General features: G+C 37.6%; 5 protein-coding genes across 5 annotated transcripts; 3 read left to right on the top strand and 2 right to left on the bottom strand.

The window, feature by feature from the left end:
- The first annotated feature begins 18,433 nt into the window (after nt 1-18,433).
- Nucleotides 18,434-23,770, top strand: LOC107794401 (uncharacterized). The gene is made up of 4 exons (XM_016616883.2): nt 18,434-18,851; nt 19,500-19,646; nt 20,789-20,866; nt 23,358-23,770. The coding sequence occupies exons 1-4, from the start codon at nt 18,471-18,473 to the stop codon at nt 23,571-23,573; spliced, it is 822 nt and encodes a 273-aa protein (XP_016472369.2). The 5' UTR covers nt 18,434-18,470; the 3' UTR covers nt 23,574-23,770.
- A 352-nt stretch (nt 23,771-24,122) lies between these two features.
- Nucleotides 24,123-26,994, bottom strand: LOC107794402 (putative late blight resistance protein homolog R1B-16). The gene is made up of 2 exons (XM_016616885.2): nt 25,439-26,994; nt 24,123-25,357 (listed from the first exon to the last, which is right to left on the bottom strand). Exons 1-2 carry the CDS (start codon nt 26,320-26,322, stop codon nt 24,229-24,231), a joined length of 2,013 nt encoding a protein of 670 aa, XP_016472371.2. The 5' UTR covers nt 26,323-26,994; the 3' UTR covers nt 24,123-24,228.
- A 464-nt stretch (nt 26,995-27,458) lies between these two features.
- LOC107794403 (hydroxyproline O-galactosyltransferase GALT2) lies at nt 27,459-35,605 on the top strand. Its single transcript, XM_075250145.1, has 7 exons — nt 27,459-29,000; nt 30,325-30,557; nt 31,025-31,315; nt 34,328-34,456; nt 34,553-34,726; nt 34,837-34,944; nt 35,039-35,605. Exons 1-7 carry the CDS (start codon nt 28,106-28,108, stop codon nt 35,240-35,242), a joined length of 2,034 nt encoding a protein of 677 aa, XP_075106246.1. The 5' UTR covers nt 27,459-28,105; the 3' UTR covers nt 35,243-35,605.
- A 3,495-nt stretch (nt 35,606-39,100) lies between these two features.
- Nucleotides 39,101-39,877, top strand: LOC142177709 (uncharacterized). Its single transcript, XM_075246999.1, has one exon. It carries the CDS (start codon nt 39,101-39,103, stop codon nt 39,875-39,877), a length of 777 nt encoding a protein of 258 aa, XP_075103100.1.
- Nucleotides 39,878-60,951: 21,074 nt separating this feature from the next.
- LOC142177693 (uncharacterized) lies at nt 60,952-62,545 on the bottom strand. Its single transcript, XM_075246998.1, has 4 exons — nt 62,490-62,545; nt 61,497-62,241; nt 61,392-61,413; nt 60,952-61,280 (listed from the first exon to the last, which is right to left on the bottom strand). The coding sequence occupies exons 1-4, from the start codon at nt 62,543-62,545 to the stop codon at nt 60,952-60,954; spliced, it is 1,152 nt and encodes a 383-aa protein (XP_075103099.1).
- Between the last annotated feature and the right edge of the window lie 9,544 nt (nt 62,546-72,089).

Genomic DNA, 72,089 nt, shown 5'->3' with positions numbered 1-72,089 from the left:
CCAAACTTAGTACCAAGATTTTTTGCTAAATCCTTTTTTATTTCTTCAAAATATGAAGCAAGGATTTCTTTCTGTGAAACAGCTCCCTTCTTCATTTGGAGCCTCTTGCTGATAATTTTTAAAGGACTTAGATCTTCTTCTTCATCCTTTGTATGATCGATTTGTGAATAAGCCTCTATTTTAGCCTGTATTTGTTGTATTAATTCTTCCCCATATAACTTTCCTTGCTGGTTTGACTGTAGCAATTTGGACCAGAACTTATGATAGAAAATTCTGTTTAGGCAAGGAATGCCTTCACTAGTATAATCGGTTTGTACATCCCATTTCATAATCCAGGGAATATAAAATTCAATAAAGAAATACATGGTAGCAATACCATCATAAAAGATATGATTTTTTTGGAGAAAAATAATTTTGGGAGATATATCTACCCATTTAGAATATAATCCTTTGAAGAGAGGGTTTAACATCTCTAATGATGGTCCGCATAACTTCCACCATTTGAAAAACCAGTTTGGAATTTGTTGTCCGAATAAATTAGGACAAAGTTTTATAAACCAAGAATGTTTTCTTGTAGGATTTTCATATAGAAAAGTTTTATTAAAACTTTCTACATAATCCCAATAATTGAATTTGACCGAAATCTTTTGGTCTGGATGTGTATATTCACGATCCTTGAGTGTGCTGATTCCCCATTCATCAGAAGGTATAAACTTCTTAATTATAATCTTCGAAAAACTATAAGTTTTTCTAGTATTAGCAGGATAGAAATGCTGAATATCTGCAGATCCTGTTGTTGAGAGTATAATCTCATAATGCATTCTGTATTAGTATGCAGGAGTAGCGTATGGCGCTTTATCAAAGTATCGTGCCATAATTTGCCAAGGATTATCCTTCCATTTAAGGTCGGATTGTTCCAAAAGAATTATTAACTCTTTGGATTCTTTTTGACTATAAGTCTCAAAATTGTCATTAGCATCCTCTGATATAACTGAGGAGTATGTAGGTACATTAGATGATAACGTACCTTTATCTTTTTTGGATTTTATAAAATCCATAAATTCCTTGTATAAGGGATGTTCGGTATTACCTTCTGTAATATTAGCGGCTATAAGCCTTTGATTTCCCATTTGGGCAAGAATATTATTCTCTCTGCTATTAGTAGCTGCCCTTCCTCTTCCTCGTTGCCGAGGAGGCTTGTATGTAGGTCTCATAGTCTGTAGACAAAGTAGTAGAACTATTAGTTCAGGTATTCTCTAGTAAGAAAATCAGGAAAGGTATTATCTGACCCTTTTTTGTATATAATTTCAAAATCAAAAGGGGCTAATAAAGCTTGTCACCTTGCAAACATTTGTTTGGAAATATCATACTTGAAATCTTTATTAAAGATAAATTTAGCAGCCTGATGTCATGACCCGGATTTCCCACCATCGGTTGTCGTGATGGCGCCTACTATCGGAGCTAGGCAAGCTAAATATTTAAACCACCTTTCCTGCTTTCTTTCAAAACAATATAATAAACGAGACAAAATTTAAGCGGAAGACTTTAAATCTAAAGCAACTGGAAAAAAACCAAAAGTGCGGAAGTTTAATACACATCACTACCCAAGGTCTGGTGTCACTAGCTCACAGACTACTACAGAATACTACAAACAATGTCTGAAAGAAAATACATCATGTTTGTCTGGTACAAGATGAACAAATAAGAAACATGGAAAGGGACTTCGGCCTGCGAACGCCAGCTAGGCTACCTCGAGAGTCCCTGGACTGAAGATAAATCCCAGAAGTCCTACTGCTGCGGTCCATAAGCTGCTCCCTGATCTGTGCACAAAATGCACAGAGTGTAGCATCAGCACAACCGACCCCATGTGCTGGTAAGTGTCTGGCCTAACCCCGGCGAAGTAGTGATGAGCCTAGACAGGACCTACCATAATTAACCTGTACAAATATATATAACGAGTGCAAGAAAAAAATAACAAGATAATACAAAGTAAGGTTGGGAGGGGACATGCTATCGGGGAGTAACAGATAAAAATAAAATATCGGAAATAAACAGAAGAAACTCCGGTTTCCATGATATATATATATAGTGGACGGCGTGCCACACGATCCCATAATATAGTATGTAAGTGGATGACGTGCCACACGATCCCATAATATAGTATATAAGTGGACGGTGTGCCACACGATCCCATAATATAGTATATAAGTGGACGGCATGCCACACGATCCCATAATATAGTATATAAGTGGACGGCGTGCCACATGATCCCATAATATAGTATATAAGTGGACGGCGTGCCACACGATCCCTTTTAACAATATATAGGTGGACGGCATGCCACACGATCCCTTTTAACAATATATAGGTGGACGGCGTGCCACACGATCCCATAATATAGTTCATACTATCTGACTTCATATAGTAGACCCCTTCAGAGGAGAATAACATCTCAATACCTTTAACCCGGCAAGGGTACAGCTAACAGCCCAAAATATCCCGACAAGGGAGAGTATATATCAGTTTATACATCCCGGCAAGGGAGTACTCACAACACATTCTCTTTTTAAATCACCTCTTCCTCAACTAACACATTCATGTTCGAGCTAACGCTCCAAGAGTACAACAATCACAATTCTACCTCAACCGTTCACATCATATGAAAACTCATCAAATAAACAAAGAGCTTGTGTCACATTATTCGAATTAAAAGCAATCAAGACTCACGGTCATGCTAGACTCCGGTGCATAGATAACTGTCACCATGCCTATACACCGTACTCCACATTAGCATGTAGCAAATATCATCCTAATTCTATTCCCTCTAGCCAAAGTTAGAACAAACACTTACCTCGAATGCTCCAAACTCAACTCACGCTTCTACTATAGCTTTACCTCTTGATTCCACCACCAATCCGCTCGAATCTAGTCATAATTTACTCAATCACATTAATAATTACTAAATGGATCAATCCCAATGCATGAAAATAATTTTTACAAGGTTTTTCCCATAAAGGCCAAAAACACCCCCGGACCCACGTGGTCGAAACTCGAGGTTCGGACCAAAACCCGGTTACACATTCTCCCACGAATCCAAATATATGCTTTGTTTTGAAATCGGACCCCAAATTGAGGTCCAACTCCTCAATTTGTAGAAAACCTAGGTTCTACACAAAACACCCAATCCCCCCCCCCCCCATGAAAATCTTTGTTTTGAAGTTGAAATCATGTTAAAAGATGTTAAGAAGTGAAGAAAATGAGTTAGAAATCACTTACCAATCGTTTTGAAGAAGAAAAGTTGTTTGGAAAATCGCCTCTTAGGTTTTGGGTTTTTGAAAAGTGGAAAAATGACTGAAAATCCCGAATTTATACATTTTGCTGGGGGCTGGCGCGGACCGCACAGAAAGGCACCGCGGCCGCGCCGAGGGAGGGGAGAAGTGGGCTTTCTCTGAACCCACCCAGCGCGGACCGCACTGATTTGGTGCGTGGCCGCGCTGGTCGACCTGGCTACCCCCTCTGAACCCCACCACGCGGACCACACAGAAAAGTGCCGCGGCCGCGTGGCTGCCAGCGCGGACTGTGCGGAAATGGCCGCGGACGCGCCGGACCTGCAACACCTGAACCTGCATTATTTTTAAGTTTAAGACCTCCCGGGCCCCACTCAAAACTCACCCGAGCCCTCGGGGCTCCAAACCAAACATTCCTATGATCTCGAAAACACCTTACGGACTTACTCGTGAGATCAAATCGCCAAAATAACATCATATACATATAATCAAGCCTCAAAACACATGATTTTCTCTCAACTTTCATAAAACTCAAATTCCCCATTTTAAGTCCGAAACACGTCATATGACGTCCATTTTTAGCCAAACTTTACAGATAGTGCTTAAAACATATTTAAGACTCGTACCGGGCATCGGAACCAAAATTCGAGCCTGATACCCCAGTTTTCTGATCAATTTTCTTCTTCATTTTCCTTAATTAATTTCAGAAAACAATTTCACACAAAAATTCATTTCTCGGGCTTGGGACCTCGGAATTTGATTCTGAATACACGCCCAAGTCCCATACTTTTCTACGGACCCTCCGGGACCGTCGAATCATAGGTTCGGGTCCGTTTACCCAAAATGTTGACCGAAGTCAATATTATGCATATTAATATCAAAATTCATCAAATTTCTTACAAAATTCGCATATTTCAACATAAAAGCTTTTCGGCTTCGTGCCCGGACTGGGCACGCAATATCGAGGCAACTAAAAGCGAGGTTTTCAAGTCCTCGGAAGCACGGGACAAGGAATAATTACGATGATGACCCTTTGGGTCGTCACATTCTCCACCTCTAAAATAACCGTTCGTCCTCGAACGGACAAAAGAAAGAAGTACCTAAGTCGGGAAATAAATGAGGATAACGGCTCCGCATATCGGACTCGGACTCCCAGGTCGATGCCTCAGGAGGCTGACCTCTCCACTGAACACGCACCGAAGGAAAACTCTTCGACCTCAACTGTCGAACCTGCCGGTCTAGAATAGCCACCGGCTCCTCCTCATATGACAGATCCTTGTCCAATTGGACAGTGCTGAAATCTAACACGTGCGATGGATCTCTGCGATACTTCCAGAGCATAGATACATGAAACACGGGATGCACAGCTGACAAGCTAGGTGGCAAGGCAAGTCTATAAGCCACATCTCCCACACGATCAAGAATCTCAAATGGACCGATGAACCTGGGGCTGAGCTTGCCCTTCTTCCCAAATCTCATCACGCCCTTCATAGGCGATACACTGAGCAATACCCGCTCCCCAACCATGAAAGCAACATCTCTGACCTTGCGGTCTGCATAACTCTTTTGTCTAGACTGAGCTGTATGAAGTCTATCCTGAATAATCCTGACCTTGTCCAAGGCCTCCTGAACCAGATCCGTACCCAATAATCGAGCCTCTCCCGGCTCAAACCATCCAACCAGAGACCGACATCGCCTACCATACAACGCCTCATACGGATCCATCTGAATGTTGGACTGGTAGCTGTTGTTGTAGGCGAACTCTGCTAAAGGCAAAAACTAGTCCCACGAGCCTCCAAAATCAATGACACAGGCTAGGAGCATGTCCTCAAGAATCTGAATAGTCCTCTCAGACTGACCGTCCGTCTGGGGATGAAATGTTGTACTGAACTCAACCTGGGTGCCCAACTCTCGCTGAACCGCTCTCTAGAAATGCGAGGTAAACTGCGTACCCCGATCCGAATTGATAGATAGCGGCACCCCATGAAGGCGAACAATCTCCCTGATATAAATCTCGGCTAACCTTTCAGACGAATAGGTGGCTGCAACAGGAACAAAATGCACTGACTTGGTCAGCCTATCAACAATGACCCAAACTGTATCAAACTTCTTCCGAGTCATCGGAAGCCCAGTAACGAAATCCATCGTAATCCTCTCCCACTTCCACTCGGGAAGTGCAATCCTCTGAAATAGACCACCAAGTCTTTGATGCTCATACTTAACCTACTGACAATTCAAACACTGAGCCACATGTGCAACGATGTCTTTCTTCATCTTGCGCCACCAATAGTGATGCCTCAAATCCTGATACATCTTCGCGGCACCTGGGTGAATATAATACTGAGAACTGTGGACCTCCGCTAAGATCAACTCTCGAATCCCATCAACATTGGGCACACAAACTCGCCCCTGCAATCTCAATACGCCATTACCATCTAAGGTTACTTTCTTGGCACCTCCACGCTGCACCGTGTCTCTCAAGACACACAAATGGGGATCATCGAATTGCCGATCACGGATACGCTCCAATAACGAAGAACGAGCGACCGTGCAAGCTAATACTCGACTAGGCTCAGAAATGTCCAACCTTACAAACTGATTGGCCAAAGCCTGAACGTCCAAAGCAAGCGGTCTCTCACCGACCGGAATATAAGCTAGACTACCCATGCTGGCTGACTTCCTACTCAAGGCATCGGCCACCACATTGGCCTTTCCCGGGTGATATAAGATAGTGATGTCATAATCTTTCAACAATTCCAACCACCTCCTCTGCCTCAAATTCAACTCCTTTTGCTTGAACAAATACTGAAGACTCTTATGATCCGTGAACACCTCACACGCCACACCATACAGATAGTGCCTCCAAATCTTTAATGCGTGAACAATGGCTGCCAACTCCAAATCATGCACTGGATAGTTCTTCTCATGAACCTTCAACTGCCTCGAAGCATAGGCAATGACTTTGCCATCCTGCATCAACACTGCACCAAGTCCAATACGAGATGCATCACAATAGACTGTATAGGGTCCTGAACCTGTGGGCAAAACCAACACCGGTGCCGTGGTCAGATCTGCTTTGAGCCTCTGAAAGCTCGCCTCACACTCATCTGACCATCTGAACTAGGCACCTTTCTAGGTCAATCTGGTCATAGGGGCTGCAATGGATGAAAAGCCCTCCACGAACCGACGGTAGTAAGCTGCTAACCCTAGGAAACTCCGAATCTCCGTAGCTGAAGCTGGTCGAGGCCAGTTCTTGACTACCTTTATCTTCTTCGGGTCTACCTGAATACCTACTGCTGATACGACAGGACCCAGGAATACGACCGAACTCAGCCAAAACTCGCACTTCGTGAACTTAACATACAACTGACTATCCTTCAGGGTCTGAAGAACCGCTCTGAGGTGCTGCTCATGCTCCTCCTGATTGCGGGAGTATATAAAAATATCGTTAATGAAGACTATCACGAACAAGTCCAAATAAGGTTTGAACACTCGGTTCATCAACTCCATGAACGCTGCTGGGGCATTAGTCAATCCAAATGACATGACCAAAAACTCATAGTGCCCATACCGAGTGTGAAATGCTGTCTTAGGGACATCAGACGCCCTAATCCTCAGCTGGTGGTAGCCAGATCTCAAATCCATCTTTGAAAACACCCTCGCACCCTAAAGCTGGTCGAATAAATCGTCGATCCTCGGCAGTGGGTACTTGTTCTTAATCGTCACCTTGTTCAATTGCCGGTAATCAATGCACATCCTCATCAAACCATCCTTTTTCTTCACAAATAGCACCGGTGCGCCCCAAGGCGAAACACTGGGTCTAATGAAACCCTTCTCAAGCAAATCCTGAAGCTGACCCTTTAACTCTTTCAATTTTGGCGGCGCCATACGATACGGCAGAATGGAAATGGGCTGAGTGCCCAGAGCCAGATCAATACAAAAATCAATATCACTGTCGGGCAGCATGCCCGGAAGGTCTGAAGGGAAGACCTTGGGAAACTCCCGAACAATAGGAACAGAATCAATAGACGGGACCTCAGCACTGGAGTCGTGAACATAGGCCAGATAAGCTAGGCACCCCTTCTCGACCATGCATCGAGCCTTCACATAAGAAATAACGCTGTGAGTAGAATGACCAGGAGTCCCACTCCACTCTAGTCGGGGCAAATCTGGCAACGCCAAGGTCACGGTCTTGGCATGGCAATCCAAGATCGCATGATACGGGGACAACCAATCCATCCCTAATATGACGTCGAAATCCACCATATCCAAGAGCAACAAGTCAACACGGGTCTCAAGACCCCTGAATACCACAACACATGAACGATGAACCCGGTCCACCACGATAGAATCCCCCACTGGCATAGACACATAAACAGGAATACTCAACGAGTCACTAGGCATAACCAAATATGGTGCAAAATAGGACGACACATATGAATATGTAGATCTGGGATCAAATAGCACAGAAGCATCCCTATCATAGACTAGAATAGTACCTGTAATCACAGTATCTGATGACTCAGCCTCTGGCCTGGCTGGCAGGGCATAACAACGGGGCTGGGCACCACCTCCCTGAATCATATCCTTGGGACGATCTGCTATTGGCTGACCCCTACCTCTAGCGGTCTGAGCTCCACCTCTAAGGCCTCTACCTCCACTTATATGTCCTCTACCCCCGCCTCTAGCTGGCTGGGCAGGCTGTGGGGTAACTGGTGCCTGGATCATTGGGCGAGGACCCTGCTACTGCGAGCTGCTGGAAGCTCGAAGGCAATATCTGGCAATGTGACTCACATCGCCGCAAGTATAACAAGCCCTCAACTGCTGAGAATAACGAAGTGGTGGTGCACTGATAGGTGTTGATGGTGAACTGAAGAGTTGCTGGTCAGAATACTGTGGCTGAGAACCACGACCACCTAGTGTACCATGAGAAGCTTGGAGAGCTAACTGAAAGTGCCTCGAAGGATGGCCTCTACCATAGGAATCCCTACCTCCAGACGAGGTACCACTGAATCTACCAGAATGACGGGGCCTCTTATCAGACCCATGACCAACTCTCTAAGCAAGTGCCATCTTTATCCGGTGGGCACCATCTGCCGCCTCCTGAAATGAAATCTCACTACCAGCACTCATGGCCATCTGAACACGGATCGACTGAGCCAACTCATCAATAAACCTCCGCACCCTCTCTCTATCGGTGGAGAGTATCACAATGGCATGATGAGCAAGATAAATGAACCAGGTCTCATATTGGGTGACCGTCATAGGACACTACTGGAGACGCTCAAACTACCTGCGAAGAGCATCTCGCTAAATACTGGAAGAAACTTCCCCAAAAATAACTCTGAAAACTGATTTTAGGTCAATGATGGCGACCCTGCTAGCCTGGCTAAACAGAAATCCCTCCACCAAGTCTTGGCGGATCCTGCCAGGCGAAAAGTGGCGAAGTCGACCCCATTGGTCTCTACAATGCCCATAGTCCGTAGAACCTCATGACAGCTGAATATGAAATCCTGAGCATCCTCTGAGGGGGTGCCACTATATGTGGTTGTGAAGAGCTTGGTGAAACGATCAAGCCTCCACAAAGCATCCGCGGACATAGCCGCACCATCGCTTGGCTGAGCTGCAATACCTGGCTGGGCTGCCACAACTGGCTGAACTGCCACGGCCGGCTGAACTGCTGGAACCTGAGCCTGAGGAGATACCGGCTCTAAAGTACGAGTATCGGGAGTCTGAACTCCTCCCCCAGCCTGAGATATGGCTGGAGCTACGGGAAGCAAACCCGCTCTAGAAATGCTCTCCATAAAGCCTACCAGTCGGACCAAAGCGTCCTGAAGCACTAGAGTGGCTATGAAACCCTATGGGACCTGAGCTGGGCCCACTAGAACAGTTGGGGCCGGAACCTCCTCCTCAAAATTGACCTGAGGCTCTGTCGTTGGGACTGCTGCTCGGGGCTGAGCTCTTCCCCGGTCTCGCCCCCTGCCCCTGATAGGAGCTGCTGTTGGGGGCTCAGGCTGCTGCATGGTAGAAGAGGAAGAATGTGTCCTCGCCATCTGTGAAAGAACAGAGTGGAAAGACAATCAGTACTTGAGAAACAGAATCGCACGACAAGAATGAACAAGGTGAAGTTTTCCTAACTCAGTAGCCTCTGCGGGATAAATACATACGTCTCTGTACCGATCCCTCAGACTCTACCGAGCTGTCTGTGGGTTGTGAGACCTAAGTAACCTAGTGCTCTGATACCAACTTGTCACGACTCGGGTTTCCCACCATCGGGTGTCGTGATGGCGCCTACTATTGGAGTTAGGCAAGCCAAATATTTAAACCACCTTTCCTACTTTCTTTCAAAACAATATAATAAACGAGACAAAATTTAAGCGGAAGACTTTAAATCTAAAGCAACTAAAAAAAACCAAAAGTGCGGAAGTTTAATACACATCACTACTCAAGGTCTGGTGTCACTAGCTCACGTACTACTACAGGATACTACAAACAATGTCTGAAAGGAAATACATCATGTTTGTCTGGTACAAGATGAACAAACAAGAAACATGGAAAGGGACTCCGGCCTGCGAACACCAGCTAGGCTACCTCGAGAGTCCCTGGACTGAAAATAGCTCCCAGAAGTCCTACTGCTGCGGTCCATAAGCTGCTCCTTGATCTGTGCACAAAATGCACAGAGTGTAGCATCAGCACAACCGACCCTATGTGCTGGTAAGTGCCTGGCCTAACCCCGGCGAAGTAGTGACGAGGCTAGACAGAACCTACCACAATTAACCTGTACAGATATATAATGAGTGCAAGAAAACAATAACAAGATAATACAAAGTAAGGCTGGGAGGGGACATGCTATCGGGGAGTAACAGATAAAAATAAAATATCGGAAATAAATAGAAGAAACTCCGGTTATATATATATATATATATATATATATAGTGGACAGCGTGCCACACGATCCCATATTATCATATATAAGTGGACAGCGTGCCACACAATCCCATAATATCATATATAAGTGGACGGCGTGCCACACGATCCCATAATATAGTATATAAGTGGACGGCATGCCACACGATCCCATAATATAGTATATAAGTGGACGGCGTGCCACACGATCCTAAAATATAGTATATAAGGGGACGGCGTGCCACACGATTCCATAATATAGTATATAAGTGGATGGCGTGTCACATGATCCCATAATATAGTATATAAGTGGACGGCATGCCACACGATCCCTTTTAACAATATATAGGTGGACGGCGTGCCACACAATCCCTTTTAACAATATATAGGTGGACGGCGTGCCACACAATCCCTTTTAACAATATATAGGTGGACGGCGTGCCACACGATCCCATAATATAGTTCATACTATCTGACTTCATATAGTAGACCCCTTCAGGGGAGAATAACATCTCAATACCTTTAACCCATCAAGGGTACAGCTAACAGCCCAAAATATCCCGACAAGGGAGAGTATATATCAGTCTACACATCCCGGCAAGGGAGTACTCACAACACATTCTCTTTTTAAATCACCTCTTCCTCAACTAACACATTCATGTTCAAGCTAACGCTCCAAGAGTACACCAATCACAATTCTACCTCAACCGTTCACATCACATGAAAACTCATTAAAAACAAGGAGCTTGTGTCACATTATTCGAATTAAAAGCAATCAAGACTCACGGCCATGCTAGACTCCGGTGCATAGATAATCGTCACCATGCCTATACGCCGTACTCCACATTAGCAAGTAGCAAATATCATCCTAATCCTATTCCCTCGAGCCAAAGTTAGAACAAACACTTACCTCGAATGCTCCAAACTCAACTCACGCTTCTAGTATAACTTTACCTCTTGATTCCACCACCAATCCGCTCGAATCTAGTCATAATTTACTCAATCACATTAATAATTACTAAATAGATCAATCCCAATGCATGAAAATAATTTTTACAAGGTTTTTCCCATAAAGGCCAAAAACACCCCCGGACCCACGTGGTCGAAACTCGAGGTTCGGACCAAAAACCGGTTACCCATTCTCCCACGAATCCAAATATATGCTTTGTTTTGAAATCGGACCCCAAATTGAGGTCCAACTCCTCAATTTGTAGAAAACCTAGGTTCTACCCAAAACACCCAATTTCCCCCATGAAAATCTTTGTTTTGAAGTTGAAATCATGTTAAAAGATGTTAAGAAGTGAAGAAAATGAGTTAGAAATCACTTACCAATCGTTTTGAAGAAGAAAAGTTGTTTGGAAAATCGCCTCTTAGGTTTTGGGTTTTTGAAAAGTGGAAAAATGACTGAAAATCCCGAATTTATACATTTTGCTGGGGGCTGGCGCGGACCGCACAGAAAGGCACTGCGGCCGCGCCGAGGGAGGGGAGAAGTGGACTTCCTCTGAACCCACCCAGCGCGGACCGAACTGATTTGGTGCGCGGCCGCGCTGGTCGACCTGGCTACCCTCTCTGAACCCACCACGCGGATCGCACAGAAAAGTGTCGCGGCCGCATGGCTGCCAGCGCGGACTGCGCGGAAATGGCCGCGCCGGACCTGCAACTCCTGAACCTGCATTTATTTTAAGTTTAAGACCTCCCGGGCCCCACTCGAAACTCACCCGAGCCCTCGGGGCTCCAAACCAAACATTCATATGATCTCGAAAACACCTTACGGACTTATTCGTGCGATCAAATCGCCAAAATAACATCATATACACAGAATCAAGCCTCAAAACACATGATTTTCTCTCAACTTTCATAAAACTTAAATTCCCCATTTTAAGTCCGAAACACGTCATATGACGTCTGGTTTTAGTCAAACTTTACAGATAGTGCTTAAAACATATTTAAGACTCGTACAGGGCGTCGAAACCAAAATACGAGCCCGATACCCCAGTTTTCTGATCAATTTTCTTCTTCATTTTCCTTAATTAATTTCAGAAAACAATTTCACACAAAAATTCATTTCTCAGGCTTGGGACCTCGGAATTTGATTCCGAGTACACGCCCAAGTCCCATACTTTTCTACGGACCCTCCGGGACCGTCGAATCACAGGTCCGGGTCCGTTTATCCAAAATATTGACCGAAGTCAATATTATGCATATTAATATCAAATTTCTCACAAAATTCGCATATTTCAACATAAAAGCTTTCCGGCTTCGCGCCCGGACTGCGCACGCAATATCGAGGCAACTAAAAGCGAGGTTTTCAAGGCCTCGGAAGCACGGAACAAGGAATAATTACAGTGATGACCCTTTGGGTCGTCACACCTAACAATCAGTTTTAATAATAAATTTTTGATTATATAAGTCAGTCTGAAATTTCATCACACATTTAACAATAGCAAGGATTTCCTTAGCTACAGTCGCATAATTTTTCTGGGAGTTATTCCACTTAGCAGAATAAAATTGAACAAGGTATTCCTGTTTATCTATAGGGGAACATTGTTTCAGTATTCCGCCATAACCAACATCAGAGGCATCAGTTTCCACAACTTTTGCCCAAGTAGGATTGGTGAGAGTCAAACAGGGGAGGTTATTAACCTTCTGTTTAATTCTCTTGACTACTTCAGTATGACTGTCAGTCCAAGCTTTAGGATTCTTCTTTAATCTTTCATAAAGAAGAGCAGTGTCTTGAGCAAGGTCCTTTATAAAAGGGGAAATATAATTTAAGCTTCCTAAAAATCTTTGGAGCTGAGTTTTATTAGTAATAATATCGGGGAATTTGGATGCAAATTCGATACTTCTATTAATAGGGATAATCCTACCCTTCTCAATGTTATGTCCCAAAAATCTAACAGAAGTTTGGAAAATCATCATTTCCGATTTTGATATAACTAAACCATTTTGTATAATAATCTTTTTAAATAAATCAAGATTTTTTAAATGAGATTCTATATTTTTTGAAAATACTAGAATATCATCAATATAAACAATTATGAAATCCGTATAACGAAGGAAAATATCATTCATAATTTTTTGAAATTCTAAAGGTGCATTTTTCAAACCAAAGGGCATAACATTCCATTCATACTGACCCATTGGTACATTAAAAGCAGGTTTGTATCTATCTGATTCAGATACCTGGATTTGCCAATAACCTGACTTTAAATCAAATTTTGAAAATATAATGGCATCATGAAGTCTATCCATTAAATCCTTTTTATTGGGGATAGGGTATCTGATCCATTTTAACACCTTATTAAGGGGTTTATAATTTATGACTAATCTAGGAACTCCTCGTTCCTGTTCTGCATGCTTATTAACATAAAAAGCAGTACAAGACCATTTGGACTTTGAGGGTCTAATTAAACCCTTCTGCTTTAAGGAATCAATTTCCTTCTTGCATAACTCCAAATAGTCGGAGTTCATTTGACAAGGTCGTGCCTTGGTAGGGATATTATCCTCAGAAAGGTTTTCTTCATAAGGAAGACTTATAATATGTTTCTTTCTACTCCAAAACTGATTCAGATGATCACCACATATAGAAGTAGCAAATTGATTTTTGAGAAAATTAATCTTTTCTACTAGTTTGGGATTTTTTAAATCCTGTTCTATAGTAATGGAACAAATCTCATTTTTCAAAAATTCAATCTGATTTATTTTTGAAGAAATATTATTAGAAATTACTTCGTTCAAAAATCTTTGGACTGGCTCGGTTATAAACTCAAAAGTGATACTCTTACCATTATAAGTACCAGTAAAACTCTTTGTGTCCCAATGTAAAAAAGGCATCAATTTTATAAAAAATGGGACTCCAAGTATCACTTCCTGGTGGATGTCTTTTATTAAAACAAAACTTTCAGGAATGCATGTATCCTGCTGACAAATATAAGCTTTAGGTAATTTATACGAAATACTCATTGTTCCACCGCTAGCATTCTTTAAACGGTGAGTGGTTTTATGAAAATATCTGGAGGGTATAACTCCTTCTTTTACACAATTCAGATCTGCTCCACTATCAAATAGAGCGACAAACTCTTTTTTGAAATTGTAATCAATTAAAAGAGTTATTTTTATTAAAAAAATTTGAGTGATAAAATATTGTAATTTTTCTAAAAATTCATCTTCAGGAAAATCCATTACTACTAATAAAGTACTAGCAGTCTTTTCTTCTGAAGGACTAGGAATATTATTTATCTCAGTAATCTTAACACCGAGATCTGTATTAATCCCCTCAGAATTTTCTAATTTGAAAATTCTTTCATCTAAAGCTATATTTGAAGCTTTTAATTCCGAGATTTCTTTCTTGAGATAACTTATCTCAGTACCTAAATCTTGGACAGTAGCAAGCCTTTCAGGCTGGGACTTATTTTTCACCATCTTTCTGATTTCAGACATGGTGTAAGGTCCTTTCTGAGATGGAATTTCTTCCAACTCTGTTCCTACCTCTGGATTTGTAGGAATTTTATCTATTAGTTGGGACCTTAATTCAGGGTCTTTAATAACCCTTAGCAAATCAATCAAATTATCATTAGACAAAACATTAATCTTTAAATCCCTAAATTGAGAGTATATATTAAAAAGTTCATCGTCGATATTACAACAATGATTTGAGCATTGTCCCTTATTCCAGGACTCTTGCTCTTCTTCAGAAGATGAAGTATAACTTTCTTCATGAAGGACCCTTAGGTCTTCACTTGTTGATGAAGTTCCTTCATCAGTATCAGATATTTCTGGAGAAGAATTCAGAAGAATCTTACATAAAGAACCTTTGATATGATCATCTAAATCCAGTTCTTTGATCTTATCGTTGATCTTGCAATCTTTTGCATAGTGGCCTACTCTACCGCATTTATAACAGGCCTGAGGGTTCTTTGATTTAACAAAACCCTTTCTGGCTTTATGAAAAGCCTTTCTTTTTTGGGTCTTTTCGCGCCGTTTATCCGGCTAACCCCTTTTCCTTTTGAAATACTTTTTATGGGATTTCTTTCTTCTGGATGGTATATCGACGGCAAATTGTTCACAGAATTTACCTGATTGTTGTCTCTCAGTGAGACGATGTTTCTTGATTTGTTGGTTTAGCTTGATCTCATTACATAAAGCTAAACCTTCCTGAGTGCATACACTAAAAAGTTTACCGTATGAGTAATTATTATAATCAATACTCATTCTTGTGCCTCTAAGGACCTTTCGAATCCTTTCAGCAAATAAAGGAGGGAGTCCATCTATGAATTTAGACTTCCAATGAGTACTATTACTCTATGGTAATTCCATCACTCTGGACAAGAAAACATCTTTATACCATCTAAAAGATGTGAGGGTTTTACACCTCAAATTCTGGAGCCTTGTTCTAATGGTCTCACTATTATCAGACCATCTTCCAGAAAAGTGCTCAATGATATTCATGACTAAAGAATAGACTGAGTTTTGAACAATCTTATCATCTTCAGTCTTTGTGGCATGCATTATTTGAAATCACTGGTCTTGGGTGAGATAATTATCCCACCAGCCTTTCAGTTGACCAGTAAATTCGGCAATAATCATTTCTGCAATTGCCCTATCTGTATTCTTATTAACTTTACAGATAGTACTGTACATAAGCATTCTATGTACTGTCGTATAGATTTGTCTTTCAGCATGACCATCTATATTCCATTCATAAATATCAGACCCATTATATTCCACTGATAAAAGTGGTTTGTCCGATTGTAATAATGTAGTTTTTCTTTTGGCCACGTTTTAATTATTTTGTCAGCCATTTTTACCTTTTTATTTTGTTTGTTTGTAGACAGATCCATTATATAAGGATCACTCTCTTTAGTTAGAGGCAGGCTTTAGCCAACATTAGCTCTACCTTCTCTCTAGTTTCTCTCTGTAAAAATCCCCCTTTGTAATATTTTCGTTCTGAAATAAAAAATTTAAAGGTCACTTGGCCACAACTTAGGGTCTCTATGCTGGTATTGTTCTGCTCCCTCCCTCTTCCATTTATACGATATTGTTAGCCTAAATGACAGGCTAAACAGGTAAGTGTTAGACTTGGTTCTCAATGGTTATCTGCTATTCATGTTTATGGTAGTTAAGAGTCTACTGTATCAAACCCAATGGGGTTTTGGGTTAAGGACTATATAGACTAGGCAGTTACTAGTCTCAACAGTAAATCTTGGTTAGTCTCAAGCTAACCGGTGGTGCTCGTTAACCCGTTTAGGCAGGTGGTCGTTGAAGGGTTGTGAAGAGCATCGTGGTTTAAGGTTTCCCTAGAGATTAGTGGCTAGGCTAGGACTGGTGTCCTTGTAATTCAATTCCTGAGCCCTATTTGGAAGCGATCCGGTTCTCCCCTTGGTATCGCTTCCAAATAGGGCTCAGGAATTGAATTACAAGGACACCAGTCCTGGCCTAGCCACTAATCTCTAGGGAAACCTTAAACCATGATGCTCTTCACAACCCTTCAACGACCACCTGCCTAAACGGGTTAACGAGCACCACCGGTTAGCTTGGGACTAACCAAGGTTTACTGTTGAGACTAGTAATTGCCTAGTCTATATAGTCCTTAACCCAAAACCCCATTGGGTTTGATACAATAGACTCTTAACTACCATAAACATGAATAGCAGATAACCATTGAGAACCAAGTCTAACACTTACCTATTTAGCCTGTCATTTAGGCTAACAATATCGTATAAATGGAAGAGGGAGGGAGCAGAACAATACCAGCACAGAGACCCTTAGATAAAAAAAATTTTAAAAAATAGCCTATATATATGTGTGTGTGTGTGTATGTATATATATATATATACACACACACATATATATAAGGCAATATATATATCTCTAATACATATAAACTATATATATATATACACACATACATATATATATAAGGCAATATATATTACATAAGGCAATATATAATTATATATACACATAATACACCCTTATATATACATACTATATATACTATATATATTTATATAGCTATATATAAGCAATTTATACTAGTATATACATATATAGTTTACAAGAAAATGTCTTAGATAAAATAAAAATAAAAAAATAGCCCAAAACGAAAAAAGCCCGTTAGGCCCGCGGGCCCGGCCCAGTTAGCCCGGGACCATGTGGGCTTAGGACCGCCGTGGGCCGGTTCCACACATTGGGACCGTTTGGCCCGGGACCGCCTCAGCCCGGCCCGCCTCAAGCCCAGGCCCGTTTGGCCCGGGCCCGGACCACAAAGCACACATTCACTTGCTACAAGTATACCCCAAGTTGCCAACCAATCAACGGTAGTAAGTCTTTGGTGAAGTGTCGGCCAAAGAATGAAAGTATGCCTAGGTATTGCATTTGATCCCACCAGTATAGTTTTCCAATGAACCTTTGGGTACTGAGGACTTGTTAATTTTTTGTTGTTACGTTTGGCATCATCACATTTATTTGTTTCTTCTATTTTTTAGAATAGATATTGTCTGAATTTAATGAATAAAATCACTATTAAATTAAAGGGACTGATATAGTCACCGAATAACTTTTTTGTTCTGTATTTTTCTTTATATATTATCCAATTGTTTAGTATAATTACATTGTTAATAGAAATTATTAGCATATTACTTGCTTAATATTTTTGTCTACTAAAAAAAAAAATTAACTAACCTAAAGCAACCCTCACCCATATTTGAGTAGTTAATTTAGGTAGTTAATTTCTTTGTTAATTTCTAATAATTAATTATTAACTAAATAACTAATTATGTCATGTGACTTTTTTCTATTTTGCCACTTGAATTAATGTGGTGCCTTTTTCTTTGACTTTTAATAATATATAGATGTGATTTATTTCTTGTTAGTGTGGCTGGTCCAATTAACCTTAGCAGGAAGATCCCTTACAACAACATATATAGAGAGAATAATGTGTACGCAGATTTTACCCATACCTGGAGAGGTAAAGAGGCGGAAAGATCTCTTACCTTCCATTTAATTTTTACACTTCATGGCATTATTCATAAGGAAAGAGACGGGCCCATCTAAAAGATTGATCTCTTGAGACACAAGACGAACAAACATTCCTAAATGGTAATCACAACACTAAGGCATCCAAAAATTCCTTGGCAATCAAGTGAAGAACAAACATTTTCTCAAGACACCAAAGATGCTAAAGAAAAAGAATAATCCTAATTAATATGAACTCTATATATAAAACCGATCTCACAAATTAAAAGAAGTACTAGATTTCTTCGCTCAATATAAACTATGGAAAATATATTAAACTATTTGCAAATGAGTTTGGAATTCCAAATAGCACATTTCATTGAAGTAGTGAAAGCAAAGGCAATCCAAGTCGGAATTCAACACGATGGACTGCTAACAGTTTTAACGTTATGTTTTGTTTTTTATCTAATAGTGGTTTCTACAGGTCATCTATGGAAGAACAAAAAAAAGAAGAAAAGAGGGAAAATTCAACGAGTATTAACGAGGTCAATGTCCATTGGAGTTTTACATGGAGGTGAATTGGCTCTTGAAAGACTAGTTGACTACCATCAAGCCAAGGCAAACGTTCAGTTGTTGGATGTTACAGAGACGGAGCTGGATTCTCTACTCAAGGAGGGCCTACCTGATTTCAAGAAACTACAAGTAAGTCTAATTTGTTTATCTACTATTCGAAATTAAACAGCTCCTCTGCTTTGTCATTCCTGAGCTGAGGGTCTACCGGAAATAGCCTTTTGTCTTCCTAAAAGCAGGAGTATAGTCTGATACGCTCTACCCTCTCCAGACCCCACTTGTGTAACTATACTATATGTTGTTGTTGTTGTACTATTCGAAATTAAACAGCAAGAGCAATTTTTATATGGGGTCCAATATCGGAAACCGAGAATTGCATGAGTCATGCTCAAATACCATGTGAAAGAAATGAATATTGGGCTTAATTAACCCCTAAAGCTAGCTCTATAAGTAAGGAATACCTGAACTGGTGATGCAGATAATGCAGTATCTCTTAAAATCGGAGCAAATCCAGATGAAATTGACCAAGTCAAAGCAAGAGGTTGACGAAAACGATGTTCACTAAACAAGAATTTCTTCAATAATTGCTTGGTCGAAAGTCGTAAAGATGTGGTGACTCTTCAACATTTATTGGTGACCTTAAATGATCATAGCATGCTAGTACACTCACTTCTTAAATTACTTAAAAGGGATTACGATATATATAATTTTGTCATTTTTTGGATTACAAAAAAGAATTGAAATTGAAACGAGTCTGCAATTGTTTTTACTGTTAACTAGAGGTGTATTGCAAAGCTGGAAATGAGTGGAAAAGAAAGCAAGGCAGTGAAAATATTGGAGTCTGCAATAAAGGAAGCCCGGTTAAAGGGAAAGCCACATGAAGCTTATGAATTTGAGATGCTACTTGTGGAATCACTCATTTACCAGGTTTTTTCTTCTACTAATATTATTTTTTTTTAATATAACTTTTTTGAACACTAATAAAAAAATAGACTCACATAAAATGAAACAGATAGAGTAATATTTAGCAACAACTTAATGTAAAATTGATTACATTAGATCTTAATGTTATAAGATTTATATTAAATCATTAAACTCTTCATTTTTTTTTTCTTTCCTCTATCCTATCCTATGGCGGCCCCGGCCTTTCCCGTCCAAAAAATATTTTAAAAACAAAGGAGCTCTGGTCCGTGTGTTACAACTTCTTTACATAAAGCTAATGCAAATTGATCGAAGGAAAAGATACAAGACACAACATAAACTAGCGGGTAGAAATCGAAAAGGAAAATAGTCAAATCAAACCAATTAAAAGATTAGATTAGGTTTAATTTAATTTGGTATTGAGTAAAAAAACCGAGTTAAACCGATACATAAATATATAATTTTTATATATACTTTTAAGACTTTTTATTGAATTTCTTTAAAAATGTCCACAAATATTTGTGATTCTTTTATGGGATGTAATATTTAGATAAATATGAAGTGCTCCATATTTGTTAACTTTAAATAATGGGTTGTATGATCATTTTCAAGTGTTAGTAAAATGCGTCAATCTCTTTGTTCTTCCATAATCATACGTCGACATCTATTAAATTCTTATATTTTTTTGAATTTGAAATGGTATTTTGATAATTTAAAATTATATAGAACATATTACTATATAGGTTCATATTTATTTTTATGTTTAATTATTAAATTCGGCTAACCTTAAAAGTGTACATCATCATAAAAATTGTATCATGTGTTACTAAGAGAAATTTTCCATACGAATATTTCAATAGATCATATATTTATCAATTTTTAAAATTTTTACTAAATATATATTTACTTATAAAAAATTTAAGAAAGTAATATTGAAATAATATTCATATAACAAAAAAACCCGAAAAATTTCACAAAATCAAACCAATTCAAACCGATATAGTTGGTTTTGTTTGATTTTGATAAAAATCGAACTAACCCGGTCCATGTACATCCCCTTACAGAAACAAAACTGCCACTTGCATTTTTTCCTTTTACAAAATTTAAGTCTATGTTATAGTAACTTGTTTGTCCTATTATTTTTGTAGGGAGAATTCATTAAGGCGCTAAGTTATGAGTGCTTAAATGATGAATTTATTACCGATGCAAGGCGTCCACTTTATAAGGTACGTTAATGTTTACTTTATTGAACATCACAAGTCATTGTTTTCAATCCCATGACTAATTAACGTTTGTGGTCCACAATAAATAATCATTTTATATTTTTATTTTGTTCAAAATAAGTATTCATTTATATAATAAAGAAGAAATTAATTTTATTTTTCCAAAATTTGCTCTTATTTACATATTTTAATATGTCAAGATAACAATTAATTAAGGTTAATTTAGTAAATACGTCTTTTTCTTTAGGAGTTCGTATTTCCTTAATGGGTATGCCAAAGTAAAATGGTCACTTATTGTGGATCGGAGGGAGTAACGTTTATAATTGAAGTCTACCTATAATTACTTTATCATCATTTATATTTATACTATATTAAAAGCACGAAGGCCTATCAAAATATCGTTTGCCCTTTTTATCCTTCGTAAGTTATTAAATGTTTGATATAATCGTAATTGTAATAACTAATTTTTTGGGGAAAAAAAAACAAATTGTCGTGTACTTGCTTAGAATTTACACTGTTTGGAATTCTTACCTTACCGGAAGTCTACGCTGTTTATTGTCTCTTTTGTATCAGTTTTGGATTCATCCATTGTCTCTTTGGTGTTGGTTTTGGATTCAATTTTATATTGTCCTTTCTTTGGATACAAATATTCCTTTATTTATATTTAGAATTAGACCAATTAGATTCATTATAGGTTTATGATTCTTTTTTGGTGCAACAGGTTTATGATTCAGCTGGCAATTAGGTTTTATTGATGTGTCCATTCTTTATTTAGATTTAGGTTATTTTCTATGTTTAAATATAGGTTGACCAATTTTTTTACGGGAAAACCATGAAACTGTCTTTTTAAGGTCTATGAACTCTGTGTTTCTCATTGCTTACGTTTAGGATTCTTTAGCTTTACCAAAACTATCGTAGCCTACGGAGGAAAATTAGGTCTAGGATTGAACAGTTAAAATCACTTTAGGTTTAGGATTCTTTTACTTGTCAATTTTACTTATGTTGATGTTTTAGACTTTTAAAACCAAAGCCATTTAGAATGACGAGGAGCTCAACAATTCTATAAAAGATTTTTTTATAGTGTCACTGTGAAGGTAAAATTACTTGTGATTAGAGGTAAATTTTCTAACATTTACTATGTTTTTGAAGTTATGTAATAATAGATGTTCCTGTATTTTTGAACTGTAATGTCTCGTAATTATCATTACAAAATTGACTTATTTACAAATTTTGTTGTATAGATTGTTTGGATTATTGCAATCTATGACAAAAAATTAATTAGACATTTTAATTCATATCAATTCAAAATTATTTTTACCTATATTTTATAATAATAATTACGCCAGCTTAAGTTACTCATATTTCATAATTCAAGTAAAAATGGTACAAGAAAGGTGACCAATATAAGCAAAAATGCTTCTTACTTTTGTTATTACTATTTTAGATAAATCAACTGCTTTCATGAACTTTAGTTGTGCTTCCTCTTTCTTAATTAAGCACAAGCACAACAATAGTACAATTAAGCTTCATCTTTCTATTTTTTATTTTACCAACCACTTTTTTTTGTTGTTGCATACGTGACAATCAAACCTCTCTATAACAACCTCGTTTGTTCCAAATATTTTTAGATGTTATAGTAAAGTACTGTTATAGAGAACATATATTATAACATAACTTAAAAATTAGTTCCGAAAAAGTTTGACTTTTATAATGAGATGTTGTTATATAGGGATGTTGTTATAGAAAGGTCTGATTGTATATGATATTTCCTTCATTAATCGTGTCTTCACATGACATATTCAATTCTATTTTGGTTTATTATTTTATTTAGTATTTTATTTCAATTTTAAATAGTATAACATTATAATTATCGTGCTTATTTCGTTAATTGTTTCGTCCATCATATATCTAGTAAAAGCTTTTTTGAAGGCGAAACACAATATTTAGAATTATGCAAAAAAACTATATTGAAGCTACTATTTAAAAAGCAAAGTTTAAACACATCAAATTGTTTCCTCAGAGAAGAGTAAAATTCATAAAAGGACTGAAATATTATTTTGAGCAATGTGCCTCTCTCTATAGGTTTCTTTAGCAAATCCATAGCCCTTGTAGCAAAATTAGGCATTTTGTGGTAGGCAAAATTTCAGTTTTTATTTGAGCTACGACAATGCATTTGGTGACTACAGTAGGGTATAATTCTTCTTTATTGAGCTAGCTAAATAGAATGGATTTATATTATTTTCAAGAGCCAATACTATTTCTTTTAGTTTATACTTATTAACTCATTTGCAATGTTTTAATAAAATTTGAATAATTTTAAAAGAAAATTATACTCAACGCGCAGTTAGCATATAAGTCGGTACATAAAACTTTTTTTTTTTTTAAACTTTTCTGTAAGTTTTGTTATCTCTCTTGGATTGCTTCCTACTCAGACCATGGTTTTCTTTCTTTGTTTTGATGGTTATTTTAAACATCTTAAGATAACTTTTTGCAGGCTATAATATACCTCTCACTTGGGTACACTGAAGAAGAAGCTAAAAAATTCTGGTGGGAGTTCAAAAGAATTAGAGGACATATGAAAAGATCACGCAATACACAAGATGTACAACTTTTTGAGATCACAACAGATTTCGACAAATTTATGTGCATTGTTAAGTCTCTCGAGGAAGATATCAAGCAGGTTAAAGCGAAAGCCAACAAAAATAAATAAATGATATTCCGAACCAGTTACACTTTGCTGATAAAGTATTTGTGTTCTCTTTTACCTTTCAGTTTGATTGTATAATAATGTTTATGTTCAATAACACTTAGCACTGCAGGTCATATTGTATTCTAAATTCTGTATTACATGTTTATCGTATTGTTAGATTGAGATGAATATATCAAACTAAAACCATCATTAAAATGTTAAAAGCTTCTTATCCAATCCAATTTCGTACCATTTTTGCCCTCCCTTTATTATATTTAGTGGTAGCATGCTTCTACCTAGTAGCACATGGTTAATCTTTGACCAAGAGACTATTTGGACGTGCTTATTTTAAGTGACTTTTAAGCATAAGCATACGTTAGGAATTCTAGTTTTTTACTTTTGACATATTTTTGCCAGTTTAGCTTAAAACAAGTGTTTAGAATCACTTTTATACTTTATCCAAATACTGCAAGATTACTTAAAAGCACTACGCGCTTTAAGTTGTATATATAGACTTGTGAAAGTAAAAGCACAAATCATTAGCATCTAAAATCATATCAAGCAAAAAGTAATCCAAGAATTCAAACACACATGACACCATTAAATCTGTAAGCAAAATAGCAAGTGAAAGGATAACACATAAAAAGATGAAAATAGAGAAGAAAATCACATCACCCTAATAATTTAAGTAGGTAATGAGTTTGAAGTCTGAATTTTTCATATCATCCCTCTGCATGTTCCTAATTTTCACGGCAGATTTTGTGGCGGAGGGGCAACAACAGTGCGCCTCAATCCTCTGCAGTGAAGGCATGCACCCAAAACTCGAAGGTATCTCCTCAAGTTTATCGCACCAACGCAACACCAATTGCTCGAGACAGGGAAATGAATCCACTGACATGTTCCAATGTTTGATCGAACTATGTTCGATCTTCAAGAACCTTAGATTAACGAAACCTCCAACACCAACTGTCCATTTTCTACCAGTGAAGGCAGAAAGAAGTAGGTTTAGCACCTCAAGGTTTGGTAATGAACCAATTCTTGAAATTTCATCCCAAGAGAAGCCACAACAAGATAAAGCTAACTCTTTTAGGCTTTGAGGGAAGATCAAGCTAATTCCACTCATTGGAAAATAACCACGGTGATAAATAGCTAGTGTTTCAAGATATATTAGACAGTTGAGAGAACTGAACAAAGAGCCCCAATGCTCCATAGTCATAAGTTGAAGTTGGACCAAGTTTGGTGCTCTGTTGCACATTTCACTTATATCATCCTCATTTACTAAAACTACTTTTGAAAAGCTCTCTAATTTCTCTAACTCGAAAACATCTTCTTTTTCTGCCCCAACAACGTCGAAATGAACTTCCCCTTCACTTATATCGACATGCTTTAAGTTTATCATGTCCCACATAGACCCTGGAAGAGTTAAGGTACCACTTTTTGGTCTCGCGGCTAAAGTTTCCAGGTTTGTAAGGTTCGATATGGCTGGTGGAATTTCGCTAAAATTTCCAGAAATTGATAAGTACCTTAAATGAATCAAGGATGTTATGTCCTCGAGAGCTGAAGCCTCGATCACAACGTTCTCCAAGTCCAGTACTGTAAGTGATGATTTGAACAAGTCTGAACTAAATGCTCCACTTGGTATGAATTTGTTCGTTTCATTAGTGTGGGGATATAACCTCAAACTATGGATGCGCTGAGTTGGACGAAGCCACTTGATGAAGTGATGCAGTTTAGAGCAAACTAGGAACCGTTGTATATCACTAGATGAATTAGTAGTAGAAGCAGCAGGATCAAAAGCATGAGATCTGAACAAATAATAAGATCTAACAATGAGAAAACAAACCTAATATAAAATCAAGTCCAAAAAAGTTAAGGGTACTCCTTACCTATCAATTTTTAACGAAAAGTTCTCTTCTTTAGCTTTACTCAAACAAAAATCTAGAACCAAATCATGAAGACGAACAGATTTTATGCCTCCAAGGGGAAATCTTTGAGCAACCATAACAATATTGCTTGCAATTAGATCAATCAAATAGCCCATCGCAATATGCTCTGCGATCTTCACCTCATTACTTTGTCCAAAACCTTCAGCAACCCACAACCGTATCAACTTCTTAACTGACACTTCCTTATCCTCAAGAAACAAACCAAAGTAAAGAAAGCATGGTTTTAAATAATGTGGTAAATGCTTGTAATTTAACTCTATTATGTCCATGTACCACTCTGCCTCACCAGCCACTTTTGCATTTGCACTTAACCTTTTAGCAACTTTAGTCCAATAGCCTCTTTTCTTGTCCAATCTTGCAAGAAGACTACCTATCAAAATAACTGCAAGAGGCAGTCCTGCACAACTTTTTGCTATCTTCTTCCCTATTTCCTCGAGTTCTTGAGGGCAGCTAATTTCTTCCTTAAATACTGTCTTCTGTAATAACAACCAACTTTTATCTTCCACGAGAAACGAAAGATGATGAGTATAGCAAAACATTTTTACAGAAGAAGGCAATTCATGATCAAGCCTAGTAGTTACAATAATTCTACTCTTTTTGTTGTTATCTGGGAAAAAACTGACTAAGTCATCCCATATAGCAGTGCTCCATACATCATCTATAACTATTAAATATCTCTTTTTCTCTAGACACCTTTGTACTTGTAGGATTAATTCATCTTCACTCCTCTCGATTTCAACATGGCGTTCAAATTCATAGCCCAACAATTCAAGCAATAATCTTTTTTTGACATGGATTTGAGAGACAACGCCATGAACGAACATCAAAGCGATTGACTACATTTTCATGGGTATATAACTTTTTGGCAAGAGTTGTCGTACCAAGTCCTGGTACGCCAAAAATGGCGACAACGCTCAGCTGATCTGTTCCGCCAAGAATTTTGTCCATCAGCACTTGTTCCTCTTCCTCAACGCCCGCCATTGACTGTGACGACAACTCAATTGTGGTAGGTAACATTTTGGAATCTAATTAATGGACAGGTTGAATGTTAATGGAGATGAAGCTCAATAGCTAGGAATGAGGGAAATCATACAAACACAAAAGAAATTTTCAGGTAGAAAATACGCAAATGTAATTAAAGGGGGAATTAAGATCAAAACACGGGGGTAGTTGGGGACAGAGAGGTAGCAAGTCAACTGTAGCTTAATTTCAAGATTTTAAATTAGAGCAAATGTAAAATATTCCAAGAAGTGTGAACACCAATACTGAATCGCCAGCTCATATTGTTTGGATTGTGCACATGGTTATTGCACTACACGATCGTCCAACTATATAAGTTCTAAGGAAACAGATTGAGTTTGTTTCAAGCTTCAAGACTTTGCTAAATTGTCAGATATTATGTGTTAGTAATTGAGTATGATGTTTGCATCTTGTTTGTGGATGTTGATTTGGGTGCTGGAAGTTAATTGCAGAAGAGTTGGGGTTGATTCACTGCAAAAAAAGAAAAAAATTTAAAAGTTGAACAGGTCACATATAAACTGTGGCGTATCATATCAATCGCGTGAAGATCATAAGTGGGTCATGTCATGGTATGTCCATATTTTAGGTGAGAAATTTGGAAGCTAACCAGGTCAACACAATTAGGCCTAATCGAGTGCCCAATGAGGTTTGGCTAGCTGTCTAAGCAAGCAAGCCACAGGCGTGATGCGGCACACCACAACGTGACTGATTTAGAGGTCTCACCAAAAAATTTCACGTCACTAATTTCAACTTCAACTGGTTTGAAAAATATTTTCTTTATTAAAGCTGAAAAAGACTATTTAAAAGTTATAAGTATATGGTTGGACATTATTTTAATTAAATTTTGAAATATGAGTATTTAAATTAAAATTAAAAATTTAACAATTATGTTTTGAGTCATGAAAGTTCTTTATAATGAGAAGAAAATTAATAGTTTCCTTGGACTCATGCTCTATCACGAACTACCCATAAATAGTACTAGTACTATTAATTTAAGGTCCAACAATCGATAATATAAGGTCCGTCGACCGTCGTGGATCGTCACTATGGAATTATTTGGGTAACTAGCCAAGGTTTTAAGGGACAAAGGTACCATCTCATTTTCCGCAAATATTTGGGGAAGTTTCCTTTTCTGATTCTTTTATTTTAAATTTCCTTTCCTGATTTATTCTTCACAATGACTTTCCGTTCTTCCTTCTGTCAACAACCAAATCAACTGCTGTTTCTCCTTGACCCAAAAGCTACGGTTTCTATTTTTGTTTCTTTGCTAAACTAGGGTTTCTCTCCCTATCCCTCTCCAAGATTGATCTCTTCCAGTTTCTTCACATTTTGCCCTCACATTTATAGGGCATTCTGCACCTTTGGCTTTGTGAACATAATTGTTGGGCCAACTTTTTCCAAAATTGCCCTGGATATGGTGTAATGCTGGGTAATTGAGGTCAAATAACGTGTTTTATTCTGTATTGCTGTAGTGAATTATTTGCAGATTGCGGCTCAGTATCGCATTTATGATTTGTTGCGTTTACCAATTGAGAGCTTGGTGTTTCTGACAGATTTTTAATAATGAAGTGGTGGAGTTTTTAGGGGATGTTGTGTGTGCTTATTAGGTTTATAATTAGAATGATGAAGAGGTTGAAAAATGAGGCTTCTAGTGTGAGGAGGTTCAAATTGTCATATATTTTGCTAGGTTTAGCTGCGTTTTACTTGATCCTCATCTGCGTGAAGTTCCCAGAGTTTCTCGAGAGCGCTACAGCTTTGAGTGGTGATGATGCTGCTGCGGATGTGGCTCTAGATGTCGAGGATGATGGTGGAGAATCATCGACTTCTGGATTTCATAATAATTTAAGCCAATATGCACTAGTGACACCGCGAGAAGAGGAAAATGAAAATGGAGCGTTGCCCCATAAAAAGCCTCGTAAGCTTCACTATGGTCGAATTACTGCAGCTATTATGAAACGAAATAATATGGAGCGAAATCTTTCTGTTTTGGATAGAATGGCTGATGAAGCTTGGACTTTAGGCTCGAAAGCCTGGGAAGAATTAGATAAATATGAGGAGAAGGGGATTGAGATGAATTCAATACTCGAGGGGAAGCCCGAGTCATGTCCTTCATGGGTTTCTACTAGTGGAGCACAACTTGCTAAAACAGATCAACTTATGTTCCTACCTTGTGGGCTTGCAGCAGGTTCTTCTATAACACTTATTGGTACTCCTCATTATGCGCATCATGAGTATGTACCACAGCTTGCCAAAACAAGGGCTGGCGATGCATTAGTCTTGGTTTCCCAATTTATGATTGAATTACAGGGTTTAAAGTCAGTTGTTGGTGAGGATCCACCAAAGATTTTGCATCTGAATCCTAGAATTAGAGGAGATTGGAGCCATAGACCAGTGATCGAGCACAATACTTGCTATAGAATGCAATGGGGAACGGCTCAAAGGTGTGATGGTTTACCTTCCAAGTATGATGATGACATGCTCGGTATGACACTTTCTAACTGTATGCTTGTTAGATTTTTATCTCTCTGTATCCTCAGCTATTCCTTTGTGGGGGGGGGGGGGTAGGGAAATGGTATTTTTGAATAAAACCATTTCTAAAGGTTGTAGACTCAAACTTGAAAGTTCTTTGACAACAAAGTTCTTGTTTGAAATATGATGTAGACTGGAATTCAGGCTCAAATAATCCCAAACAACCAATTAGAACAAGATATAGCAGTTGTAGGCAAACCAGCCTCAAAACTGCACATTTGAAACTTAGTAACCCATGCAAGGGTGTGTGCATTCGTCACACGCAAGAGTAAATGTGGCAGGGAATTTCCAAAGGTGTTTGCAGTTGCGGTTGCGCACTAGGCTAAATCTTGACCCATTGAGCTCCCGAATTCAGACTCAGGTGCATGCAGCTGGTGACACATTGTGCGGTCCCACAACCTTGATAAATCTGCAGTCCAGAATTTTGGCCTGCGGTCACAGCCATGTCGTGCAATCACATATCCTCTTGAAATTGTGTCACCCTTCAATTCTTACTGCAGGGTGCAGGACACATCGTGCAATCGCATTTCCTCTTGAAATTGTGTCACCCTTCAATTCTTTCCAAAAACGGCCTTGATCTTCACTTGGGGTCTCCCGTAGCTTCCAATGCTCCTTAGGCACTATGTCTGGTGTGAACCCCCTAGACATGCTGCTATCACGCTCCTCTTCTTTTGAAAACTAGGTCATGAACTCTTCTTTATCAAGTGCTGCTTGCATATTGAAAGTGTGCTTCCCGTGGACTTTACAAATGTGACTGTTAAGGCAAAATTAAGCTTATTGTCAAGCACATTATATTGCAACATCCAATATTAAATCACACAAGATTGTGCAGATAATTGAAAATCTACCTTAAATTATAGAAATGTCGAGCTAGTTTGATTAGCAAGCTGATAATAGGGGTTAGGTTGCCGAGAACCACTTTCACATGCTGACCACTAACAACTGCACATAACATTTTGGTCCAGGAAACTACAATTGTATATCATTTTACCCGAACCCCTTCAGTATAGTTTAGTTGAATTAATTTAGGTTACTAAATGCTTAATTTTTGGTTTTAATTTAGTTTCCTGGACATCACTTCTGTTCCTTTTATTCATTTATATATTGGCCGTATTGTTTTCACCCTATGATATATATATTTCACTTGAGAATGCTGATAAACCTCTTTTGCTTCCTATTCCTACTTATGTCGAACAAGTTTTAGTTGTGTGACTCTTGATTTTATAGCTTTACATCAATCAAATACCATAAATTTTTGAATTTTATTTTCATGACAGTTGATGGATATTTGAGATGTGAGAAGTGGATGCGGAATGACATTGTTGATACTCGAGAGTCGAAAATATTCTCATGGTTTGATCGATTTATTGGACGTGCAAAGAAACCAGAGGTGACATGGCCTTTCCCATTTGTGGAGGGTAGGATGTTTATTCTTACTATTCGTGCTGGTATTGATGGCTACCATATCAATGTAGGCGGCCGGCACGTGACGTCATTTCCGTATCGAACTGTAAGCTACTAGCGCTCTTCCAAACAATTTTGCAGGTTTTCTTGGTAGACATGTAAGTGTTCTGCTTACTGAGCAAGTCTCTAGTGAAGGAGAGCATTTTTAAGACGTTGCACTTGAAATTGACTTGAGAGTTAGCACATTTTAGAGTCTTGGACTGCTGGGCCAGTCATGATCACCATTGAATATCCACTGCATACATTTTCCTTATACAAAAGGGCACATTGGATATCAAACTACTATTCAAATCTTTTACCCATACAAATATTACCGTACAAAAATGAACGGTAGACACAAATATGTCCTAGTATTTGATCCTTTTCCGAAACTCTAAATCAGTGTACCGAATTTGTAATCCTTGCAATTAATTTGATCACCAGATTTTCTGGAATTAATGTTTTAGTTTCCTCAGTCATGTTATTACCCTACTATACTTGTGAGCCTTAATTAAATGTTCCCTATTCTTTCAGGGCTTTACACTGGAAGATGCTACAGGGTTGGCAATCAGAGGTGATGTAGATATACATTCGGTTTATGCTACATCTCTACCAACCTCTCATCCAAGTTTTTCTCCCCAAAGGGTGTTGGACTTCTCAGAGAAGTGGAAATCTCTTCCTTTACCCCAGAATCGCATTCAAATTTTTATTGGGGTGCTTTCTGCCACCAATCACTTTGCTGAGCGTATGGCAATCAGGAAAACGTGGATGCAGGCTTCAGCAATTAAGTCCTCAGATATAGCAGTCCGCTTCTTTGTTGCATTGGTAAGTCGCTCACCTCCCCAAATAAAAGAAAGATGTGCATAACTGTTGATCCACCCAAATAAGTGTGGACCTCAAATGCAGTCAAGTATTCTTCGTAATTACAACATTTTAAACTCCAATAAACTTTAATTTCGATGAGGTAATTAATGGAGATTGTTAAATAATAGGTTAAGGAATAAGATGTTTCATTGAACTGATTTCTTGATAAGTTGATTATTGGAATTAGCAAAACCAGACAAGTATCTATGAGCTGAAAATCGTTAATTTTTGGATCATCTTTTTTCAGGCCAAATTTGTTAAACACATGTCTGGAATTCCGTTATTTTTCTCAACTCTTTTTACGTATTTGGCCCGAAAAAGAAGAAATGCACAGTTGGAACAAATAGCCATTGCACCTAAAGAAGAAATAGAAAAACAAAGTTGAAGTAAAGCATGCATGGTATATTAATATAAGAAGTACGAAGAAATACACAATTGGAACAAATAAATCACTATATATGACTATTTGCCAATTAACAGTTGAAAAATACCCCACTTGGAAGCTGCTTTTTCAAAATTTCTTCACTCCCGCGTGCTTAAAAGAGAGTGCACTTTGCCACGTCAGCGTCCTGGGGATGAAGGCCATCAAACTGCCAAGTTAAGGGGGGTAATTAGGACAAAAATTAGTGCAGGTGTGCACTAAATAAACAGTGCCAAGTTTAGGGAGTCCCGAGGCGATGATCTATGCTGACCTTTCTAGATGCTGAATCTTAGGTGAAAATCCTAAATGTGACTAAATATGCACAAAGCCCCAAACATTATTATATTAATGGTTAACAAGATGTGGCAGACTACCAGCAACAAATGCCGAAGTTATAGAGAGGGAAAATGTATAGAAAAGAAGAGAACAATGGGGAATCGTGGAGCCCAATTGGTTAACTACCTAAACTTCCACCTTGTTGGTCGGGTTCGATTTCCCATCTTGTAAACATCTCCCCTCAATGTAAAAAAAAGGGAAAATGCATAAGTCCCCCCCACCCCCCCGACCTATATCCGGATTCCCTAACTACGCACTTTTTCTTTGCGGGAATCCTATTACCCCCTTAAACTTATTTTAAATGGAATTATTTGCACCCTTAACGCTGATGTGGCAGAGTGTGTGTATTTCACTCTCCCAGAGAAGCAAGAAAAAATGATTTTCTGATTATTTTTTATTCTTTTTTACCATTTTTTCTTACTTTTTTTTCCTTTTACTTTTCCTTTTTCTTTGTCTTTTTTCTTTTACTTTTTTTTTTCGTTTCTTCTCTAATTCCGGTATATTCATTCACCGGCGATTTTGTCTAACCGTTTTTCTTCCATTTTTTCTTTTCACACACAATTTAAACTCTCAAAAAGATCTATTCATAAGAAAAGCAAAATACACTCAGATTTGGGGGGAAAAATTCATCGTCGGAAAACCTTCCCACGCCAAAAAAAAAAATGATGTATTGAAATTTTAACTGAAAAAAAAATTCTCAGCTTATATTCATTTTTATTTCATTTGCTCTTCCTCCCACACATAAATTACACTTTCAAAAAAAATGTATATATAAAACAAAACACACTTAGATCGGGATAAAAATCTGTCACCGGAAAAAAAAAATCGCCGGAAAAATTGGTATTTATGAAATTCCAACGACCACTATTTTATGCCGCCGATGACCGAAACAAAAAGAAAGAGAATGAAATAGCCAAAAAAAAATGAGAATAATAAGAATAAGAAAAAAGGATAAGAAAAAGAAGAAAGAATAAAAAAAGTACTAAAAATACATGTGGGGGCGCGTGTAGCTCACCACTTGCCAAGAGTTTGGTTGTCTAGTTTTAGGGTGGTATTTATTCCATTTAAAATAAGTTTAGGGGGTATAGGATTCCCGCAAAGAAAAAGTGTGTAGTTGGGAATCTGGGTATAGGTCGGGGGTACTTATGCATTTTCCCTAAAAAAAAAAAAAGAAAAGAACATCTCAAAAATATACACTTTTGGTTAAACTTTACAAGTATTTCATATTTTACTAACATGTGTGACTGTAGTGGATTGATTACCCATTCTAGAACCAACTTTTTGAATGAAGAAAATAGAATCTGATGAGGGCAATTTCGCTCACCTGATCGGGAGGCACACCTCGTGGATGCATTTAGAACATTTGATTATATGAATGATTGGTCTGAGCGGCATGATTGTGTTTGTTTACATACAAAGCATGTTGAGTATTTTACCTGCGTAATTAATGGCTTTGTGTGTGACTAACATTGTGTAATGAGAAGAGCCTATAGGAAACTCAAGTGGAAGAAACTTACGCTGATGCTTAAGCATAAGGGAGGAGAGAGAATTTAGCATTAATTTCCAACAAACTCTGGGATATTACCCTTGTATAAGGACAAAGCACCAAACATATTCCAATAAAAATGATTACAAAATTTAATGAGTTCCTAGTTGCATTTAGGTGGATACGGTGGATTATTAGTATATGGCAATCAACTTCTCCCTTTTTCAGGTGGATCGTAGGACTGTTATCTCAAGTTGACTACTACTGTATTCTTAAGTAGCTGAATAATAGATATCATCTAAGATCAGCCCAACCTGCTAGAAAGATCCTCATGGCTATCCCTGGAGCATACTGCATGCTTGTTACATAGTTTTTCTCATCTTTTGGGAGGAATTGACTTGCCCTACATGGTGTTCTCTAGGAAGTAGTAATGCCATTTCTATTCTTGGACTTCTGAGGTGCTTTCATTGGGATATTCTTTATAGATAGGGATTATACTGGGTTTGCTGTTGTTGTTGTTGGTCAATTGAAAGTAGTGTTGCTTTTGAGTAAAGGAGAAAACATGAACAGGAAAAAGGTTGTGCTATTGTCTTCAGTACTACTTTTTGTTTAGGTTCCCTTTTACCAAGTTATTATTTATAGAACTTCTGCTATCATCGTTGCGAATAGCCAGTTTGGAGTTGAATCCCAGTGCATCTGCTTACTTATGTATTAATAATTAACTTTGTAGAATCCACGAAAGGAGTTGAATGCTATATTGAAGAAGGAAGCAGATTACTTTGGGGACATTGTGATTGTCCCCTTTATCGACAGATATGAGCTAGTGGTCCTAAAAACTATTGCCATCTGCGAGTATGGGGTGAGTTCTGCACTTCCGCTTCATCTTCCTCTTCTTTCCTGAACTGCTTAGTCACATCTTAATTTCTATTGACATGGCACACAATATCTCTTGCAGGTTCAGAATGTGACAGCTGCATATATCATGAAATGTGACGACGATAATTTCGTGAGGATAGATGCAGTCCTTAGAGAAATTCAGCGTGTTCCTCCTAGACGATCTCTTTACATGGGTAATCTTAATCTCTTGCATCGACCACTTCGAACAGGAAAATGGGCTGTATCATTTGAGGTACGGAGATTTAGACGATAATAGGAGTATAAATTCAAAATTCATGGCTATCGTTTGTTGATTTCTTAATAGACACTGATTTAATTTCAAAATATTGACTTGTGCAATAGGAGTGGCCAGAAGATGTATATCCCCCTTATGCTAATGGGCCAGGATATATAATATCAAGTGATATTGCTAAACATATCATTTCTCAATATCGGAACCGAAGCTTACGGGTTTGTCACAGCTGAATTCTTTCTTTTTTTCTTAAACCATAAACATGATAAAAGTGTCAATACTGAAATACGCATTTCCCCATCAAATTGACAGCTTTTCAAAATGGAGGATGTGAGCATGGGTATGTGGGTTGAGAAGTACAACAGTTCCGCTCCTGTACAGTACTCTCACAACTGGAAGTTTTGTCAATATGGATGTATGGAAGATTATTTCACGGCTCATTATCAGTCTCCACGACAGATGTTCTGTCTGTGGAACAATTTGCTCAAGGGTAAGGCTCATTGCTGCAATTTTTAGATTGATGAGAGCAATTGATGGGCGCCCTCCCCCAATTTGAATTGAAGCTTCTGACTCCTAACTGGAGATCTTCCGCCAAGAAGTGAAGTTGTGCAGTTTTATCTGTTCAGATTACTGTTTTAGTTCAACAACTGATTTAACACCAAGCTTTGGTCATGGCCATGGATTTGTACATCTTTTATTTACTGTGTACTACTAGTCTTTGTATAGGATTCGTGCCTCCTTGTACCATGAACAAAACATACAGAGATCTGATATTCCAAAATTTTCGGTTGGGGCCTTCAAACTAAATGTTTGCCCCTTAAGCTTGGTATGAAGCTTTTACTCTGGGAATTCTAAAAAGTAGTTTTTGCTCCTTGAAAATTTGTTTACTCTTCGTACCTTTGCAGCCTTTGGTTTTGATTTCTTTAACAACTATTTGCATTTTGCACCCATACACAGATTAAAGGTTATAAATGTTCACCGAAAAACTTAATATTTCTTTTGTGTAGACTGGGTTACAGAATGAGAGTTGAAAAGAAGAGATGGCCGTGTTGGTTTGGTTTGTATCTTCGTGTTCTAATTAGTGTTTATAATTAAGGTAAACCATGTCGCTTGCGATATTAGAGCGATCAATGCACGTGTAATAGTGCTCGCGTCAACTATAACACAATTTGTATTAAAAATAATTAAGTTTTTTAAAACTTAATTTTATATATATATAGAACGAAAGCCCTTAGCGAAATGTCGTTCGCCTTTTTTACCCTCAAAAATAGCTTTTATGTAGGACAAAATTGTAATTTAAATTTTCCCCTTATTTTTAGGAGTTCTAAATCAACTAAAATTTTAGTTTAAAATATATTCCTTATTTGAATATGTAGAAAGTTCTACATTTTGAAATTGATTAAAACTTTACATTATATAAACACTTCCCTAGGAAGGTAACAAAACCTTCCATGTTTATTTTTTCTAATATTAATTTTCAAAATAAGGAAATAAAGAAAAGCAAATGAAAGGGAAAGAAGTAAAGGATTTGCGTTTCTTTGCGTATACAAGCTATAGGAATAGAATTTTTAGTGGATAAAATTATATTACAGTTAAATATTTAAAATTGGAGATGAACAATATTTATAATTTAAATCAACAAGAAAACAAAATTATTTCCTTTAATGCTGACAATAAATTATTAAATCTTTGAATTAATTAGTTAGTTTTTAAATTATGAATGGTCTTAACAAAATGTTATTCGCCTTTTTTACTCTTTAAACATAGAGTTCACGCAAGACAAAGTAATCATTATTATATTTTTTAATATTTAGGACATTGAAAACAACTAAAAATATAATTACTAAATCTTTCCTTAATAGATAGAAAGTCTAAAATTTGTGGCTTTGAAATTAATTAATATTTTACGTTATAAAAATTCTTTTCTTATTATAGACAATAAATTGCGTCGATAAAAAAAATCAAGACCGAAAAATAGCGCAACAATCGTAGTATTTTATTTCGAATATTTGAGTGTACAATCTCTATAAATCCTCTGATTCTTCTTTTCAATAGTAAATAAATTCAAGGGCCTTTGAGCTTGAGCTTGATCTTGAATCTATGTTTGTTGCCACGAACGATGATCTTGAATTCAACTGGCGCGAACTTTGATTTGAACTTGCACTCCTTAAACCTTGATTTGTTCTTCGTTCTTAAGCTTGAACTTGATTTGTTCTTCGTTCTTGAGCTTGAACTTGATTTGTTCTTCGTTCTTGAGCTTGGACTTGATTTGTTGAACTTGAACTTGATTGCTTGAAGATTGAAACTTGTGGAGAAATTTGCGGTGTTTAATCTACGAGCTCTCTCTTGCTTCTTGTTATAACTTCTGGTGTCTTTTTTGAGTTATGAAGACCCCTATTTATAGTTGTGGAAGGGAGGAGTTGTGATAAAAACAAACTCTTTCCGACCAATCAAATTGAAGTGTGACATGGCCGCATTTGATTGGCCAGAACATGTCACTTGCACACGTGGCGCGATTTCATTGGCCTTTTAATGTGACTTGGCATGCCTTGTCATTTTGACATGTGGCATGATCCTATTGGCCCTTCCGTTTGATTGGCGTGCCATGTCATTTGACACTTGGCACCAAACTGGGCCTCTAGGAAGATGTCACCTTGAGCTTAATAAAATGGGCTCATCACTTTAGCCCAATTAAATGGGCTAGCCCAATGGTTTAAGACTTATTTATTTAATCCATATATATATTGGACTTATATAATTAATTCAATTATATTAGCCCATAATATTTATTTGGACCAATATACTTGAATTTAAAATATAGTCCAAATTATTTTATAGATTTAAATCTAATAATTTTTTGTATGTCTACAAATGCCCCTACTTCAAGGCTTGCTGAGGCGCAGGTTTGTCGGATTTCAAGGATAAGACTTGAAGTACTCATACTTAAATACTCGTACAAGAGCTTATACATTTGCAAAGTTGATTAAACCTCACAACACTGTTATACTTCAAGGGATAATATGCTTACGTGAAGTACCAAAGCACTTGTCATATAAAATATTTCTAAAGTTAAAGTGATTTGGATTTTTCCAATTCTTTCTACGTGAGTCCAGCAGTTTAAGCATCTTAAAATATGGTAAAAATGGCGTGTAGTAGCCACTAAATAAGGGTGTATTTAATTTTTATCCACTATTTAAAATGCTTATCAAAAATAGCCACTACTAAGGGGGAAAAGGACACAATTACCCTTTCTCTATTTCTTGTATAATCCCAAAATCGACGAAAACCCTTATTTTCATTCGTTCAGAGTTCAGACGAGAGCGGTTAACCCTTATTTTCTATTTCCGTGTTCTGCGCTTCTTCATCTTCCTCGCATGGAAACTGCAATCTCAGTTAAACTTCTGCTCCTTCATCTTCTCCGTCATCTTCTGTCAATCGCGACTGGTAATATGTTTTTTTTACGCATTTTCGTTTTTCTTTATGTGTAAATTGGTTCAATGCCGTGTGAAGTATGTGTGAAATTTCAAAAATTAGCATTATATGTTGATTCAGTGTAGTATATTTTGTGTGATTCTGTTTTTGATAAATTTTTAGTGTGTGAAATTTGAAATGTGTTTGTGGTTGATTCAATATATTTGATTATGTAGGTATATTTCATAAAAATAGTCGTAGAAATTCATAAGCTTACTGTGATTATGAATTTTCAGTTAACTGTGTTCATTAAATGTAAGGAAGAAACGACATTAAATTTTGTAGTTGGAATTCAAAGTTAAGGACTGATTGTCCTTAACTTTTGCACATGAAACTTGAAGTTAAGGACTAAGTGTCCTTAACTTTGGATGTTGAAAGTATAAGTTAAGGACTGTATTTCCTTAACCTTTGCACCTACAATTTAAAGTTAAGGACTGATTGTCCTTAACTTTTGCACATGAAACTTGAAGTTAAGGACTAAGTGTCCTTAACTTTGGATGTTGAAAGTATAAGTTAAGGACTGTATTTCCTTAACCTTTGCACCTACAATTTAAAGTTAAGGACTGATTGTCCTTAACTTTTGCACATGAAACTTGAAGTTAAGGACTAAGTGTCCTTAACTTTTGATGTTGAAAGTATAAGTTAAGGATTGTATTTCCTTAACCTTTGCACTTACAATTTAAAGTTAAGGACTTATTGTCCTTAACTTTTGCACATGAAACTTGAAGTTAAGGACTAAGTGTCCTTAACTTTGGAAGTTGAAAGTATAAGTTAAGGACTGTATTTCTTTAACGTTTGCACTTAAAATTTAAAGTTAAGGATTGTATTTGCTTAACTTTTAAACTTGAAATTTTAAGTTAAGTCCTAATCTTTGTTTGTTTTTCCTTCTTTTCTAGTGTTATAATGGAAGGCGATCATTTGTTTGATTTTGACGATTGGCGTAATTTTCTGGTATATTGGAAAGGAGATTTTCAATATAAGAAAACAATTAAAAGTTTTCTGTCGAATAGCCAATGGAAGAAATTGAGGGAAAGTATTTTTGGCAACTTCTTCAGATTACAAAGTGTGAAGTTCTCGGGTAAACTTATGCACTGTGTATTGCTTTCTGAAATTGTTAGTAATGAACCTGATTCGATGACCTTCAAGGTATTTGACCGCGATATTAAGTTTACTCGTGATGCATTCCATATTATTACTGGTTTGAAGTCTTATTCGTCGCTTGACATGAAAGGTTTAAATGAGAAAGAGAATAGGCTTTTAAGAGTCTATTTCCCTGGAAAGGACAAAATTGAGTTGGCTGATTTGTATAGTTTTATTTCTAGTCGCCCACATGGTACAACTTCATCATTTGCTAGTCGTGATGATGATGCTTTGAAGTTGGCAACACTCTATTTTATTGAGTCGATTTTGATGGGCAAGAGGAAAAATAGGAATGTGTCGGAGCAAATAATGAAAATTGTTGACGATGATGCACTTTGCGCTTCCTTCAACTGGGGCTCTCTTGCTTATAAGACGCTATTAAAATCATTGAAGAGTTGCTTGAAATCAAATGAGAATGATGTTGAGAAGGAGAAAGAGAAAGAAAAAGATATTGATAGCTACACTTTAGTTGGCTTTCCTTTTGCGTTTTGTGTCTGGATTATGGAAGTACTTCCTATTTCCAAGAGAAACAATTTGTGAACTTCAAAGAAGCTGGTTATCCTCGAATGTTATGTTATTCTGAAATGAAGTCTCCACAATTTGATGCTCTTTGTAGAAAATATTTCCATAATGAAAAAGTAAGTTAATGTAATTACTATCTCTTTTTTTGTTTATTTGTTTTAGTTATGTATACTTATGTTTAGTTTTTTTTATATAATAGGTATTTAAGTTGATTGAGATGTCACCCTTTATTCCCGTGGAAGAAGAAGATACAGAGCCTCTTTGTGTGGAGGAGCCAGTTTCACAAGATCGAGGCTCAAGGTCTTCTTCCACACAATTTGACGAAGGAGTACTTAAGGAAATTGTTAGAGTATGTGTTTCTGCCTTTGAATAGTATTAGTTTTTTATTTGATTATTTCTTGCTTACGAACACCTTTTTTTTTATATTATGTTTTTTGATTCAGAGATTATCAGAGAGTTTTAAGAAGGATTTGCAAGCAGAAGTTACCAGAGTTAATCAGAAAATTGATGTATCAGAAAAAATGATTGAGAATGAAATCAAGGTAATTTCAGTTAGTCCAACTTTAGGATTTTGTGTCCTTAAATTTTGAACTTGGAATTGAAAGATAAGGACTTCTTGTCCTTAACTTTTGAACTTTGAAATGAAACTTAAGGACATCATGTCCTTAAGTTTTGAACTTGGAATTCAAAGTTAAGGACTTCTTGTCCTTAACTTTTGAACTTGGAGTTCAATTTTAAGGATTGCATGTCCTTAAGTTTTGAACTTTGAGTTCAAACTTAAGGACTGCATGTCCTTAAGTTTTAAACCTGTCCTTCTCTTTGTAACTTAGTTGCTTTCTCAGGATTTAAAGAAAACTCTAGGATCAAAGCTTGATACTTTGATGAACATGTTTGGGAAAGCTGATCAGATGAACACAGATAGAGAATCTAGTGTTCCAATTAGAAAATATGGAGTTGATGATCATTGTCGTGCTACTGAGCCTACTGGCATATTCAACCAAGATGCAGGTGGTGTTGAACGTGATGATGGATGTGCATGCAGAGGGTCAGTATGAAAGAGAATTTAGAGATGCACATCTAGATGATGAAACTGAAAATGTTACTGATATTGGGAAAGGTTAGATATAGATTTTGATTTTTTTTTCGTTGAAATGTATATTCAATAGATTAATACATATAAACTATGCATGTGCATGCAAAAGTTGAAGATTTAGGAGATTGTCAAGAGTAGGAGAATCAACAAGAGAAAGGAGTGCCAGAGAAAATTTGTAGAGTTCGTGGATTGCAATCACAGGAGGATTTAACAAGTCCATTGGGGACAAGTGTCAGCGAGATTGTATGCAAATGCTTAGAAGGAACGTATGATCTCTCTACACCGCTGTCATACAAAGAAAAATTTGGAGTTCAAACTTGTGTCAGTCAATGTTAGATAAAATTTTCATTATATATTGTATCTTTATTTTAGTGAATTATTAGAATGGGTATTAATTGCAAATGTTACAGTATCTTTTGAAGCAGCAAGTGAAGAAGCTGGAGTGCAGTATCAAGAGAAAACTGGACTACAATCTCAATACATAGGCAGAAGTGAGATTGGTTCCAAATCTATAGATGCAACATGTGATGATGATGATGTAACTGGAATGATCTTGGATATTGCAAATGGTTAGGCAGTGCTTTTTTAATTTTATATATGTTTGTTTTAATTAAAGATTATTAACATGTTAGCTCTTGTAAATATTTTTGCAGAATCATGTCAACAAGCATCTAAAGATCATGGTGAACAACTGCAAGATAAAGAAAATGTGGAATTGCAAGAAAAAGAAAATGTTGCATGCAATATCTTAGCTGAGTTGTCTCTTGAAAAAATACAAGAAGGTACTGCGGAGAAGACAGGTACTGATTATGCCCTAATTATTATATGTACAATTGAAATTTTGTCTCTTCATTTGACCTGTTGCAGAAAACTAATATGAATATGTATATATATATATAGTGTCGCCAGCAGAGGAAAACAAAGAGGACACCAATGATGACGATCTTAACCAATATACAAGGAAAAGAAAGAGAGACAGTATTGGTTATGATGGCCCGTCATTTTCTCTTTTTACTCCTACTCCTCCAAGTACACAAATGGACATTGATGCGACTTTGACTATGGAGGGTGAAGGAAATGTTGAAGAAGAACTTGGTCGAGGTAAAAGGAACAAGAAGTTAAGCTGGCAGTTGAAATCTCCTTTTGATAAGGAAGGAAAATCAGTAAGTTCCAAGGCAGACAATCAAAATACTCTGAAGAATTCAGGTTGGATAAAATCAACCTATACCCGTAGGTGTATTTTTCATTATGCCACAGAATATGAAAACTTAGTGAAGAAATTCATTGTGTGGTTGGGCAAGGAGAAAAGGAGAGGTCGCAAAAAAGAGTAAGTCTCTTAATGTGTTTCACCACATCCTTAACTTTTGTGATTGTAAGACTAATTTTAGGACTAACTGTCCTTAACTTATAGATTCAAGTTTAAAACTTAAAGACTTCTTGTCCTTAAGATTCGAACCTCGAATTCAAAGTTAAGGACAGAAAGTCCTTAAGTTCTAAACTTTAATCTATAAGTTAAGGACCAAGTGTCCTTAGCTTTTGAATTTTATACTCAAACTTAAGGACTGCATGTCCTTAGCTTATGAATTTTGAATTCAAACTTAAGGACAGACAGTCCTTAAGTTTTAAACTTGAATCTATAAGTTAAGGACCAATTTTCCTTAGCTTTTGAACTTCTAATTCAAATTTAAGGACTGCCTGTCATTAATTTTTCAGCATGAAAAGCTAAGTTCAGGATTAAATTCTAACTTGACATTTTCAAAATTTTCAGGGGACAAATTGATTTATATGCTGATGATAATAGTGTGAGGAAAAAACCATACAAATTGTATCATCAAAAAATCAGTAGCAAAATGTTTTTCCTTGAGCTTTCAGATAGCAAATTTGTTCTTGATGATAAGGTTAGATAATTCACAAGGCATTTATTTTTTCTATTATTAATTTATCATTTTTCATTATTTTATGACTGATTTTATTGTTTTGTTTTATTTTTTTCCTTTTATGAAGCATATTGACATTGCTCTCTATTATCTGAGAAAGAAGGAATGCTACCATCCTCGCGATCATCCTTTTCGATGCACAACTACTGATGTTCTTTTTGATAATTATATGGCACTTGTGTATAAAGATTTCAGTGAAGATGGTAGTGATGAGTTTTGGTGTGCTGGTGATAATCAGTTGTTTCTGACACCATATGTGTGGGGGGACAGTCGTAGATGTGGAATTGCATGGACTGAGGTTGACAAAATCTTTTTTCCATGTCGGCTTCCTTCAGAAGATGATAAAGCTGTGACACACTTTCTGTTGGGAGTATTGGACTTGAATCAGAAAAAGATTGATGTATACGATTCCATATACAGTGAGCCATATGAAACAGGAATGAACTACATGCAAATGTATGCACGCATGATCCCCCATTTGCTAAAGTTCTCACAGTTTGACAAAAATCACAAGTCTTTTGGGAATGTCTTCAACAAATTTGATATACAGTGGTAAAGATCACCACACCAAACTGGATCGTACGTGTTGTTATTTGTTATATTATTTATATGTACTTAAGATTTATTGTTTAATTCACTGCATATCTTATATTTCTCTTAGGACTGATTGTGGTGCATTACTGGTCAAATTTGCCGAGTTGCTGATGATGGGAAAGGACGTGCAGCAATTCCAACCCGAAGACATAAAAGACTTTCGAAAAGAACTTGCTGCAAATCTTTGGGCACGTGGTGAATGGAAAAGAAATTCTGGTTATGATACTCCACCAGAAAATGTTGGTGATGATTATGAGAGTGAAAATGAAACATTCTGTCCAAAGGAGTTGTAAAGAAATTGTGGTGTTATTTTGTATAAAATTGTTGTAAAGGTGACATCTGAATTCTGCCAGTTTAGAATAGTTCTGAAATATTCTGTAAATTTGTGAAAAGGCACTTATATTTTGTTTTGTTGGTGTGAGCACGTGATTTTTGCTTTTACGCGACAATCACTCCAAAAGAAACAAAATAATAGCAATTGGTCTTGCTGTACATTTGCTGGATTTTTACGTGGCATTTTTTGCTGGTTATTTGTGATTTTGCCCATGTTTGTTTTATTCAAAAATATATAAATATATATGTGTATATGTCGTGTGAACCGTAGTCTGTTTATTAAAATAAAAATAAAATATGTGCGTCCTTCATTGTATTTTGTCATTAAGTGTTTAGTATAATTAATTGTGCGATAATTGTTGTCCAATGTTTACATGGTATTATTTGGCAAATTATTTTAAGGAATTAAAAAAAAGAAATTAAAAAGAAAAAAAAAGAAAAGAAGGAGTTTCGGACTTGGGCCAGTCCGGTTTTTAAAACAAAACAAGCCCAAACAAACTCAGCCCAAACCCCATGTAAACCCGGTCCAGACCAGCTGGCCTCAGGGGGCCTTCCAAACGACACCGTTTTACTGCAGTCTGATCTGGGCCGTTGATCTCAAATTGATCAACGGCCAAGATCACATTCCCCGTAACCCACCAACAAACCCGACCCGTCTCACCCGGACCGACCCCAAACCTTTATCCTTGAAACGACGTCGTCCCTGGTTAGCCAAAGGATCCTGGCCCTTCATCTCATCTCATCCAACGGCCAGGATCCATTTGCTCACTAACTATATAAACTCCTAACACTACCCTGCCCCCCTATCCAAACCCCAGCCTTCGTCGTCCTCACCACAACCCCCAAACCCTAGAGCCGCCCTAGTATCCCCCACCATGAAAACCGGCGGCATGAACGCCGGTGATCTTCCCTTTAACACCATAGAACCCCCCTTGACGTCCTGAACCCAAATCTACCAACCACACGCCTCGAATCCGATCCCACCTTCTCGAATCTTCATTTGAAGATTCGAGTCGGAACCTAATCTACACCGATCTGCCTTGAAATCATACCAGACACTCCCCAGACCCCCCTCGTGACCAAACCATACTTGGTTTGGTCCGAATCTGACCAGGGAAGCGTGAATCCCGGATCTGGTTTTTGAACTTTAAAGGTTTTCGTCGATGGTCCGTGTTTTGTTCAAACCAAAGGATTAAGGTCTAATAGACTTTAATCGAAGTGTTTCTCATCTGAGAAACACTTCGATTAAAGTCCGTTCAGCCTTAAGAAAGGCCTGACCGAGTCCGAGTTAAGGTTTTGATTTTTCGGGATTTGAGGTGAGTTCTGTTCTCTTTTCTTTGTTCTTTAGTCCATGTTTGTTTGAAAGGCTGTTATTGTTGTTGTGTAATGGTTGTCCCCGAATTTTATCAACTATGCCCTGTCCACTTTGCCTGAACCTTTGTTGTTTTGATTGAGTATCTTCTTCTACTTGTTCTGATAAGCGTGTATGTATGTATTTGTTGTGCAATAATTGAGCTTCAAATGTTGACTGAGCAATTGGTTCCTCGAGTACCACTTTGCTCAGTCAGTATAATTAGAACCGTGTGTCGATACTGTTAAATGTCTGATTTTTGGTTACGACTATATGAGTTATAACTAATATAGTCGAGTCGACATGTGTCGTCAATTAGTTTCAACCGTCTGAGCAAAGTTAAATCGATTTGCTTCTATTAAACATTTGCCTGAATCAATTAAGAGCCAGTTTAGTTCACTTATAGCTGTTGGATTGTTTGTGTTTAGATTCTGAATTGGAAGGCATGTGCACTCGTGCACAGCATGTGCACTCGTGCACAGCATGTGCGCTGGTGCATCTCATGTGCTTTGTGCACAGCCTGTAGCCTGCATAAAGGTCCTTTGTTTGATTTTAAAATGGTTTGACAGCATATGCTGTCAACATATTCCGCTGCCCATATCTGCTTTTAGTTAATAAAATGGGAAAGTTAAGCCTGCCAAGGGAATGATGAGGTTTAATAATTAAATAGCTAAAAGTAGAACTGAAAAGAAGATGGGCACATGGGAGGGGTTTCTTTTGATCTATCAGACTGTAAAAGGAGTAAGATTGAGGCTTATAAAGGGGGGAGCTGAAATACAAAGAAAAAAAAAAGAGGAGGAGGAGAGGGAGAGAACACCATCTGATAATAGACATACAGAAAGAGGGAGGATAGAGAGAGCTGTAAAAGAAAATACACAGACTGTGAGGAATTTCTGAAAGAGAGAGCTGAAATACACACTGAGAAGTATACACACACAGATATACATAGAGAGACACAGGGGGAGCCTAAACTGAAATTTTGAGAATTGAAGTTCTGGGGGAAAACAGTAAGAAACTGGAGAAGGTCTCTTTCTGATAACTTAAGTATAAGTTCAAAACTGCAGACTGATATTGGATTCTTGAAAAGAAAGAAGATAGGGAAAGGGATAAACAGAAAATCAGCAATTACTTCTGTCTTGTTTGCCTGATTCCCAGTCTTGTTCAACCTGTTCAATCAACTTTGTTTTCTTCCAAGTATCAGCTGAGTTCATTAGTTGATTCATATTGTTCGTTTCCCCTGGATTGGTCTGTCTTGGAGTATTATTCCTACTGCATTGTTTGCTGCTACCTGTCTACCATTTCTTGTCGGTTCTAACTGTATCTTGCACTGGGAGTTGTCCTATTTGTTCCTGCTGTTACTGCTGTTGTTTGGTGTTGCTTCTGTTGTCCTGCTGACCCCTCGCTTTCTTCTGTTGTATCCGACATCCAGGTACATACTAAGATTTTGCATCTGATGTAACAATGAAAGCATGAAATCAAAGATGTGCAGGAGTTTAATCATTCGTTTGGCTGCAGTTACAGTTTTACAAACGTTATTAAGATATGTGCAATTTGTCTAGCTTGTAATTCGATAAAGAAACACTTTAGATAGCTTTGTACTTAACCATAGTTTAGTTCGTCCTAAACTGCGATTTCATTTGTTTAAGGGGTTGTCTAATGAGGAATGCATGAGTTTTCTTTAACACATAGATAATTAGGTAACTTTTAGCTGACATTCCGCATGTATAGAAAAGATTGCTTTAAGTTTTGCCAAATATGATGTTTAGTTTTATTGAACCTTTGTAGATAGCTCACAGGTTCACATTCAAATTCTATTAGTAATAGGTTCCGAAAGGTTAATTCCGCTGATTTGTTTTAAATAGGCAAGTTTCAAACTTAGATCTGAAGAACGTTTATCATAAGCTTCCTTTTTAACAGTTATATTAATCTTGTATGGTGATTTCCTCTGACAATTTAACAACGTGCTCATCTATGAAATAAGGCACTGAATAATTCACGCCTCATAAAAATCGGATAATCAAGTAAGGATCCAAAGCGGGTCAAGCATGTAATCAACACGTAATCCTTTCTTTTATTTTTAGAAACAAGCGTAGTAGAAATGTAGTCACTGTAGGATACCCTTCTAAAAATGAGATGAGCCTCGACAAACAAAAATGCACAAGCTTCGGGGCCCTCTAAATGTATATATTAAAATATTTAGAATTCGGGACATGCCGTTTAGCGAATTCTACGGCCTTCCCAAAATAACAATACATTAGTTGCTTTAGGCGCACCTTTAATAATTTAACCTTCTTAAACACGGGTGCACATTGATGTGAACCAAATCCACCTCAACGGAGTCAAAATATGTCGACGACCACGGGTGCATTGATTGTGACGTGGTTCGAGATGCATTTTTTTACGACGTGGCGATTCTATAAAAATAAATGATAATAATAAAAGCGGTTTAAACTTAATAAAAGCACGTAAATCATAACATGTATTTAAATCAGATATTTAGCCATTATAACAATTTAAGCGACCGTGCTAAAACCACGGGATTCGAGGGTGCCTAACACCTTCCCTCGGGTCAACAGAATTCCTTACTTAGAATTTCTGGTTTGCAGACTTCATTTGGAAAAGTCGAAAATTTCCTCGATTTGGGATTCAAGATAAACCGGTGACTTGGGACACCAAAAACCAAACCTTTCTCAAGTGGCGACTCTGAATTAAATAATCCCATTTCGAATATTGTCACTTAAATTGGAAAAACTCCACCCGCGCATCTAACCCCTCGGGGCCGGGCACGCAAAAAGGAGGTGTGACAGCTCTGGCGACTCCGCTGGGGAATAACCCAGAACTACTGGTTCAGGGTTCAAGAATTCGAGCTTAGAATAATTGTTATATTTGGCTTTATTATCTGATCTTTATTACATGTTTTTGCATAACGTGCTAAATGTTGTCTTTTACCGCTTTGATATTATCTGAACTTTATATAAACTGTGCCGAAACCCTTTCTCTTCTTACTTCCGGGGAGAAGCTCGCTGGTCGGGACTCCCTATTCTGTTAATGTCAATACCTAAAATAAGAAAGAGGACGGACAAGTTACAAAGCCGGACGATCTCGCGGGTCCCCGGTACGTAGCTCCCTCCTCGACTCGAGTTGTCCGCTCGGGTACATAGTCTAGAACAAATACCCAGGTTACGAACCTAGAATAACTTGACTTCATGCCGGATCCCTAGTAGGAACGCTTATTTGCATCATGTTGCATTTGACTTAGGGGGCTCAACACAGGGGTTGGGTCCGTCTAGGACTAGCAACCTGAAATGAAAAGACCATCTTGTTGCATCCTATTTGTTTCCGCGCATTTATTCGTCTCGGACATGCATGCTGCCTGACTTTGGAGTATTCGAAAAATAAAAAAAAAATAATAAAAAATAACAGTGTATAGGACTAATTTTCTACTTTGAAAAATAGCAATGCCCAATTACTGTCAAAACTCTGCCGAAATTTTGCGATAATAAAAAAAAAAGGGAAAATGTTTTTTCTTCAATAATTTGCTTTACTAAGAAAAAGAAAAAAAAAACAAAAGATGAAAAAAAAGAATAGTCTTGTATTTTTTTTTCGGAGAATTGTTTGTTGAAAAGGAAAGAATTTTGTTCCAAAATAATTCGGTTAATTTGACCGAACTACGCGGGTCTGATTCTCACCGGATGTGAGATACGTAGGCAAACCTCATCGGTTCCGACCCCAATTTTCAAAAATCAAAAAAAATATATATTTCCCTTTAGTTCTTTCTTTATAAATTTTTCCTTAGAAAATAATAAAAAGAAACAAAAAATAATATAGAAGTTTTCTTAAACTCCAAATAAAAATAGTCTCTTTCTTTCTAAAGTCTTTCATGTGAAATAATAAGAATTAAAAACCAGCAATGAAAATCCAAAAAAAAAAAGATACCCTTTGCTTTTAGTCTCTCTTTTGTAAAATGTTTTTTTTTAAAATAATAAAAAAAAAATATATTTGAAAATTTGAATTTCGAAATATTAGGATTTTTCTTTAGAAGAGATTTTGTAAATAAATAAAACTCAGAATTTCACATCATTTTCTTAAAAGTCCCTTTTTCAAAATTTAAGGGGCAACATCATATACATTCTTTCTTCCGTGGAAAAGGTAAAAAAAAAAAAAAAAAAAAAACAACCAAACATATTTTCTTTTCTTAATTTCCAGAATTCAAGCCAAAAGCAAATAAATTGTAGAAGTCTTTCTTTAAAAAAAAATCAAAATAAACAAAATTTTCTTTATTCTTTTAAAGTATTTCTTTCAAAATTTCCAAGAAAAAAAAAAAAAAGAATTTTGGATAAGTAAATAAACAAAGAATAATCAAACCTTTTTAGCCCTAGGCTAAATGAGCATTTGCTTCTTTATTTTTGTTAGTTTCGAACTACGTAATGATCTGATTCACGTAGGCATCGTGATACGTAGGCAATCCTCATCGGATCCGGTCGCGGTCGCATTTCTTTTACTGCAAAATAAAAAAAAATATAAAAAAAAAAATAATAATAATAATAATAAAAAGGGGGAAGAACTAATAAGAGGAAAAATGCCGGAATGACGCATGCTCTCGTAGCAAACATATAGTAGTCCATTTAACTGTATAGGTGCGTCATGCCCAACGTGAGATTAACTATCTGTTGTTTGCTGCGAATTAACCGTGCGCTTGTCGATGAGTATATCCAGGGTTTTTGGAAAGACGGTTGGTTTGGTGAAAGTCTGGCCTCGCACTCATACTTCACGAGGTCAAGGAGAGGTGTTCAACTACCTGTTGCTAGGACCAGAAGCAGTACTCACACTTACTTCACCAGGTCAAAAGGAAGTGTGGAAATGTCTTCGGAAATTCCATTGCAAACAATCCCCGTCTCTGAGGAGAGCTCAATCTCAGCCGTCCTCACACCTGAATCCGCAACTGCGGAAGAAAATAGAATCCTACGGCTCCGCATGTTGGAAATGCTGGACGACTGGAACAATGGGAAAGAGCCGCCAAGTGTCGTCCCCGGATTCCCTGAATTATTCTCCAGGTCAGGTGGGACTTCTAATGTCCCCATAAATTACCCTGCTACCCCATTCGGGTACCCAGCCAACTCCGCCTTCTCCGCAGGATCACCTTCTGAGCCTCATCCCCGAATGTCGGCCACTGATGCAAGCATGAACATCTTTACTGCATCGCCTTGCCCAGCTACGGCACAGCCTGCCACGTACAAGCCAAGCTTTGACTCATCCTCTTTTACATTCCAAGCACCATCATTCTCAATGGAACCAACTAGATTCGCTACCAGCACTAATCCTCTACCGCCTCAGTGCGAGCTTGCACCCAGGCAGGATCAGAGCCCCAGAATTGCAGAACAAAATGAGATTGCCAAGAGAATGAGAAGCCTCGAACAAAGTTTGAAAAATATGCAAGGATTGAGCGGACAGAAGAGCGTCTCTTACGCCGACCTATGCATGTTCCCTCACGTGCACCTGCCAGCAGGTTTCAAGACCCCAAAGTTCGAGAAATACGATGGGCACGGTGACCCCATTGCACACCTTAAAAAATACTGCAATCAATTGCGGGGAGCTGGCGGAAAAGAAGAACTGCTAATGGCATATTTTGGAGAAAGTTTGGTTGGAGTCGCTTCAGAATGGTATATGGACCAGGACATATCTCGCTGGCATATATGGGATGATCTTGCCAGAGACTTCGTAGGGCAGTTTCAATATAATATTGACATCGCACCAGACAGAAATGCTTTGTCAAACTTAAAGAAGAAACCCTCGGAAAGTTTCAGAGAATACGCCATCAAATGGCGTGAGCAAGCGTCAAGGGTAAAACCTTCCATGGACGAGATAGAGATGGTCACTACTTTTCTCCAGGCTCAAGAGTCCGACTACTTCCAAAACATGATGTCAGCAATGGGAAAACCTTTCGCAGAAGCGATTAAGATTGGAGAGATGGTGGAGAACGGTCTGAAAACGGGAAGAATTTTGAGTCAGGCAGCCATAAGGGCAACCTCCCAAGCCGTCCAAAGCGGGTCTGGAGGAATGGCAAGAGGGAAGAAAAAAGAGGAAACATCCATGGCAGTGTCAGAGGTGGGAGAATATCATAATCTCGGGCTTTGTCCTTCGGAACGAACCTCGCCACATTATTTCCCCCAACAAAATGCGACCTACGCTCCTCAGCCCTACATGGTCATGAGCACCCAGCCTTATATCCAGCGGACACAACCAGTCAATCGGGGGCAAGCCCCACATCCTAGGAATCAGCCTCCTCACCGAAACCACTACAATCCTCGACCTCCTCAAAATAATTTCCGTCCTCGGGAACCACCCAGGAGACCCAACTACACACCAATCGGTGAACCCTATTCCACCCTATTCCCTAAGCTTGTCCAAATGAATTTGTTGCAGCCCATACCACCGAACGGGCAGAACCCGGGATCACCATCATATCGGCGGGGTGTCAGATGTGCATACCATTCAGGGGTAGAAGGGCACGACACCAACGACTGTTGGACATTGAAACAAGCTGTGGAGAATTTGTTAGACCAAGGGAAGATTGTGTTGAGAGATGAGGATATCCCAAATGTGACCAATAATCCGTTGCCCGCCCACCACAACGGGCCGATAGTTGGGATGATTGGTGAAGACGAGGAAGTTGATCCGGCACTTAAAGCCATAATCGCTATTGCTGATACAGGAAAAGGACCCAGGGTAACTCCGGAGCCAGAAAAAGGAATAAGTGATGTATTCAAGCAGGCCTCCATGGTATGGGGGACGATCAAACAACCTCGGCCGAACGAGCCAGTGTTTGTCGGACGCATACCACAGGAACCAAAATGCAACAAAGAAGGAGATGATAAGGTGTCCCCGCTTGGCGAGAGCGAGGAAATATGTGAGGCGACAAGGGAAGAGCTATGCGAAATACACATGGTCCAGCCAGGAGAGGGCACTAGCATGGTTGAAGTATCGTACATGGGACTAAGCACCTAGTTTCAAAACTAGAAGGCTACGCCATTCTTGATCAAACGGAAGTCCTAATGAACTTGTCTTGCCACTTTCTCTGCATCACGAGTAACCCCAGAGGGTGACTCAGATGTTTTCTTCATTTTTCGTGTTTTTAATTTCCTGAATGTCAACCTTTTCTTTATCTTCCCAAAAATGCCAAGAAATGAAATCATGCTTGATTACTCACTTTCTTCTTCTATGTTTTCTTTTGTGTTCTCTTCAATTCTGATGAATGCAGCTTTAAATAACATGACATGTTTGCGGACTTCATGGCCGGATCACGAGAACTCCGATCAGATTTCAAATAATGAGTCAAAATTTGAGATATAAAGAATTTGAAAAGTAGGAACAACTAAAGAAAAGTGGTTCATGGTTTGGAAAATGTCCGTCACTAAAGCAGAGTTTGAGAGCAGTAAATGGGTTTAGACCCGCACAGAATGATAACCTTAATAACTGTGGTTTGTCACGAGCAATTGCACCAAGAAATAAGGGTCCATACGTCATCGAAAAACGTTACCAAATGGAACATTTGTATCTGGGCGACGTCGGAAGAAACGACGTCAGCCTTGCTTGGAAAGCAAGTGCAGTGATATGTCTAAATCACTCTGGCGATATCTTTGCACAGTTTGAGATGACGAAGGCTTTCATTCTCGCTATCCAAACACTATCAACCCTTTGCAAAACCCATTTGAGCTGATTACTCTTCTTTGATTACCCTCTTTGGAACCTGAAAAATAATTGGAAAAAAAAAATAAAAAAAAAAAACAAAAACAGAAACAAAAACAAAAAAAAAAAAAAAAAAAAAAACAAAAACAAAAACAAAAATCCAAAAAAAAAAAAAAAAAGTAGGCCTGAACTACGTTTGACTTGATTCCGAAAGGATACGTAGGCAACCTCTCCTTGGGGTTCAGTCGCACCAACAATAAAATCCAGGAATTCCCCCGAAAGTAAAACTGGGGCAGAAGTTATACGATTCAGCAAATAATCCCACCCAAAAGGCTCCAAAGTTGTAGTTCAATCCAAATTCTTTTCACCCCAAACCTTTTTCAAGTCCTTCTGATCAATCAACGAAGCATTCCAAAATAGGAAGATGGAATTATTTGGGTCCGATACAACAAATGAGGGGAATAAAGATAAGAGAGTCTTGTCGGTGAAAACCTTTGGGCACCGTGAGGCGATGCGAGGAAGAGAAATTGAAATGAGAGAGCTTGTTTAGTAAAAACTCGCAAAGAGTACTAGCAGGCGACAGTAAGAAGAGAAATGAGAGAGGTCGACTAGCGAAAACCCGCAAAGGGCGTTGTCGGCCGAAAAGATGATTCCACCTCAGAAAGTCCTGGCAAGGTTCTCAGGTTTTGAAAAATATAGATCTGTTTTGATTCATGAGGAAATGCAAGTTCTCGGAGGTCGGGCATCCAGTCCAAAAGGCATGTCATGTCAGTTTGAAACTGGCATACACTCCAGATAAGTCCTTCTTTTCTCCCCGAAAGGGGCGTTTCTCTTTAAACTCATATGTTCTCCTTTACATAGTTTTCTTTGAGTTCTTTTGATCTAACTCTTAATTCCGTAATAATCGCAAAGAAAGGTGGCGGGACCGGTTTTACAAGGCTCCGTTTGGCAAGAGTCAAATAAAATGTACGACCTCAGTGGCGCGTCAGTCCCATCCCGACTGGCCATGGTAGTTGATTTGTTTCCAAAACCGACAAATCCCCACAGGGTATCCCTTATTACAAATCCCCCATGGAATCTCCCCTTGTACAATTCCCCAAGGAAGTCCCCCCAGCACATCCCCAACAAGTTTGCTAAAAAAAAAAAAAAAAAAAAAAAAAATCTCACAGAGTTTGCATTGGACAAATCCATACGGAGTTTCCCTTGTACAAATCCCCACAGAGTCTCCCTGATAAAATCCCCACCAAAATCCCCAAGCAGAACGGGACGGGAAAAAACCAAAGCCTTATAAGACAAATCATCACAAATCTGGGAACGTAAGTCTGAGTAGTCCAAAGGGTTTCACATCAATGGCAGAGTTGGTCAACAGGAATCAGGTTAAGACAAAACAATTGGAACGATCAAGGCCCCCAAAACCAACCGTCATTTCCAAACTGACAATGTTTTCTTTGTATAGGAAATTGAGACAGGTACGACCCAAAGCATCCATGCATGAAGCTGGTGTAGCCCAAAAGAAATGGAGCACACAAGCATGGAAACAGCCTTGCAGCGAAAAACGACCAATGGTAAGTTTCCCCTTAATTCTGTCGTGCATTTCTGATAAATAAAAATAGAGAAAGGGGAGAACCAAAGGAAAGAAAGAAGACAAGGAATAAACATCTCAAAAGAAAAACAAATCATGGTAGCATAGGACCTCGTTCCTCAACTATCCCGGCATAACCCGATGAATCCTCCCGGCATAACCCGATGAATCCTCCCGGCATAACCCGATGAATCCTCCCGGCATAACCCGATGAATCCTCCCGGCATAACCCGATGAATCCTTCCGGCATAACCCGATGAATCTTTTCGGCATAATCCGATAAATCTTCCCGGCATAACCCGATGAATTTTCCGGCATAACCCGATGAATCTTCCCGGCATAACCCGATGAATCTTTTCGGCATCACCCGATGAATCTTTTCGGCATAATCCGATAAATCTTCCCGGCATAACCCGATGAATTTTCCGGCATAACCCGATGAATCCTCCCAGCATGACTCGATGAATCTTTTCAGCATAACCCGAGAACTCTTTTCCACGTAATCAGCATTAGGGTTTTAAACCCTAAACTGGACTCTTTCCCTTCAGCCAGCATTAGAGTTTTAAACTCTAAACTGAGCTCTTCCATGCAATCAGCATTAGGGTTTTAAACCCTAAACTGAATTTTCCTTTTAGTCAGCATTAGGGTTTTAAACCCTAAACTGGACTTTTTCCCTTCAGCCAGCATTAGAGTTTTAAACTCTAAACTGAGCTCTTCCATGCAATCAGCATTAGGGTTTTAAACCCTAAACTGAATTTTCCTTTTAGTCAGCATTAGGGTTTTAAACCCTAAACTGAACTTTTTCCTTTCAGCCAGCATTAGAGTTTTAAACTCTAAACTGAGCTTTTCCATGCAATCAGCATTAGGGTTTTAAACCCTAAACTGAATTCTTCCTTTGTTCGGCGTTAGGGTTTTAAACCCCAAACCGAACCTCTCCCCAGCTAGCCGGTGTTGGAGCTCCAACCCTGAACTGAGCATGCATATCCTCTTTCATCAATTTTATGAACTTCCTGGTGAATAATTAACGAAATTTTCCTAGTGAAACTGGGGCAGAAAATTTCGTTCGTTTGTTTGTTTTTTCCCGCAGGTCTGACCTCGAGCCACACGGATCGAAATGACCCACGAGATGAGTCTCAACTCAGAATCAAAGAAGAAAAAGACAAAAGAAGACATCCCGAGATATCAGAGTGAATGGAGAGCAGATCGACTCCAACATTTGACTAAGTCCCTGAACCCTACCAATCGCGTCTCACTCAGTATCTCGGAGATTAAACAAGTCGCCGCAACTCGCAAGCATCAAGATTCAGATCGAAGTCTACAAGCAAAATCAGCTAAGACCCAAGATCAAGTTGTAAAAGAATTATAGATAGGAATCTTGTAACTAGCAGTTGACATGCATATAAGTAGTTAGTTCAGTTTCCAATTATCGTTTGGTTGTAATAAGGCGGTCAGTGACGCAGCAGTGACAACAACAGCAGCAGTAGCAGCAAGCATTGCAATCCCATGGTAGTCCCAGCTACCAAAATTTTCTCGAACTACATTGACCTGATTCCTGTTTAGCCCAGGATATGTAGGAAATCTTTGAAGCAAGATTCGGTCAGATCTTTCAAAAACATGTTTCATACGGAGTGGTCCATAGGTAAAAATCGCTCATGCACGCTCACTTAATCATAAGCTAACTTATATTCCTTTTGGGGTACATGTGAGCACGTGATTTTTGCTTTTACGCGACAATCACTCCAAAAGAAACAAAATAATAGCAATTGGTCTTGCTGTACATTTGCTGGATTTTTACGTGGCATTTTTTGCTGGTTATTTGTGATTTTGCCCATGTTTGTTTTATTCAAAAATATATAAATATATATGTGTATATGTCGTGTGAACCGTAGTCTGTTTATTAAAATAAAAATAAAATATGTGCGTCCTTCATTGTATTTTGTCATTAAGTGTTTAGTATAATTAATTGTGCGATAATTGTTGTCCAATGTTTACATGGTATTATTTGGCAAATTATTTTAAGGAATTAAAAAAAAGAAAAAAAAAAGAAAAAAAAAAAGAAAGAAAGAAGGAGTTCGGACTTGGGCCAGTCCGATTTCAAAACAAACAAGCCCAAACAAACTCAGCCCAAACCCCATGTTAAACTCGGTCCAGACCAGTTGGCCTCAGGGGGCATTCCAAACGACACCGTTTTACTGCAGTCCGATCTGGGCCGTTGATCTCAGAGTGATCAACGGCCAAGATCAATTCCTCACAACCCACGAACAAAACCCGACCCATTCCACCCGGACCAACCCAAACCCCCATTAGTTGAAACGACACCGTTTCCCCTAAGCCCTTAGATCCAAGCCATTGATCTCAGTTGATCCAACGGCTGAGATCAACTCACCTATTCCATATATAAACCCTTTGATCCTACCCTGCCCCCCTAGCCAAACCCCAGCCTTCGTCGTCCTCACCACAACCCCCAAACCCTAGAGCCGCCCTAGTATCCCCCACCATGAAAACCGGCGGCATGAACGCCGGTGATCTTCCCTTTAACACCATAGAACCCCCTTGACGTCCTGAACCCAAATCTACCAACCACACGCCTCGAATCCGATCCCACCTTCTCGAATCTTCATTTGAAGATTCGAGTCGGAACCTAATCTACACCGATCTGCCTTGAAATCATACCAGACACTCCCCAGACCCCCCTCGTGACCAAACCATACTTGGTTTGGTCCGAATCTGACCAGGGAAGCGTGAATCCCGGATCTGGTTTTTGAACTTTAAAGGTTTTCGTCGATGGTCCGTGTTTTGTTCAAACCAAAGGATTAAGGTCTAATAGACTTTAATCGAAGTGTTTCTCATCTGAGAAACACTTCGATTAAAGTCCGTTCAGCCTTAAGAAAGGCCTGACCGAGTCCGAGTTAAGGTTTTGATTTTTCGGGATTTGAGGTGAGTTCTGTTCTCTTTTCTTTGTTCTTTAGTCCATGTTTGTTTGAAAGGCTGTTATTGTTGTTGTGTAATGGTTGTCCCCGAATTTTATCAACTATGCCCTGTCCACTTTGCCTGAACCTTTGTTGTTTTGATTGAGTATCTTCTTCTACTTGTTCTGATAAGCGTGTATGTATGTATTTGTTGTGCAATAATTGAGCTTCAAATGTTGACTGAGCAATTGGTTCCTCGAGTACCACTTTGCTCAGTCAGTATAATTAGAACCGTGTGTCGATACTGTTAAATGTCTGATTTTTGGTTACGACTATATGAGTTATAACTAATATAGTCGAGTCGACATGTGTCGTCAATTAGTTTCAACCGTCTGAGCAAAGTTAAATCGATTTGCTTCTATTAAACATTTGCCTGAATCAATTAAGAGCCAGTTTAGTTCACTTATAGCTGTTGGATTGTTTGTGTTTAGATTCTGAATTGGAAGGCATGTGCACTCGTGCACAGCATGTGCACTCGTGCACAGCATGTGCACTGGTGCATCTCATGTGCTTTGTGCACAGCCTGTAGCCTGCATAAAGGTCCTTTGTTTGATTTTAAAATGGTTTGACAGCATATGCTGTCAACATATTCCGCTGCCCATATCTGCTTTTAGTTAATAAAATGGGAAAGTTAAGCCTGCCAAGGGAATGATGAGGTTTAATAATTAAATAGCTAAAAGTAGAACTGAAAAGAAGATGGGCACATGGGAGGGGTTTCTTTTGATCTATCAGACTGTAAAAGGAGTAAGATTGAGGCTTATAAAGGGGGGAGCTGAAATACAAAGAAAAAAAAAAAAAGAGGAGGAGGAGAGGGAGAGAACACCATCTGATAATAGACATACAGAAAGAGGGAGGATAGAGAGAGCTGTAAAAGAAAATACACAGACTGTGAGGAATTTCTGAAAGAGAGAGCTGAAATACACACTGAGAAGTATACACACACAGATATACATAGAGAGACACAGGGGGAGCCTAAACTGAAATTTTGAGAATTGAAGTTCTGGGGGAAAACAGTAAGAAACTGGAGAAGGTCTCTTTCTGATAACTTAAGTATAAGTTCAAAACTGCAGACTGATATTGGATTCTTGAAAAGAAAGAAGATAGGGAAAGGGATAAACAGAAAATCAGCAATTACTTCTGTCTTGTTTGCCTGATTCCCAGTCTTGTTCAACCTGTTCAATCAACTTTGTTTTCTTCCAAGTATCAGCTGAGTTCATTAGTTGATTCATATTGTTCGTTTCCCCTGGATTGGTCTGTCTTGGAGTATTATTCCTACTGCATTGTTTGCTGCTACCTGTCTACCATTTCTTGTCGGTTCTAACTGTATCTTGCACTGGGAGTTGTCCTATTTGTTCCTGCTGTTACTGCTGTTGTTTGGTGTTGCTTCTGTTGTCCTGCTGACCCCTCGCTTTCTTCTGTTGTATCCGACATCCAGGTACATACTAAGATTTTGCATCTGATGTAACAATGAAAGCATGAAATCAAAGATGTGCAGGAGTTTAATCATTCGTTTGGCTGCAGTTACAGTTTTACAAACGTTATTAAGATATGTGCAATTTGTCTAGCTTGTAATTCGATAAAGAAACACTTTAGATAGCTTTGTACTTAACCATAGTTTAGTTCGTCCTAAACTGCGATTTCATTTGTTTAAGGGGTTGTCTAATGAGGAATGCATGAGTTTTCTTTAACACATAGATAATTAGGTAACTTTTAGCTGACATTCCGCATGTATAGAAAAGATTGCTTTAAGTTTTGCCAAATATGATGTTTAGTTTTATTGAACCTTTGTAGATAGCTCACAGGTTCACATTCAAATTCTATTAGTAATAGGTTCCGAAAGGTTAATTCCGCTGATTTGTTTTAAATAGGCAAGTTTCAAACTTAGATCTGAAGAACGTTTATCATAAGCTTCCTTTTTAACAGTTATATTAATCTTGTATGGTGATTTCCTCTGACAATTTAACAACGTGCTCATCTATGAAATAAGGCACTGAATAATTCACGCCTCATAAAAATCGGATAATCAAGTAAGGATCCAAAGCGGGTCAAGCATGTAATCAACACGTAATCCTTTCTTTTATTTTTAGAAACAAGCGTAGTAGAAATGTAGTCACTGTAGGATACCCTTCTAAAAATGAGATGAGCCTCGACAAACAAAAATGCACAAGCTTCGGGGCCCTCTAAATGTATATATTAAAATATTTAGAATTCGGGACATGCCGTTTAGCGAATTCTACGGCCTTCCCAAAATAACAATACATTAGTTGCTTTAGGCGCACCTTTAATAATTTAACCTTCTTAAACACGGGTGCACATTGATGTGAACCAAATCCACCTCAACGGAGTCAAAATATGTCGACGACCACGGGTGCATTGATTGTGACGTGGTTCGAGATGCATTTTTTTACGACGTGGCGATTCTATAAAAATAAATGATAATAATAAAAGCGGTTTAAACTTAATAAAAGCACGTAAATCATAACATGTATTTAAATCAGATATTTAGCCATTATAACAATTTAAGCGACCGTGCTAAAACCACGGGATTCGAGGGTGCCTAACACCTTCCCTCGGGTCAACAGAATTCCTTACTTAGAATTTCTGGTTTGCAGACTTCATTTGGAAAAGTCGAAAATTTCCTCGATTTGGGATTCAAGATAAACCGGTGACTTGGGACACCAAAAACCAAACCTTTCTCAAGTGGCGACTCTGAATTAAATAATCCCATTTCGAATATTGTCACTTAAATTGGAAAAACTCCACCCGCGCATCTAACCCCTCGGGGCCGGGCACGCAAAAAGGAGGTGTGACAGTTGGCATAGCATAATTTTTTGTAACAGCTATGCAAAATTACAATTTCAAAAGTTATGTCAAGGCATTTTGTTATTTATTTCGTTGTTTCTCTCAACTGTTGATTTGTCCATTGAGTTTGTTAGTATTTGTTCATGACTAAGTGTAAGTGAACTTCAAATTCAAAGTTAAGGACCGACAGTCCTTAAGTTTTGAACATGGGACTATAACTTAAGGACCTCATGTCCTTAACTTTTGAACTTGTATTTCAAACTTAAGGACTCATGTAGTTAATGACAAACAGTCCTCAAGTTTTTAACATGGGACTATAACTTAAGGACCTCATGTCCTTAACTTTTGAACTTGAAATTCAAAGTTAAGGATAGACAGTCCTTAAGTTTTTAACATGGGACTATAACTTAAGGACCTCATGTCCTTAACTTTTGAACATGAAATTCAAAGTTAAGGACAGACAGTCCTTACGTTTTTAACATGGGACTATAACTTAAGGACCTCATGTCCTTAACATTTGAACTTAAAATTCAAAGTTAAGGACAGACAATCCTTAAGTTTTCAAAATTGCAAGTTGAACTTACTGACTCCTGTTAATAACTTTTAATTATTGAACTCAAAAGAAATTAAAAGAACGTAACAAGATATAAATATTGAAAATCTAGGCATCCGCTCAAATTAGAATAATAATGAATACAATCTATAGCAAAAACTTAAAAGAGTCGATAAACATAAGTGTATATTTCTACTCTTCTCTATGCTTTCTTGAAAATGGATGGAGTGCCGGAGAATATATACAAGTTGTTCTATTATGACCAATTCTTCTGCAACGACCACATTTGAATGTTATTTTTGATGGCTCGGTAGCAGGAATATGCCTTTTCTTTTGCCTTCTACCTGGTGGCACTTTGAAATCTGGAGGTTTAACAATTTGTGACTTAACACTCTCTGGTACAATCCATGAATCAGTATGTCCTACAGGATGTATTTGTCTTTCGTATGTTTTCAGCCAAGATTCCTTTAAGTACCAGTGCGAACAAAAGTCGGACTTCTTGATGTTTCTCTTCTTGATAGCTGCAATTGCATGTATGCATGGTAATTCATCAAGTTGAAATTGAAAACAATCACATGTTCTTTTGTTTAAGTCCACCAAGAAAATTATTCCTTCTTCTTCAACTCTAGAACGCCATGAATCAACAGGGAAGACCTTCAATGTTAAAAAATTATAAGTGAGTACATTATGTTAAAAAATGTTAAAATCATAATATAAACAGAAAACATAATACTTACGTTCAAAGTAAATGCTAAATCTATTCTTTTCTTCAATTCCTCCTCTACCCAACAAGAAACATCATAAAATATTCCTTCTGCTTTATTTCTTCTTTCATAAAACCAATCTTGTAGCTTCACTTGAATGAAATCCATCATTCTTAGTATAGGCAGCTCCCTTGCTTCTAATAGCACTGAATTCATCGACTCAACTATGTTTGTTGTGAGCATGTCATATCTTCGTCGTGGACTACAAGAACGTGCCCATCTTTCTGATGGTTCTTCCATCAAGTAGTCATAAGTTTTCTTATCTACATTTGCAATATCTGACATGTATATGTCAAATTCTTTACGCCTGTATACTCTTGCAGCACTTTGGAAAAGTTTTATGACCTCACTTTTCACCTTTCTTCGCTTTAGGTTCTGCTCCAAATGATAGATGCAAATCCCATGATGGCTTTCAGGATATACCTTTACAATGCCATTTGAAATAGCTTGATGCCTGTCTGATAAAAAAATCAAATTCTCACGGCTCCCAATTGCATTACGAAGCTGACTAAAGTACCACTCATAGGAATTGTTGTTTTCAGATTCTGCTATTCCAAAGGCTAATGGGAAAATTTGATTATTTGCATCTTTTGAAACTGAAATCATTAAAACACCACGATATTTTGACTTCAAAAAGGTTGCATCAACAGCAATCACTGGTCTACAATGATTCCAACCAGCTATCGATGATCCATATGCATAAAACATATAAAGAAACCTGAAAATACAATATAAAACAAGGTTAAAATACCTGAAGTTTAGGACAGTCAGTCCTTAAGTAACATTTACAAGTTATAAAGTTAAGGACATGTTGTCCTTAACTTTTATTTCAAAGTTCAAAACTCAAGGACTGGAAGTCCTTAACTTTTAATTACAAGTTCAAAACTTAAGGATAGGCAGTCCTCAACTTCTGGTTACAACTAAAAAGTTAACAAGGCTAAAGACAGCATGTCCTAAATTGTTTACCTGTTGTTATCGTCTATCTTTATGTTAGTATAAGTTCCCGGGTTCTTACTTGTCATCATATACAAGTATGAACACAATAATTCATAATTTTCTTCGGGACTTCCTCTTATTAAAGCCTTTGATCTGCTTTCCTAGTGTTAACAGAGCAGTAATGCTTTTTCTCAAGCTTTACTATCTTGAATAATGTTGAGTCTTTAATTCTGAAAGCACGCATACACCAACGACATCTATCATCATTGCATGTCAACAAATATCTTGTTGAGCTTGATCTAACAACTTTGAATTCAAAATGTTCTTTGATTGCTATATTGGAAAAACAGTTAATTATGCTCTTCTTCTTGTTAAATACTGATCCGACTTTTATTTTATCCAAAGAAGCATTTTCTCTTAATATCGTAGTTGGGGATTCTTTTTGTTTCAAATTTGATCTTCGTCTAGTTATTTGAGTGCAGGTTTTGTCAGCAACTACTTCGATTACCGGTGCACTCTCTAAGACTTGAATATCCAAAGCTTGTTCGTTGTCAATCTCTATAATGCTTTGTCCTTCTACTTGAATATAATCAAATGTTTGATGCACCTCTTCATTTAATGGTTGAGCTTCAACCATATCTACTTCAACTATCTGTTGGCATCGCTCTTGATTGTCATGTTGAGTTTTTGTGTTGGCATGTTCATTGCTTGTTGATGCAAAAACTCTTTCCGAAATATCAACTATGAAACGACAGCTCTTGAAGAGTGAATGAGTTTTTAGCAACTCTATACATGTGTGAAGATCTAAATCTTTGGATACAAGCATTCCTTTGCTTGTTCCAAGGTTGATATCAAATCATATCACTATTTCAAACTTTTCTCTATCCAATTCAATAAGCTCAAAAATCTGTTTAACGAAATCTTCAAACTGAATTGACTCAGGTGCTAGGAAAAGCTTTGTTTGATGATCAAGATATTTATAGTCTTCAGTCCATCTACCATTAAAAGCAACTATTATGCATATTGTTTCCATCCTACAAGTCAAGAGAATGGGAAACAAAGGACATACGTTATAAATCAATCCTTGTAGAATTAAGAACAAGTGTACTGTAAGTGCAAGACCAAGATAAGGATTGTCTGTCCTTAATATTTAAACATGGAATTAAAAGTTAAGGACTTCCAGTCCTTAACTTTTGAACAAGAAATTAAAACTTAAGGACTGTTTGTCCTTAACTTTTGAACCAGAAATTAAAACTTAAGGACTGCATGTCCTTAACTTTTGAACCAGAAATTTAAAGCTAAGGACTGCATGTCCTTTAACATTTAAACATATAATTAAAGTTAAGGACTGTCAGTCCTTAAGTTTTAAACATGGAATTAAAAGTTAAGGACTGTCAGTCCTTAACTTTTGAACCAGAAATTAAAAGCTAAGGACTGACTGTCCTTTAACATTTAAACATGTAATTAAAGTTAAGGACTGTCAGTCCTTAACATTTAAACATGGAATTAAAAATTAAGGACTGCCAGTCCTTAACATTTAAACATGGAATTAAAAGTTAAGGACTGTCAGTCCTTAACTTTTGAACCAGAAATTAAAAGCTAAGGAATGCATGTCCTTTAACATTTAAACATGGAATTAAAAGTTAAGGACTGCTAGTCCTTAATATTTAAACATGTATTTAAAAGTTAAGGACTGTCAGTCCTTAACATTTGAACCAGAAATTAAAACATACAATTTGAAACTCAAGCTACAGGACTTTGTATACAGAAGAACAGCAACAAAGTGAAGGACATTTTGTCCTTAAGTTTTTTTATTCAATTTGCAAAATGAGGCCAATAGAATCAAAGTTAAGGACATAGTGTTCTTATTTTTTTGAATTCAGTTTCCAAAATGAAGACACTATGTCCGGAATACAGAATTATCATAGGAGGCAATGTCTATAAATTTATCAATCCAGAAATTCAAAAAAAATCAAATTCTTATCTAATATATAATCAAATCAATACAGATCTAAAAAGGTATAACTATAGCGAAATAAAAATCGATAGAAATACATGAAATTACAACTTACTGTTTATCTATGTCGTTTTTTTGGATTAGAATGCTGAATTTTTGAAATCGGGAAGAGAAATGGTGGTTCGTCCTCAGTTGATCGCCGCTGTGGTAATTGCTGATGTTGCTGGCTTCTTCTCTTTGTGTAACTGCTGCTTGTGTTGATAGCGTAGGTATAAATTATACCAGAAGGGTATTTTCGTCCAGTCAGGTATAAACTTTTTAAAGGAGTGGCTAAAATCTAAATATATTGAAAACAGTGACTTTAAAATAAATATCACTGCTTTTAGTGGCTATTTTTGTCGTTCGCCCTAAAATATGCACAGCATAAAATTGTGAAGATAAAAAGCAATTTATTGCATATCTCATATGCCGATAGTGGGTACACCTAAGTCCATTGGGACTTTGGACAAAAAGACCAAATAAAAGTCCCGCGAAACATGACAGCGTTCCCAATTGTAGTTGGATACGAAATTTGACAAACGACCGCCTTTGCTAGTCCAATTTTACCGGGAATGGCAATGTACTTTGACTCAATTTAGGAGATAATTGTACATACCCACATCGAGGAACACCTCTTTTGTATACTCTTTGGCATCTCTATAAATAGAGACATGCTATTCAACTTGTAAGCACAAACAAATTTGGTGTGCCCTGTCACGCCTCCTTTTTCCGCCTCCGCGTGGGGACAATGGAGTTTTTCCAATTAAAGGACAATCGAAACGGGATTTGTTTATTTATTTCAGAGTCGCCACTTGGGAGATTTAGGGTGTCCCAAGTCACCAATTTAATTCCGAATCGAGGAAAAGAATGACTCTGTATTTCAGTCCGCGAACCAGAAATCCGGATAAGGAATTCTGTTAACCCGGGAGAAAGTGTTAGGCATTCCCGAGTTCCGTGGTTCTAGCACGGTCGCTCAACTGTCATATTCGGCTTGTTTATCTGATTTTATACAATTATGAGCTAATGTGCAAGTTTTAACTTTTAACCGCTTTCGTCATTATTATTATATATTTTTTCAAGAATTGCAACATCATGGAAATACATCTCCAACCACGTCACATCAATGCACCCGTGGTTGTTGGCACATTTCAACTCTGTTGAGATTTGGATTTGGGTCACATAAATGTGCACCCGAGTTTTAAGAAAATTAAATTATTAAAAGGCGTGCCTAAAGCGACTAGCGTATCATTTACTTTGGGTAGGGCCATGAAATTTTGCTAAACGGTCCATCCCGAAGTCTAAGCAATTTTAAAGCAAATATTTACCGAGGGCCCCACAATTTTGTATTTTTATTCGGTGAGGCTCATCTCATTCTTATTTTTTAAAGGAATTTGCAACGTCATGGACATGCATCTCGGATCACGTCACAATCAATGTACCCGTGATTAGAGACACATTTCGACTCCGTTGAGATTTGGATTTGGTCACATAAATGTGCACCCGAGTTTAAGAATGTAATTTAATTAAATCGCGTCTAAAGAGTCTAACGCGTTATTATCTTTGGGGAAGGCAATGAAATTCACTAAACAGTCCATCCCAAATTCTAAGTATTTATTATGACCAATTATTGAGGGCCCCGCAATTTGCATTTTTATTTGGCGAGGCTCGTCTCATTATTTATTTATTTTTTAAAAAAAGATAATCTTAGAATGACTACATTTTTTATTTTTCGTTTTTCTCTAAAATAAATGAAGAAAAATGTCCTACTTTATTTACATACTTTCGGGTTATTATAGTTAAGTTTCGAAAGTGAGTCGTTTAAAGAGTTTACATGGCAGCGCATAGAATGTTCTACATACAGACAGTAAAAGAAAGAAAAGACTACATTAAACTACAACTTCAAATCTTTCTCATTTTTTGCATTCATATTTCGGGTAGCTTACAAGATGAACCAGTGTATCGTTTGTGTACCTGGTATTGTCAATACAAGAAGAAGAAGGTCAGCAAAGTAGTATGTAACACAGCAACATACAGCAGCAGAAAGCCCAACACAGTAGCTTCAACACCTCAATCCAGAAATCCCAGCAACACGGAGAAAACTAGTAAAAATGGAGAAGAAAAATAGTGCGGAAATCTCTCTTTGTTTTTTCTTTCTAGATTTGAACTCTCTATGGTGTTCTTCCGCTCTCAATATTTCAGAAAATTTGGTTATATCTTTTTTACTCTCTCCAAAATGAATTCTGTCTCTGTATATTCTATGTATCCAGAATGTATATCGAGTGTATACTGCTCTCTCCGCCCCCTCTTTTCTTCTTCTCTCTATCTTGTTTTTCCTCTTTTTTCCCATACTTCTTCCTAAATTTTCTCTTATATTTATAGCAAAATTTTCGAAATTTTCAGATTTGTTTTTTATTATTTTATTATTTTTTTAATTAAAAGAAATCCCACTTACAAATTGCTTTTATTTTTTTAGAAAAAGAAATCCCACCTTTATTTACTTTTATTTTTAAAATTCCAACTTTAATTACTTTATCTTATTTAAAATCCCACTTTTTATTTTTTTAAAAGAGAATCTCACTTTATTTAACTTTTCTTTAAAAAACAAACCACTATCTTTACTTTTTCTTTTAAAAAATGCTACTTTCAATTAATTTAAATTTTTTAAATTTTCAGATACCTTTATATTTATTTTTTAATTCCAACCTTCTTTTACTTTTAAATTTTTTAAAACTTTTTATTTTTTTTTAAATTTTCTACATTCTTTTACTTTTTTTTAATCATTCCCGAAAAAAAAGAATTTCACCTATTTTTACTTTTATTTTTTTTATTCAATACTTCCCTTTTTCTTATTTTTTTTAAATCATTCCCGAAATTATTATATATTTTTTTAAAAAATAAAATAAAAAATAAAAAAATAAAAAATAAAATAAAATAAAATATTTTCGGATTTTTTATATATAAAAAAAAACAAAAAATAAAACTATTAATAGTGATAATTCACCTTTTATTTTTTATTTTTTTGGTTTTGTTTTGTGTTGGACAAAAATGAAGAAGGGGTGTTGGGTTAATGGAGCGGACCGGGTCGACCCGGTTTGAAGTGGACCGGGTCATGGGGAAAGTTGGGCAATTATTTGGGCCTGTGGTTTGAAATTGAAGAAGTGGCCCAATCCGATTTTTCTTTGTATTTTTGTTCTCTTTTCTTCTTTTATTTTTCTAAAACTAAATTATAAAAGTACTTAAATTATTATTAAGAACTAAATTAAGTTATAAAAGCGCAAATTAACTTCCAATAACAATTAACGCACAATTAAGTAATAATTAAGCATAAAATTGTTCATTTGGATATTAAATGCTAAAAATGCAAACGATGCCTATTTTTGTAAATTTTTATTTTTTTGTAAACAAACTTAATTACTAACAAATTGTAGAATTAAATCTTACATGCAAAATGCGACATATTTTTGTATCTTTTATTAATTTAGCAAATAAACATGCACAGACAAATACAAATAATTATTCAAAATATCACAAAATTGCACACCAAGGAAAATTATTTTATTTTTTGAATTTTTTGGGAGTAATTCTCATATAGGGCAAAAATCACGTGCTTACAGCTGCCCCTCTTTGCCCGAAGACACGAAGGGTTTTCGTGCAAAGATAAAGCGAACGATTTTTGCCCATCTGAGTACTCCGTGTGAAGCATTTTTTTTTTAAAAAGATTTGACCGAACCTTTGCTTCAAAGGTTTCCTACATATCCTGGGCTAAACAGGAATCAAGTCAATGTAGTTCGGGAAGTTTTGGTAGCTGGGACTACCGTGAGACTGCAATGTTACTGTTGTTGCATGCTATTACCACTTCTTACCGATCTCCTTGTTACACCATGCTTAAAAGAAAACAAGAAGCTAGGCTAGAGTACAATTTGTTTTTGTTGCCTTGCTTCCTTGTCTGCTTGCATTTCTTCCGGTGCTTTTCTTCTTTTGACACATGTACTTGAGTTTGTATTGTGACCTCTTGTTGCAACCTTCTGTTTCCCGGTGCCGGGGAATTTTATTGTTTCCTGCTGGGGATTCCTATTGTAACCCTCTGTTTTATTGTCCTCTGACTCGATCTTGAAATGTATGCCTCTGTTCTATGGGCGGGTTCCCAACTTCAACACTTGAAATGAAAATACTGAAATGTATTCCTCTGTTATATGGGCGGGCTCCCAACTTCAACACTTGAAATGAAAATACTGAATGTATGCCTCTGTTATCTGGGCGGGCTCCCAATTTCAACGCTTGAAATGTAAAGACTGAAATGTATGCCTCTGTTATCTGGGCGGGCTCCCAAGTTCAACACTTGAAAAATGTATGCCTCTGTTCTATGGGCGGGCTCCCAACTTCAACACTTGAAAAATGTAAAGACTGAAATGTATGTCTCTGTTATCTGGGCAGGCTCCCAACTTCAACTCTTGAAATGTAAAGACTGAAATGTATGCCTCTGTTATCTGGGCAGGCTCCCAACTTCAATGCTTGAAATGTAAAGACTGAAATGTATGCCTCTGTTATCTGGGCGGGCTCCCAACTTCAATGCTTGAAATGTAAAGACTAAAATGTATGCCTCTATTCTATGGGCGGGCTCCCAACTTCAACAACAACTTTAAAAATAAATGTCATTCCTCTCTTCAGGCGGGCTCCTGACTTCAACAACAACTTTGAAAATAAACTACCTTTCCTCTCTTCAGGCGAGCTCCTAACGTCAAACTTGAAAAGTATGTCTCTGTTCTCCAGGCGGACTCCTGATTTCAACAACAACTTAGGAGGAAATGTCTCTCCTATGGGTAAAATAAACTTAGGAGGAAATGCCTCTCTTATGGGTAAGACTAAACTTAGGAGGAAATGCATCTCCTATGGGGTGAAACTAAAAGAAACTTAGGAGGAAATGCATCTCCTATGGGTAAAACTAAACGTAGGAGGAAATGCGTCTCCTATGGGTAAAAACAAACTTAGGAGGAAATGCCTCTCCTATGGGTGAAACTAAACTTAGGAGGAAATGCCTCTCCTATGGGTGAAAACAAACTTAGGAGGAAATGCATCTCCTGTGGGTGAAACTAAAACAAACTTAGGAGGAAATGCATCTCCTATGGGTAAAACTAAACTTAGGAGGAAATGTGTCTCCTATGGGTAAAAGTAAACTTAGGAGGAAATGCATCTCCTATGGGTGAAACTAAACTTAGGAGGAAATGCCTCTCCTATGGGTAAAAATTAAACTTAGGAGGAAATGTCTCTCCTATGGGTGAAACTAAACTTAGGAGGAAATTCCTCTCCTATTGGTTCAACAACAACTTAGGAGGAAATGTCTCTCCGATGGGTAAAAACAAACTTAGGAGGAAATGCATCTCCTATGGGTGAAACTAAAACAAACTTAGGAGGAAATGCATCTCCTATGGGTAAAACTAAACTTAGGAGGAAATGCGTCTCCTATGGGTAAAAGTAAACTTAGGAGGAAATGCATCTCCTATGGGTGAAACTAAACTTAGGAGGAAATGCCTCTCCTATGGGTAAAAATTAAACTTAGGAGGAAATGCCTCTCCTATGGGTGAAACTAAACTTAGGAGGAAATGCCTCTCCTATTGGTTCAACAACAACTTAGGAGGAAATGTCTCTCCTATGGGTAAAAACAAACTTAGGAGGAAATGCATCTCCTATGGGTGAAACTAAAACAAACTTAGGAGGAAATGCATCTCCTATGGGTAAAAACAAACTTAGGAGGAAATGCATCTCCTATGGGTAAAAACAAACTTAGGAGGAAATGCATCTCTTATGGGTAAAAACTAAACTTAGGAGGAAATGTGTCTCCTATGGGTGAACCATTTCCTTCTTCTTGAATTATTTACTTACCTGTGTTGTCTTCCCTCGAAACTACTGGGGATTATTTTGATGGGGATGACTTTTCCTTTTCTTCCTTACCCACTCTGGGTTGCCCAAAACTCTGTCGAGGATGCTTCTACATCTCGATGAGCCACTGGGGATAACACTGCGAACTGCTGAGTAACCCTGCTAAGGATAACACTGCTGAGGATAAATCTGCTGAGTAAATATGTTATCTTACTCCTTCCAAAATTACTTCCTTTTAAGTAGGATGTTTCATCCTCTGCAAACTGCTTCCTTTTTTTCTCTTTTTTTTCTTTTTTTTTATTCTTTTTTATTCTTTTTTTTTTGTTTTATGCATAGCTTCTTCCTTCGAAGATTAACTCCCTTGAGACTCGTTTTGCCTTTCCCCGAAAGGAACCACTGAGGATACCGATTTTCACCAAACTTGTGTTGGACTCCTCGAAACTGCTGGGGATAACACTGTTGGGGAATTATTTACTTACCTGTTGGGGGGATAGAATGTTATCAGCTGGGGATAACGCTGTCGAGGATAACACTGCTGGGGGATTCTGATTCTTTCAGAACTAGTGCTTCACTCTTCGAAAGGCTGTTGGGAATGATACTAGCCTTTTGCTTTTCTGAGCACAAGCTTCATCCCTTTGTTCTGTCTGCTGAGGAACAACTTCCTCCATTGAAACTTATTACGTTGGGGGCAACACTGGTTCAGAGATCACTTCCCTTGTTATCTTTATTTTTCCCCAAATGGGTACCTGACTTCCAGAAAATTTTCTAAATGGAAGGAAAATTTTCTGCCCCAGTTTGATGATACCCCTTGTGGCATGCATTTCTGGCATCAATGCCATTTCCTTTACCTGTTTCAAATCAAACAAAATTTGTTAGTTTTAAAACGTGGTGGTTGGTTGTGATACTCCTACTGGGATGGTTTTCCCTTTCTCCTTCCTTGATGTGTGTTCCACAACTTGTTGGGGATGATATTATTTCCTGGGGATAATCCCTTTCTGTTGAGGATATCCCTCTTCTTTTGTGGCATAGTTCGGAAACTGGCATTTTCCCGACCTTTTAGTCTAGTATGAATTTCCCCAAATCATGCTCACTGTTTTACTTGCTTTGTTCATGGGCCTTGGCCTTGAGGTTTATAACCTTGGTTTTGGCAAGGATATCCCTCTTGACACTCGTCAATCCTTTTGTCAATTCCCTTTTGATGGGATATCTTTTTTTAACACTGGCCTCGCGCTTGTTCCTTGCTGACTATACCATTTGGATGTACTAGTCAGATCTCATCTTGCATGATTGGATAGATGATGGCCTATTTTGAAATCATTTCCCGCTGGTTCTAACCAAACAGACTCTACTGGGGAATTTTCTGTGAAAGGAAAAGATAAAAGGGAACAGAATAAAAGACAAATGAAAAAGATGACTCTGTAACAAAAGAAACTATAAATAAAAACCTATCAAACGCAGACACTGACTCTAATGGTCATGACATGCATATGTGGCCTATCCTCCGTCGTTAATCGTCTTTCAAGACCTTCAATTGGCAATTCCCCATCTGATTCTCAATCTTATTCGACTTGTAATGCCCGAAGGGTTTTCACTATCAAGTCTCTCTCATTTTGGTTTTTCTCTCAGCTTTCATCGCCTTATGGTGTCCGCAAAGATTTTCACCGATAAGACTCTCTCATTTGTATCACTTTCCAGCTGGGGATTTGGAGTGTTGCCGGTATGACTCTCTCTGCTGGAGATTAGAGTCCTTTCTGCTG

Source organism: Nicotiana tabacum, chromosome 3, assembly GCF_000715075.1.
Source record: "Nicotiana tabacum cultivar K326 chromosome 3, ASM71507v2, whole genome shotgun sequence".
NCBI classification, from domain to species: domain Eukaryota; kingdom Viridiplantae; phylum Streptophyta; class Magnoliopsida; order Solanales; family Solanaceae; genus Nicotiana; species Nicotiana tabacum.
Note: the sequence above shows the minus strand (reverse complement) of the source record. Positions and strands in the feature narration are given on the sequence as shown.

What these genes read in the sequence shown, in the direction of transcription:
- LOC107794401 (XM_016616883.2), top strand. Translation starts at nt 18,471, where the DNA reads ATGGAAAATATATTAAACTATTTGCAAATGAGTTTGGAATTCCAAATA. An exon ending in TGGAATCACTCATTTACCAG is followed by an intron (nt 19,647 to 20,788) that starts GTTTTTTCTTCT and finishes TTATTTTTGTAG; the next exon opens with GGAGAATTCATTAAGGCGCT. An exon ending in CAAGGCGTCCACTTTATAAG is followed by an intron (nt 20,867 to 23,357) that starts GTACGTTAATGT and finishes AACTTTTTGCAG; the next exon opens with GCTATAATATACCTCTCACT.
- LOC107794402 (XM_016616885.2), bottom strand. Translation starts at nt 26,322, where the DNA reads ATGTTCGTTCATGGCGTTGTCTCTCAAATCCATGTCAAAAAAAGATTA. An exon ending in TTTTCGTTAAAAATTGATAG is followed by an intron (nt 25,358 to 25,438) that starts GTAAGGAGTACC and finishes TTATTTGTTCAG; the next exon opens with ATCTCATGCTTTTGATCCTG.
- LOC107794403 (XM_075250145.1), top strand. Translation starts at nt 28,106, where the DNA reads ATGTTGTGTGTGCTTATTAGGTTTATAATTAGAATGATGAAGAGGTTG. An exon ending in TTGCCATCTGCGAGTATGGG is followed by an intron (nt 34,457 to 34,552) that starts GTGAGTTCTGCA and finishes TATCTCTTGCAG; the next exon opens with GTTCAGAATGTGACAGCTGC. An exon ending in ATCGGAACCGAAGCTTACGG is followed by an intron (nt 34,945 to 35,038) that starts GTTTGTCACAGC and finishes TCAAATTGACAG; the next exon opens with CTTTTCAAAATGGAGGATGT.
- LOC142177709 (XM_075246999.1), top strand. Translation starts at nt 39,101, where the DNA reads ATGGAAGGCGATCATTTGTTTGATTTTGACGATTGGCGTAATTTTCTG.
- LOC142177693 (XM_075246998.1), bottom strand. Translation starts at nt 62,545, where the DNA reads ATGACAAGTAAGAACCCGGGAACTTATACTAACATAAAGATAGACGAT. An exon ending in AAGATAGACGATAACAACAG is followed by an intron (nt 62,242 to 62,489) that starts GTAAACAATTTA and finishes TTGTATTTTCAG; the next exon opens with GTTTCTTTATATGTTTTATG. An exon ending in ATTTAGCATTTACTTTGAAC is followed by an intron (nt 61,414 to 61,496) that starts GTAAGTATTATG and finishes TTAACATTGAAG; the next exon opens with GTCTTCCCTGTTGATTCATG.